The 65,072-nt window shown below is 39.5% G+C and overlaps 1 protein-coding gene and 8 gene segments (V, D, J or C); all 9 read left to right on the top strand.

Annotated features, from left to right (window-relative positions):
• Window positions 1-5,130: 5,130 nt before the first annotated feature.
• On the top strand, window positions 5,131-5,668 carry LOC113909251. The segment is given in 2 exon segments: window positions 5,131-5,212; window positions 5,334-5,668. Coding segments are annotated over 2 exon segments (381 nt in total).
• A 3,612-nt stretch (window positions 5,669-9,280) lies between these two features.
• LOC113909252 lies at window positions 9,281-13,582 on the top strand. The segment is given in 3 exon segments: window positions 9,281-9,442; window positions 13,013-13,088; window positions 13,212-13,582. Coding segments are annotated over 3 exon segments (609 nt in total).
• A 7,206-nt stretch (window positions 13,583-20,788) lies between these two features.
• On the top strand, window positions 20,789-21,863 carry LOC113908997. The segment is given in 2 exon segments: window positions 20,789-20,878; window positions 21,069-21,863. Coding segments are annotated over 2 exon segments (381 nt in total).
• Window positions 21,864-24,861: 2,998 nt separating this feature from the next.
• LOC113908994 lies at window positions 24,862-26,875 on the top strand. The segment is given in 2 exon segments: window positions 24,862-25,031; window positions 25,195-26,875. Coding segments are annotated over 2 exon segments (411 nt in total).
• Window positions 26,876-32,480: 5,605 nt separating this feature from the next.
• On the top strand, window positions 32,481-33,026 carry LOC113909253. The segment is given in 2 exon segments: window positions 32,481-32,569; window positions 32,692-33,026. Coding segments are annotated over 2 exon segments (381 nt in total).
• Window positions 33,027-44,118: 11,092 nt separating this feature from the next.
• LOC113908998 (vesicle-associated membrane protein 3-like) lies at window positions 44,119-44,427 on the top strand. Its single transcript, XM_035727857.1, has one exon. It carries the CDS (start codon window positions 44,119-44,121, stop codon window positions 44,425-44,427), a length of 309 nt encoding a protein of 102 aa, XP_035583750.1.
• Window positions 44,428-45,652: 1,225 nt separating this feature from the next.
• LOC113909254 lies at window positions 45,653-46,191 on the top strand. The segment is given in 2 exon segments: window positions 45,653-45,734; window positions 45,857-46,191. Coding segments are annotated over 2 exon segments (381 nt in total).
• A 7,772-nt stretch (window positions 46,192-53,963) lies between these two features.
• LOC113908996 lies at window positions 53,964-54,676 on the top strand. The segment is given in 2 exon segments: window positions 53,964-54,066; window positions 54,254-54,676. Coding segments are annotated over 2 exon segments (381 nt in total).
• A 5,310-nt stretch (window positions 54,677-59,986) lies between these two features.
• LOC113908993 lies at window positions 59,987-61,043 on the top strand. The segment is given in 2 exon segments: window positions 59,987-60,066; window positions 60,230-61,043. Coding segments are annotated over 2 exon segments (429 nt in total).
• Window positions 61,044-65,072: the final 4,029 nt, after the last annotated feature.

Genomic DNA, 65,072 nt, shown 5'->3' with positions numbered 1-65,072 from the left:
ATTAGTGCATTATAATACCTTTGTGAGGTATTTAATTAAATAGAATTTCATTTAATTTGGTTACTCTGTATTTCAGGCAAAATCTGACCACCATTTCTATGTGCTTTGATCACTTTCTTGCTCAGGAATTAGGTCGCAGGTTTTCCTTTGGAGCCCAGGGTATGTACTATTTGTGTGTTTGAGGGAAATTAAGATAGGGAGTGATTTGACAATATGAGCTTCAGATAAAACTCAGAAATCTATTCTCATTTACAAAATTCTGTATCTGTTCATAATAACTCTCTCATAAAACTTAGGAGACAGAATTTTGTATTTCATTAATTTCTATACTTTCAGTACCTAGGAAAACTTTTCCACATAATTGGTTATCAGTCGATGTTAACCAAAGAAGGAAAGGACAATTCTGTTACTGACTCATAATTTTAATTTAAGCTTTCTGTTTGAATTATATTTATAAATTGATTTGTGAAAAATTAAAGTCCTTAAAGTATATATGTGATTATTTAATTGTTTGAGAACATAGTGCTTCTTTCCATTTTTATGTCTCTTTTTATTAATGATGCTCTGCTGTTAAAAGGTTTTTCAATTTATTCTTGGAATTGTAATTTTGTTATCATTGTAATGAAAAACTTTCTTTCTGAGGTATATAGAAAAACTTTTATAAGCATATATCAGCCACCTTATATTATTAGTAGATTGCACAAAGGCATTTGGACTAATGGCTAACATAAAGATGAGGTTCTACCAACCTCCCTCCACATGTTCATGTATGACTGAATTAAACATTATTAACCACAACCTTTATTTTAGAAAATTATTTCTCTAGTGCTGCGGAGAAATCAATGGAATGAAACAAATTGAGTAAATATTTAATTCCCTCATTCTCCCACCCCTGCTCAAGGGTAGGCTCCTTTCAAGGTTCCTCCAAGTCTTCTTAACTAACGATGTATATAATTGGCAATTGGTAGGGTGACAGTGCTTCCTCTTAGCTGAGTTATGATTGCTGGGTATTTGGTAACTGGCTTTCTCTTACTGGGAAGTCCTCAGATCAAATTCAGTTTATCACATCTAACCAAAGGAGGTTAGTACTGTAGCCCAATATGTCAATGGGCTTGATTCTTTCCCTCCTTGTACCACTAGCTCCTGTACCGTAGAAGGAAGATGACTCTTGATTGGTCCATTTCCCCCAAGCCTGATTATGGAGTCAGAAGGAAACATGCTTCTCTATTATAAGTTTATTTCTTCTTAAATCAATTAGAAGTGAGAGAGAAGGTGCAGTTCCTACAGGTTTGAATGCTTGATCATACTTAGATGAGAATTGATGCAGTGGAAGAAAACAAGTGTTTTAGCCAGGGCGTGCAGTGAGTACATAGCTTTGATCCAGACACATTCAGGATTTCACCATGATTGGCAAGCCATCTCCAGTGGCTCATGGGCAGATTCCTTATGGAGTCTGTGCCAATGTTTGTAGGGTCCATGTTGGTTTACTGCCCTCCTAGAGCCCTGGGTGCTGTTCTGCTAGGTGCACCCCACTCCCCAGGGAGCGGTACACCTCAGTATTCTGGATGTGGGCTAGAAAGAGCGTTCTCTTTGGCAGCATCCTCCAGAGCTTGGGGAGCCATGTGCTTACTCACGTGTTCTCACTTCCCTCCACGAGGAAATCATAGGCTGGAAGGTTTCTCTTGGCTCAGAGTTGTGCCACTTGGGCAGGGGTGAGGAGGGTAAAGTGAAATTGTTCTTCATGCCCTCCTCAATCTATCCAATCTCAGATTTGTTTTGTTCCACGGTGTGCTGTGTCTTTTCTGCTGGACTTCTTCATAGGCACTTTCTTTAGTTTAGTGTAAGATTATGAAGATCAGTGGATTTTTTTGGGGGGGTGGATATGGTAGAAAATTCCTATTTTGCCATTTTTATCTCAGTGTTGAAATCTTTTTAAGATTTTATTTATTTAGAGCGCCTGGGTGGCTCAGTTGGTTAAGCGACTGCCTTCGGCTCAGGTCATGATCCTGGAGTCCCGGGATCGAGTCCCACATCGGGCTCCCTGCTCAGCAGGGAGTCTGCTTCTCCCTCTGACCCTCCCCCCTCTCATGTGCTCTCTCTCTCTCTCATTCTCTCTCTCTCAAATAAATAAATAAAATCTTTAAAAAAAAAGATTTTATTTATTTATTTCAGAGCAAGGGAGAGAGAGGGAGAGAGAGAGAGGGAGAGCACAAGAGCTAGGGGGAGGGGTAGAGGGAGAGGGAGAAGTAGGCTCCCTGATGAGCAGGGAGCCAATGTGGGGTTCAATCCCGGATCTGGGATTATGACCTAAGTCAAAGGCAGACACTTATCCAACTGAGCCCCCCAGGTGCCCCTAAATTTTTAATTTTAAAAGAATTATATGGAAAAGTGACTGTTTTTGGTGTACAGGTCTGTGAATTTTGAATTTTAGTGCATTGTATACGTCCTGTAACCATCTTAAGATCGTGGTACAAAATAGTTTAATTGCTCCCCCAAAGTCCTTTGTGCTATTCTTTTGCCATTACACACTTCCATATTCCCAAATCCTTGCAAATATTGGTCTATTCTTATTTTTGTGTTTTTAAGAATGTCATATTGATGAGAGAATACAACCCGTAAGCTTTTGAGAACCATGTGTCTTGGTGGGTGGAAGCACATGCCATAGGGCACATGGATGACCCCACCTCTGTCTCCACTCTCAGTGTTTCCTACTCCTGAGGTTTTGAAATTTGGAGTTATTTTCATAGGAAAAGCTCATCATTTGAAGTGTTTGAATTCCTTTAGAGACTTGATATATAGTTCTACAGAATATATTTGGCAATTGATAATGGAGAGGTGGTGTTGAAAGTTGGATCAACTCATAATCAAGTTGAGTCATGTTCTGTACACAAGTTTAGTTGTACAAACTCCATTATAAATTTTTATCAACAGATACTTTCTCAGATTTCAAGGGTAATTTAATTGATGAAGATTCACTCTAGTAGCACTAATTAGGGTATAGTTATTACCTCTTTTTTCCAGGAGTAGATATGAAATAACATATCCAATAATTCTTAAACATTTTTGCACTAGCAGTGTCTGTGGAGAGCTGAACTATAGCACTAGGGTAGGTATTGTGTCTATTAAAGTATATACCCATGCAAGTTATTTTATTAGTGAGAGAACAATTCAGGATAACCAGAAATACCTAACATTTTACCATTAAAATGAGAAAATACCTCTAAAAGGATAAAAATAACCTCAGTAGAATGCAAAAGAAAGTATTAAAATCGATGGTTCCATACCTATAGGAGAATTCTCTTCTAATCGCCTTAGATGGAGCTGTCTGTCATGCAGTTACATGTTTTTTTCTAGGATATTGCATGTACACTCATCTGTGGACTGTCTGCTTCTGCTGATTCTCCAGAGAACTTCAGTTTAAGATCTTTAATATGAGTAACTTTTTCAATTCTTGTCAGTGAAGGATGCATAATGTCACACCAGTTGATAAACATGTAACCAAGGATCCATTTCTTGTACTTTATCTGCCAAACTGGTAATAAATTGTACATATAAGGTCATTTCATACATCTCAATGGCAATCTTGTTCTGAGATTTTGTTCAGAGCACCAAAGGTTTGGGTCATGTAATGGTGATTAAATGAATGGCCACAGAGCAGCCTGTACCTGGGATGAAAGGAAGAGTGTCAACGGTTTACTTATCTAGTTCAGTTTGTGAAGGTTGAAATATGTATGGGTTGGACATCCGAGTTATGTGGGCCACAGTGAACAGTTCATAATGAGACAGCCTAGCACTTTGTAAGGGAAGGATGCAGGGCCACGAGGGCTAAGGCTGTACCAGGCCACAGTAGTTCAAGGATAACTGCTATAATAACTCATTTCAGTTTTAATATTTTATTTGTTGTTTCCACTTTATCACAGGATTGGTGTATGACAGGAGAAGTGAACTTTCTGTGTGAGGCCTAACCTTACCTAACTTTCCCAGAGAAATTTGTTCTGCTATCTAAAGAGTATTTGAAATAGCATAGGAATTAAACACAAAATCCAATTGATATTTAACTCTTGTGATTGCTGTTGTTTTCTGACAGGAGAGTGGTTCAATCCATGTAGAAAATAAAATACTATTACCCGTCCATACTCACAGCTCATGAAGGGAATGCAAATGTGTAAGATCCTTTTGGAGATACTCAAATGTTTCCTTAGGACAGTATTTCAGAGCATATTCTACCTTCCAGATTTTATGGGATTTCATTGACTCCGAGAAAGGCATGGATAGCGCCATTGTCTGCCATCCTAGGAAATTCTCCCCACTAGTGTTTGTTTAATGTTGCATACAGCGTATTCCCAGTGTGAATTGTTATCTCTGGTGGATTGTAGCAAGTACTCAGTAGAGGTCATTTGGCTGCAGCAGGCAGCTGTCTGGGCTTTGGTGTATCTTGTTCTCATGGATCAAGCAAATCAACCATTCATAGTGATTCTTTACAAAATTTAGTGCCAAATTTTCTGCAACCAAGATGGAATTAATTGAACTTTTTCATGGTTTTGTCTTTATGTTTTTAAAGAAGTGCTTACATAAGGATCATCATTGGAATTCATGTTTACGATGACCTGCTCAAGTATTTTTTTCTTAGCTTCTACAGTGTCTTCTTAAATCTGAGACTTTTTTTTGACAAAATTTTTTAAATTTCATGAATACATCAAATAATTAATTTATTTACTGTGCCTTCCTAATAGAATGCAGGAGATACATGAAAGGGTTAAGAAAAGTTAGAATGTTAAGAAACCTCATTGTCTTTATAGTATTTGGAAGCTGTGACCTACCTTAAAAACACTCACTGACAACAACCACATGATTTTTTGTAAATTGACATATCCAATAGATATTCATTAGTTCAGCTACTTGATTTAATGATGCTTCTCAAGGGATTAGATTTTATAAAGGGGTCTGGAGTAGTAATTGCATGACCAGTATGGTATTGTCCCTTTCGGGGTTTTAAGGACCCTGGCCAACATGCACACATTTCCGTCCCTGTCCACCAGGGGGTGCAGCTTCCTACCACAATCACATTTTCTGTGTGAAATGTGGGCTTCCACTGATCATTTCTCTGTCCCTCCAACGTTTCTTCATGGTAAGAATGAAGAATATCATTTAGGTGATGCTCCAGAGATGAAGTGTTCTCCAGGCTTCGTGACTGTGATACTCTTAATGCTTGGTAAGTAAAATCCTTCTTAAAATTTGGGTTCTTTTTCTTTTGTATTAGCAAAACCTTCAACTATAATTTATCCAAGAGCTTTATACCCAAGGTGACACAGGACTCTTTTCTTTTTCCTCAGGACAAGCCCATGGAGACTCGGTGACTCAGACGGAGGGCCAAGTGACCCTCTCAGAAAACGGTTTCCTGAGGGTGAACTGTACTTATTCAGGATCAAGGTATCCTGCCCTTTACTGGTATGTCCAGTACCCAGGAGAAGGTCCACAGCTCCTCCTGAGTGCCTTGACGGATAAGGAGAAAGGAAGCAAGAAAGGATTTGAAGCCACTTATGACAGAGATTACAAATCCTTCCACTTGGAGAAAGGCTCAGTGCAAGCGTCAGATTCAGCTGTGTACTACTGTGCCATGAATGACACAGTGACGGGGACTGCAGGGGGAGCTGAGCACAAACTCTGAGCAGAGCAGGGGCTTGGATGCTGAGCGTCTCTGCCTGATCCACTCCGGTGGACAGGTGCACAGTCTGTGGTTGTTTGTTCCTCAGTGTCTGCTTGATACAAAATCATACAAACGACTAGAGCATAGGAACCAGAAGTAACATCCCCCAACCCCAGCTGTTCCTTAGTGACGTTGAGAACAGTTTGATGCCAAGAGTTCCTTGGTCAGGGCATAAGTAATTTCAAGGTAAAACCACATAACAGTGAAGTGGTGTCTTGTTCATCCTTGCAGGAAACGTGGAGCCCCACAAGTTGTTCAGGGCACCCTGGTGGGTATTGCTGTGTCTATGACACGTTTAGAGACACACGGTGTGCCTGAGAAGGTGGTGATGCCCAGGGTCTTCCTGACAGAGTATGATAGGAGAGGTGATGGGAGAGCTTCAGCCCCAAACCAGGTTTTAGTAGAGAGAGAAGGGAAGGGAAGAAAGGAGGAGGAACACAAGTACCCTAACAAGGAAAGGAGAGGTCAGTGACCTCTGCCCTGCTTTCTTTTCTAGTAAATCAGGTGGCAGACTTAGGAAGTACCCGAACAAGGAAAGGAGAGACCTTTGCCCTGGTTTCTTTTCTAGTGAATCAGGTGGCGACTCAGGCTGATATTCAACATGAAGGGGTGTGGGCAGAAACAGAATGGAGGAAGTGGCTCATGTCCTGGCTGGTTAAATAAATCAGTTGGCTTTCTGACAGTAGGAACTCAAGTGAGGTTGTTTGAAAGTGCCCAGGAAATACGGTGAGAGAAAATGCTCTTGCACTGATGTTTCCTAACGATATAGATCAATAGGTGACACTGGGAGGGAAATCCTATAGATTTCTCTAATTCCTGTTTTGCAACCTCTCACAGAGAGCCACAAATCATGGGACTGGAGAATGTATGGGAGTCAGTGAAGTTGTGCAAAAAATAATAGAAAAAGCAATGTCTGTGTTGCAGTGCAAGACTTTGTTAATGTTGTTGCAATCTTAATTACCATCTCATCTGCATATTTTATGAATGAGTTATGATCAGAATATTAATACATTCCCTTACGTATTTGTTATATATTCTTGGTTAGTTAATTTTTTATTTAATTGGTTTTAAATGTAAATTTTATTTTCAAACCTGTGTAAATATAAATGCATGTGAATATATACTTTAAAGTATTCAAAGGGTATATAATAAGAGTTTTTTCAGACTTTTGGATGAACATGGTAGACTAGGGGTGTCTGGCTGGCTCTGTGGTTTGAGCTGAAATTCTGGTTCTCCGGGTTATAAGTTCGAGCCCATGTTGGGTAGAGATTACTTAAAATTAGATCTCTAAAAAAGGACAAACTCATGGTAGGTTAATAATACATGTTTATCTCTTGAGTTCTCTAATACTCTTTTTTAAATAAACATTTTATTTATTTATTTGAAGGAGAGAGTGCATGAGCACAAGTAGAGGGAGAAGAAGCGGAAGGGAGAAGCAGACTTCCCACTGAGCAGTGAGCCCAATAGGAGGCTGGATCCCAGGACACTGAGGTCATGATCTGAGCTGAACTCAGAAGCTTAACTGAATGAGCCACTCAAGCCCCTCTAATACTCTTTTAGAACTTTGGTAAAGACATCCCAAAGGGTAGAAAGCCATAAACAGAAAGAGAAACAGGAAAGAACCTATCATCAGATAGTGACACCAACCAGTTTTAGAAAATAGGCTGTATATGGATAGGGGCAAACTCGCATGAAAGTCTAGATAAGTGGAAACCCCGGCCTAGTGTGGAAGCAGCTCAGTGTGTGCTGTGCCCTCTACAAAGGGTCAGGGAAAAGAAGTACCACATGCTTTTGGATAATTGAAGAAGATGGCATTGCCCACGTTGGTGCACACATGTGTGTGCCCAGGTGTGCATGTGTGTGTGTGTGTTGAAGGTATTGGGGTGGAAGGAAGGATGTAAGTAGACCGAGTGGTCACCTCCATTGCTCAGAACTGAGCAAACGAAGCATGGACGCTTACTGTGGTTCAGCTGCGGTAAGGGAAAAATATAAATTCAAAGGATTGATAACTTAATGACCAAACTCTGGTGTCTATCCTGGCCTTTCTGAACAGAGTTGAGCTGTGGGAATGAAACAGTGAGAAAGAGACCTCAGTGACAGGATCTATTGTCTGAGGGTTGTAGCCTGAGCTCTTCAGCAAAGAGTGATTAGATTTTTCTGCTTTTGGCCCCAAGATAGGCATCTGAACAGACATTAATAGTGAGGAGGAACACTGGCATAACAATAGGTACATTGAAGAGCTACTGTGATTAGTCTAAACACTTTGTCTTCTTATCACAACGTGATTTATTTCTACTTTAGGTAAATCACATAGTGTGATCATACATGACTCTCACACCTTTTTTCCTCATAATTCTTACATTTTATGTTGTTTACATAATTAATTATAAGCAGTTTTTAGAAATTATGGAATGCTTCAGGAATTTGCATGTCATTCTTGCACACGGGCCTCTGTATCATTCTAATTTTAGTATATGTGCTGCCAAGGCGGGCCCTACCTGTCATATTTATAGTAAGTGCCATGCACCTACTTTTATCATAGATGCAATGAAGAAGCATATCACGGTTAGCTAAACCATCGATCTGCAATCCTCATTTCAATATAAATTTCACTCATGCCTATTTTCAGATATGTTTTCAATTAAAGTTGCTTAATACCCAGTGGGTGCTGTATGCAACTGATGAATTGTTGAACACTACGTCTGAAACTAGTGACATACTATGTGTTGGCTAATTGAATTGAATTTATTTTATTTATTTTTTTAAAATTTTATTTATTTATTTGACAGACAGAGACAGCGAGAGAGGGAACACAAGCAGGGGGAGTGGCAGAGGGAGAAGCAGGCTTCCCGCCGAGCAGAGAGCCCGATGCGGGGCTTGATCCCAGGACCCTGGGATCATGACCTGAGACGAAGGCAGACGCTTAACGATTGAGCCACCCAGGTGCCCCAGCTAATTGAATTTAGATTTTTAAAAAAGATGCTTAATCCAAAGGATGTGGGGTAGTGAGACTCTCAGCTGGAACATAGAGAATTATGACAGGACCCACACAACTTGCTACACCAGGAAACCCCTGTTTCCTGCTCTGGAGCCACGGCAGCATGTACCCAGCAATCCTTCCCTCACCCTGTCAGGCTTTCCTTAAAGTGCCAAACCCTGAAATTAAAGAAGAAGAAGAAGACATTTTCCATCTAGTGGGAGAACTCAAACGTGTTGCTCTGCAACCTTCTCAAGGTGGTCATGGCTTCCATGTGGCTAAGTAAGATGGTCCCTGTGGGAATGTGCCTCCTCTATGACCTAAAGTCAAGAGAGATAGGCAAGATCTCGTGGATACCTTGGAAAAGTGGGATGACAGTGTGTAAAATAGAAGTTCTTTGTGCCACATCATGTATTCCCAAAGTCTCTGATTCTATGTTTTCTCCTTCAGGATCCAGTATTGCCCAGAAGGTAACTCAAGCCCAACCTGCAATGTTAGTGCAGGAGAAGGGGGCTGTCACTCTGGAATGCACATATATAACACCAGTGACCCAAGTTATAGTCTATTGTGGTACAAGCAGCCCAGCAGTGGGGGCGATGATTTTCCTTATTCGTCAGGATTCTTACAGCCAGCAAAATGCCACAGAAGGTCGCTACTCACTGAATTTCCAGAAGACAAGAAAATCCATCCAACTTGTCATCTCAGCTTCAGAGGTGGAGGACTCCGCAGTGTATTTCTGTGCACCGAGGGAGCCTACAGTGAGAGGCGTGACGGAGAGAGTTGTACCCAAACCCCAGGGCTCTTCCTGATGCATCTCCCTGCTGTAGGACCCAAGGCAGGGAATTGCTGTCCCCGACAGGAAGTGGTTAGTGTTGAGGCAACACAGGTTCAGGCTTAGAGGGAAAACCTCACTCTAAGAAAATACCTCTTCAGGTAAGAGTTATTGTGCATCAAACACTTCCTCATCCCTGAAAATTTGTGTTGAAATTGTTTATTGAAAACTAGAATAGCCACAATAAACAATTTGCCATTTTGCATTAGATTCAGCTAGAAGAATTGGCTAAGGAAGTTTAGAAAGATTTGACTCAAAGTCAGGAATAATGTGTGTGAATTGTTAGATTTTTCAGATCAGTTTGTTCAGTATATATTTATTGAGCATATATTATGTTACAGGCATTGTTAGAATAAGGAAGGCCATGAAATGTCTCTGTGGTTTTCCTTTTTTGTTGTTGTTTTATATCATCCAGCTCTGTGTTCTAAGCTATTAGTTCTGCTGTGAACTTTCTGGATAGTTTTGAGCTTTGTTTCATTATTGGTAAAATGGGAGAGTGGTATCTTCTCTAGTATTTTGTTGTGACAATTTATCAATATTATACCCAGAGAGATTGACAAGTAGCAGATGAGCAATTTAGGAGGGTAATCTTAAAAGGTCCAGAAAAAGCATTTGACAAAATTCAGATCCATGCCTGATTAAAACTCCCAGCAAATTACATAGAATTGAGGGGAATTTCCTCATCTTAAAAAAGGGCTTTACAAAAAGTCTACATCTGCTGTGCCTGGGTGGCTCAGTCGTTAAGCGTCTGCCTTCAGCTCAGGTCATGATCTCAGGGTCCTGGGATCGAGCCCCGCATCGGGCTCCCTGCTCCGTGGGAGACCTGTTTCTCCTTCTCCCACGCCCCCTGCTTGTGTTCCCTCTCTCGCTGTGTCTCTCTCTCTGTCAAATAAATAAATAGAATCTTTAAAAAAAAAGTCTACATCAAATGTCATACTTGATGGTGAAAGCTTAATTGCTTTCTCCTTAGTTTGGGAAATAAGGGAAGAGTTTTGGCTCTCGCCAGTTGTATTTAATATTGAAGTAGAGGTTTGAGCCAATGTGATAAGACAAGTAGAAGAAACAAAAGCCATACAGTTTGGAAAGGAAGAAGTGAACTTATCTTTATTAACAGAGAGCATATTTGTCTGAGCAGAGAAGGCAAAGGAATGTACAAAAAAAAAAAAGCTACTAGAACAAATTGTTTTAAGAAAGTCAGATGTACACCTACCATATGATCCAGCCATTTTACTCCCAGATATGGACGCAAAAGAAATGAAAACATATGTCTATAAATTATCTTATATGCAAATGTTCATAGCAGCTTTATTTGTGAGAGCCCTACTGGGACGAATCGATATGGGCATCAACAGGTGAATAGACAAACTGTTTTATAGCCACATGATGGGATACTATTCAGCAACAAAAAGAAACAATGTCTTAATAATTATGACAATGGAAGAATCTCAAATAATTATGCTGAGAAGAAGCCAGACAAAAGAGTACATATGATTCCATAATTCAAAATTATAAATTATGCAAACTCATTCATGACAGAAGCGTTCCCTGGAAATGAGAGTAATGAGGGTTGAAAGAAGGGCTGCAAAGAGACATGAGGAAACTTTTGGGGTGATGCATATGTTTATTATCTCGACGGTGGTGAGGGCTTCACAAATATATACATATGTCAAATTATATAGAATTGTCTAATTTGGTGCAGTTTATTTTTATGTAAAATGTGCATTAATAAAAGCCATTAATTATCCATATTTACTATGCAGTATCTTCCCTCAATGACGTGCAAGTCCTCTGTGTGACCCAAAGAGCAAAATATTTCTCCTGTAGGCTTTCATTGACCTGAATGTATTTTTTTTAAAGTTACAATGACTTTCTGCAACCATATGCTATGCTGTTTATTTTCTTTTTTCAAAGATTTTCTTTCTTTCTTTATTCATTCATTCATTTTAGAGAGAATGATAGAGTGATAGAGAGTAAGAGAGAAACAGAGAGAGAGCGAGAGAGTACGAGCACAAGTAGGGCAGGGGCAGAGGCGGGGAGGAAGAGGGAGAGGGATAGAATCTTGAGCAGAGGCCCATGCAGGGCTCCATCCCAAGAACCCGGTGCCCCATGTTTATTTTCAACCATTATCATCCTAACCTCTTTGGGATTTCCCCTGTATATCTGAATACAAGTTTGTAGGGGCTTGTCTCCAATTCCTTTCTTGCATGGTTCTGTGGCAGGACTGACAATGTGATTTGGAAGGTGGAGGGGAAGGGAAGGGACATGTGAACCCAAGAAATATCCAAGCCTGAATGTCTTACTTCCCTCTGCATCTGGGAAACTGTTTCCATGTTGGCTCTGGAGTCATGAAGCTCCTTGATCTGAATCTGTAGAGAGTGGCCTCCAGGAAATAGCTTGAGCTAAGCTTCCATCTCTGTGTTTAGATATAAATGCTTACAGCACTTTACAGAAGAAGTATCCCTCTCCAGAACTTTATCCTGATAATCCTGATTTCTTACTTTGTGAGGATAATTTTTTTAAATCTTGGCAACAAAATGTGACTGAGGCATGGTAATGGAAAGCATCCTTGAGGCTAAAACCTGTTAAGAGTATATCATTAATATTTGTTGCCTGATTCACATACACTAGTCACCTGATGTGGGAGTCAACAAAACAGTGAGAACATAAGCTAAGAATCTCAGGTCATTCCATAGGGATTTGACAACTTCATGTATGATGATTCTTCTGTCTATAATTGCTATTATTCACTTTTTAATGATTCTGAAATTAAGAAGATTTGACTATCAAAATATCTGACTGTCAAACACTGTTCCTTTTTTTTCTGAAGAACTTTTATTAAAAAGATAGCATTCCTTACGACTGGTACTATTTTAGGACCACAGAAATACTGTATTTCAAGTAGACGATTTGTTCATTATTTTCGTTAAATAACAAATATTTAGTATGTAAAAAATGACACTCACTCTTCTGAATATCAGGATACAATGTTGAAAAACACGGAATCACTCAGGAATGACTTGACTTCCTATTACTTTTTCCGTGTTCACCCTCACCCCCTTTTCTGGCAGTCAGTGGGTTATAGGCTGGCCCACATGGATACATGAGAATATGAAGTATTGCAGTAAAATGCTTTAGAAGATTGTTATCCTCCCAGCTACAGCGATGCCCTGGGATGCTGTGTTAAAGAACTTCCATATCAGGTAGTGTCTTAAGAACAAAATAGACCTTAAGAAGGTTAAGACCTTCTTAAGAACAAAATAGAAAGGTCAGGACTGCTGTTGTTCAGACTTTCAAGGGCCACTTGAAGACTGACATGTGCCTCACGAAGTCAGGGATGACACAGATGGCTGACTTTGGGAGGCCTCTGGCCAACATGCACGCATTTCAGTCCCTGTCCACCAGGGGGTGCAGCTTCCTACCACAATCACATTTCCTGTGTGAAATGTGGGCTTCCACTGATCATTTCTCTGTCACTCCAACCTTTCTTCTTGGTAAGATTGAAGAGCATTATTTAGGTGACACTCCAGAGATGTGTTCTCCAGGCTTCGTGACTGTGGTTCTCTTCATGCTTGGTAAGTAAAATGCCTCTTAAAGTTTGGATTCTTTTTTCTATTGTGTCTGCAAAACATTTAACTATAATTTTATCCAAGAGCTTTATGCTCAAGGTGACACAGGTCTCTTTTCTTTTTCCTCAGGACAAACCCATGGAGACTCAGTGACCCAGACGGAGGGCCCAGTGACCCTCTCAGAAGAAGCTTCCCTGACTATAAACTGTACCTATTCAACAACAGGGTCTCCCACTCTTTTCTGGTATGTCCAATATCCTGGTGAGGGTCTACAGCTCCTACTCAATGCCTTTAGTGATAAGAAGAAAAGCAAGAAAGGATTTGAAGCCACCTTCGACAGCAAATCCAAATCCTTCCACTTGGAGAAAGGCTCAGTGCAAGCGTCAGATTCAGCTGTGTACTACTGTGCCATGAGTGACACAGTGATGGGGACTGCAGGGGGAGCTGAGCACAAAACTCTGAGCAGAGCGGGGGCCTGGATGCTGAGCCTCTCTGCCTGATCCACTCTGGTTCCAGCACAGTCTGTGGTTGTTTGTCCCTCAGTGTCTGCTTCATCTAAAATCATACAAACGATCAGAGCATAGGAACCAGAACATCCCCCAACCCCAGCTGTTCCCTAGTGACATTGAAACCGTTTGATGTCCATTTTTCCTCGGGAAGGGCGAAAATAATTTCAGGTTAAAACAAAGTAACAATGAATTGGTATCAGAACGCCTTGGTGGCTCAGTTACTTAAGTGTCTGACTCTTGATTTCAACTCAGGTCAGGATCCTGTGATCCTGCCTGCATCAGGCTCCCTGTGCACTTGGCAGGGAGTCAACTACTCTCTCTATATCCCTCTCCTTCTTCCCCTCCCCCTGTTCCTGGGATCTCTCTCTCTCCAAAATGAATAAATAAATCTTTAAACAAACAAACAAACAAAACTAATGACATTGTCTCTTGCTCATCCTTGCGGTGAATGGTCTTCCCCAGAAGTTGTTCAGGGTGCTCTGGTGGATGTTGCTGTGTCTATGACAATTTTATTTTTTATTTTTATTTATTTATTTAAAAGATTTTATTTATTTATTTGACGGAGAGGGAGACAGCGAGAGAGGGAACACAAGCAGGGGAGTGGGAGAGAGAGAAGCAGGCTTCCCGCTGAGCAGGGAGCCTAATGAGGGGCTCGATCGCAGGACCCTGGGATCATGACCTGAGCCGAAGGCAGATGCTTAATGACTGAGCCACCCAGGTGCCCCTATATGGCCTTTTATGAGAAGCAATGATCACTTCTAAACCCAGCAAAGATTGGATGTTGGTCACTGAGAAATTAAGAGAAACACATAAAAAACTTCCCCCAAATCTTGTATAACACTACACTTTATGATTTTTGCTCACCAGTTTGACTTTTCTTTACTTAAAGAAGTTTTTCCTTTCCTCCTTCTAACCCCTGGCAACCACTGATGTTTTTAGTATCTCCATAGTTTTGCCGTTTCCAGAATGTCATATAGTGGGTATCAAACTGAGTGCAGCCTTTTCAGATTAGCTTCTTTCACTTAGAAATATGCATGTTAAGGGGGTGCCTGGGTGGCTTAGTCGGTTAAGCGTCTGCCTTTGGCTCAGGTCATGATCTCAGGGTCCTGGGATCGAGTCCCGCATCGGGCTCCCTGCTCAGTGGGGAGTCTCCTTCTCCCTCTCCCTCTGCTTGCCGCTCTCCCTGCTTGTGTTCACTCTCTCTCTGTCAAATAAATAAAACCTTAAAAAAAGAAAAGAAATATGCATGTTAAGTTTCCTCTATGTCTTTCCATGGCTTGACAGCACATTTCTTTTTAGCACTGAGTTAAGATTCCCTTGTCTGGCTGTAACATAGTTTACTTACCCTTTCTTCTACTGAGGACATCTTGGTTGCTTTCTTGTTTCTGCAATCATGAATAAAGTTGCTATAAATTATTTTGTGCAGGTTTTTGTGTAGGCAGAAGTTTTCCAGCCATTTGGGTAAACACTAAAGATTGTTATTGCTAGATCATATGGTAGGAATCTGTTTAGTTATGCAAGAAACTCCTACTCTTGTGTTCCAATGTGGCTGTACCATTGTGTATTTTCCTTTTTTTAAAAAAGATTTTATTTATTTATTTTATTTGAGAGCAAGAATGAGAGAGAGAGAGAGAGCATGAGAGGGGGGAGGGTCAAAGGGAGAAGCAGACTCCCTACTGAGCAGGGAGCCCGATACGGGACTCGATCCCGGGACTCTGGGATCATGACCTGAGCCGAAGGCAGTCGCTTAACCAACTGAGCCACCCAGGTGCCCCCATTGTGCATTTTCATCAGCCATGAATGAGGTTTCCTGTTGCTGGACATTCTTGCCCTTGTTAAAATAAAAACTAAACAGAGCAGGCTTGAAAATGCCCTGGGCAATGATCACTTTTAAAAAAATCAATGTAGTCCTACAAATAAAGCTTAATTTAGTTTATTTTGCCAGAGCAACTTGACCTGCACCTTTTTTTTTTTTGCTGTGCCTCTGGAAATGACAAGAGAAACTTGAACTATTTCCCAAATTTGATGTGAGGTACCCACTGACCAATTTCTGATAATATTTACAGCAATTTTGATATTGCAACCAATCACTGTGAAGAATAGACACTTACTGCCTGTCTCCTCACTATAAGTTGTTTTCTTAACAATATACTCCTGAGCCTCATTCCATATTTTGGTTTGAGTGCTCCCAGTTCATGAACTGCCTTTTTGGAGTGTCCGCATGACACTTTTACCAATTAACACTTTGGTGAAATTCACTGGATTGACTTGGGCTATTTCTAAGGTTTTGACACAAGCATTTGGTGGTGTTAATGTTGTAGTATCTTATTTTTTTAATTTAATTTGTATCATGTAAAGAACACTTACCTTGAGATAGAGACTCTTAAAATTTTAAGTGTACAATACATGACTGTTGGCTATGGGTACAATGTTGTACAGCAATTGTCTATTCTTTCACCTTGCTCTTGGATCAGTAACTCCCCATAACCCCGTCCCCAGAGCCCATGGGAACTTCTTCTTTGATTCACTCTTTGATTCTATGAATTTGACTATTTTAGATGCCAATTTAAGTGGAATCATGCATTATTTGTCTTATTGTGACTGGCTTATTTCAGTTAGCATAATGTCCTCTAGCTTCATCCATGTGGTTGCATATTGCAGAATTTCCATTTGTTTTTCTTTTAAAGATTGAGTAGTACTCCACTTATGTATATAGCACACTTTCTTTATCCATTCGTCTGTTGTTGGATATTCAAGTTGTTTCCCCGTCTTGACTATTGTGAACCATGCTGCAATGAGCATAGGAGTGCTTAATATCTCTTCCAGATCCTGATTTCAATTCTTTTTGATATATACTCAGAAGTGGGATTATTGGATCATATGGTAGTTCTATTTTATACTTTTTGAAGAACGTCTATACTGTTTTCCATGGTTGCAGCATTGTGCATTGCCTCCAACAGTGTGCAAGTGTTCCAATCTCTTCTCATCCTCGACAACACTTGCATTTTGTGTTTTTGATAATATTTGTCAATTTTGTTTTTCAATGTATAAAGTATGGATGATACCGGAGAAGTTATTGTAAATACACTGGCAAATACATTGAGATAGTCATCATTAAAAAGGAACTAGAACTGAAAAACAAACTGAGGGTTCTAGAGGGGAGGGGGGTAGGGGGATGGGTTAGCCTGGTGATGGGTATTGAGGAGGGCACGTTCTGCATGGAGCACTGGGTGTTATGAACAAACAATGAATCATGGAACACTGCACCAAAAACTAATGATGTAATATATGGTGATTAACATAACAATAAAAAAATTAAAAAAAAAGGAACTAGAAAATTACACATTTTAAAGTATGTGTTTTTTTCTCCCACCTTTATGTTGTGGGTAATACTAACATTTTAAATACTGAAATGCTTAATTGAATAGTCCATTTTCATATAATTGCATAATTGTGTGAAGTGTATTTCATTGGGGCTTTGATTGCATTGTCCTGATGATCAGTGACATTGAGTGCTCACATTCTTGTTGGCCATTTGAATGTCTTCTTCAAGAAATGTCTATTTTAGTCCTTAGATACCTTTTGATTGGCTTATTAGTTTTTTTAAACTATTATTGTAGGAGTTTCTTACACATTTTGGATATTAACCCCTTATCATATAGGTGGTTTGCAAATATTTTCTCCCACTCCATAGGATGACTTTTAGTGCTGTTGATTGTTTTCCTTGCTGTGCTGAGTTTGTTAGTTTCATTTGTTTTTTTAGCTTCTGTCTTTTTTTCTCTTAGATCTTCCCTTTGTAAGAGTTAACTAGTTTGATAGCTAGGTGTTCTCTTAGACACTTCTTTTTTTGCAGAACTGACATTTCTTTGTGATATCTCCTTGGGTGTGGTGGGTTTAGCAGGTGAGGAGGGGGCTTTGGACTTTGCACACTGGGGCAGCAGGAAAATACTGTCCTATCTGCTCATGTTTCTTGGTTGTCTTCTTTTAGGTTTGTCTCTTAAGCAATATGGAGCAATAGTTTTAAATTTTGGTTCAATTCAATAATTTTTTTTATCTCTGATTGATTACTGATATATTTGAACCTATTACTAATATTTTGGTATTGCTCCATATGCTTCCACTTCTTTCTTTTCTTTTCTCTTCTGTTGCACTGACAGAATTTTCTCTTTTTCTCTGTTGATTTGGGAAAAATAAAGTATCTTTCTGTTTTATTGACAGGATCCTCAAATTGTGTGTGTGTGTATGTGTGCAAATGTGTACATTTTTTCTATGTCTAATTTTATTCTGAGATTTTTTTCCTTGTATATACCAAGACTTCTCCTTGGGTGTGCTTTTGCTGATTTACTATACTTAGAAAACCTCAGTGGCTGAATGGAGCAAACTATATACTATCTCTGTATCAGGACAGAATTTCAGAAAGAATATATCAAATGAGCTGATAAACTACCATTGCAATGCACTTTAAGAAAAAAAAGAGAAAATGAAAACCTTCCAACACAAGAATCAGAACATGAATTCTCTTCATTCTTCTTCAGGCCCTTTGTCCCTGACTTTCCTCACCTGCTAGCCTCATGGCTTATTCCTTCATTTCTTCCTTGTCTCTATTCCTAGAAAAACATGTGCTCATGTGAGGAATGCTTAATAAAGTTTATTGTAGTGCTGTATTTCATAGATAAAATAAATCTTAACCTTTAGTCAGTAGAGGAAAGGATGTATAAATGGAAGTATATCCACAGTATGGAAATGTAGTGGAACAAGGGATGTATATGGGTTAATACAGTAAGACCTACAAGATTTACTATTGAGATTATAAATCAAGGTGCAGAAAGGTAGAGCCAGTATGTATATTTGTATTGTAATAAATTATAAATAAAATTTTCTGTTGATTCAAATCTAGTAAAACATCTGGAAACATCAACTCCAAATTGCCAGGCTGAAGAAAGAATTAGAGTAATAAGTGATGAAAGGGCCAGAATTGGGAGTGATAGTCAAAGGGATTTTACTCTACTGGTAATGTTTCATTACTTTAATAATTTACGTATTCACAAATTTCTCCTATTGTTAAAAGTAATAAGAATCATAAAAGTCATCATAAAGGTTTATCCATATTCTCCTCTATTCTTGTCACCAAAAAGAGGAAAGGAGAGAATGATCACCTGTTCCACAGAACACCCAGTGTTCATCAGGACAAAGTCATTCCTTCACTCCTCACCAATGAATCCATCCCCCAAACCTCTCCCTTCTGGTAACCATCAGTTTGTTCTCTTTAATTGTCTGTTTCTTGATTTATCTCTGTCTTACTTTTTCTCTTTGCTCATTCGGTTTGTTTTTTAAATTCCATATGAGTAAAATTGCATGGTATTTGTCTTCCTCTGACTGACTTATTTCCCTCAACATTATATTCTCTAGCTCCATCCATGTTATAGTAAATGGCAACATTTCATTCTTTTTTATGGCTGAATAATATTCCATTACACTTTATATATTCTGAACATCTAGTAAATTACCACATTGAAACTAAAAGCTCAATGAATATTTATGGATTTTTTTGAACTCAGGTAAAGAAATCAAATAAATAGGACAAGATGAGATTTCCAAATTATTTTCTGATATTAATTTCCATGCAATTCCATTTTAAAAGTAGGATTTGGTTCACTTGTAATCTCCATTCAGTCTAAGCAGGTATCTTCATTTCTGACCATCTCCATTTCCTTCATCAGGAAGCTTGGAATGAATGGGGTTGGAGGTATGTCTCTGCTGAGTTGCTTGGTCTGAAGTGGTCTTTGCTGACAGCTTCATTCCTCTAGGGGGCACTCTAAGCTTTACCACAAACAAAGACTTTCTGATGGTCCAGGGTTGAACAAACAGTTAAAGAGAGAAGAGAAATCATGTGAGCCAGTCCCATTATAGTCATAAATTATGAATTCCTACCTTAGAAACTAATGATGTACTATATGTTTGCTAATTGAACATAATAAAAAATAAATAAATTATAAATTCCTAGAATATAGCCTTTAAAAAAAAATCCCTTGATAACAATTTTAAGATAATCTTATAAGAACATAAGGGATGTTAGGAGGTTTGAAAGAAAAAAATCTTTACCAGTGTGTTTTCAACTATCTGTGGTAATTGGAGGGTGGGAGAGGGAGGGACAGAGTTTGTGTAAAGTTGTAAAGTTGATCTCAGGTTTTCAGTTCTGCCACTGCATATCAACTTCAGACACCTGCAAGCCATGTCTCTAGAAATCCATTATGCAGATAATTCTTCACAGACCATGGTAGGATTATTTCTGGGCATTGTGACCATGGAAACTCAACAGAAAACATCCCATTACTTGTCATTTGTTACGAATAAAATCGCTTAAACTTACTGGCCTTGAAACTATTTCAATACCCCAGACATCCTACCTATTCATATATCTCTGCTGAGAGTGGAAGGAACAAGAATGAAGAGAAGAAGGGAGGAAAAGATAAGGAACAAAAATAGAAGGAAAGGGAAAGGACAATATTGACTGTGACCAGCAACGTGTGGCCTGGCCAGACTCAGCTGTGTGGGTGAGCGTGGTGTCTAGCAGTTGCACCGGAGAGGTGGAGAGGTGGAAATTAAATCCGAAGGGACATTATGCAGACATTCTATTTTTCACCAACCAAATGCTGGTTGGAATCATTTTCTATGCAGATGGTGACTGTCTGTCTTGGTTTCTAGAACTCTCCTGATTTCAAGAAATTGAATTTACTTCTGCAGTACACAATGCATGCTATCAGATAGTTTTCCTTTGTCAGTATTTTTACAAAGCTGAATTCTCAAATTGTCTGTCAAAATATGCAATTTGGGGAATGGAGTCACTCTTCGCTGTAATGCTTCAAGATTCTGTGTAACCCCCTTTCATCACTGACTCTTCTAGAAACATCACTCATCTTTTCTCACACACTAACCCACAAATTTCTTACATAAAGTGTTTTAAGAAAAAAAAACCTTATATCTTCCTATATTGGAAATTATGACCCTGTCTCTCTGCACTTTGGGCAAGCACAATTTTGGAGAGATTACTGTGCAGCGTCACTGGGCCACTGTGGTTGGAGTCTCGAGTTCTGTGAATGCCAAGGCTGAGGTGTGATTGGTGCTCAGTGATTCTGGTGGAATGGATTGGTTGTAAGAACACAGTTTCTCTGGATCCAAGACTCTACTCTCTGCAGAGTAGGGGTGAAGGCACCTCATTAGCTAGACAAGGAATCATGAGGAGACACTGGCGAGCTCTGCTGGGGGTCCTGTGCATCCAAGTTTGCTGTGAGTGGGGGCATTCCAGATGGGGGTTGGGGAGTGGTCCATAGCCCATAGTGGTGGGGGAAGCTGACACTGAGCTCTTAGATGTTCTTACATCCTCAGGGGTGTGTTGTGGGAATTTTTACATGTTTTAAAACTGCATCAGTGACTCCCCGGAGATATCATTTGTGTATGTTCTTCTCTTCCCACACAGTGGTGAGAGGGCTGGAGGTGGAGCAGAGCCCTTCAGCCCTGAGCCTCCAGGAGGGAGCCAGCTCTACTCTGAAGTGCAACTTTTCTAGCACTCCAGACAGTGTGCAGTGGTTCCAACAGAATTTCGGAGGTGGTGGCCTCACCCGGCTGTTTTACATAGCCTCGGGGATGAAGCAGAGTGGAAGGCTAAATTGCACAGTGAATGCTAAGGAACGGTCCAGCACCCTTCACATCACGGCCTCCCAGTTGGAAGACTCAGCCACCTACTTGTGTGCGGTAGAGGCACAGTGCTCCCTGGTGATCTGCAGCCTGCACCTAAACTGCAGCTGAGCCTGCAGCCCCAGCTCTTCCCTGGAGCAGGCATTTGCCCCCAAAGCAGCCTTTGCACATTTTCAGACTTTCAGATTTATGTTACAGCACTTTTTTTCCCCTTCTAAAATTAGACCCATCAGGGCTTTCAGTTCACTTGCTTTTCTTGCCCCTTTTCTTCCCAGAAAGTCCTTTGCTGATAAAAAGCTCTATGAAGAAGCCACTGGGCCAAAGACAGAGACGCCCATATCTAATACCCTGGGAAACCAGATCCCCTGGCAGCTAGTATATAAATTATACGTAAATAGCCAAATGGAAAATGCTCAAAAAATTCAATGGTTGTCAACAAACAGAAAGAGATTACTAAATTTTTTAGTTACTTGTAGGTGGTTCTTGTTCAAAGAAATGTAAGGAGAACGTAATATTTTTTAAAGTCTGTATTCACCTTTTCCAGTCCTGGAAATACAAATATAATAAAATAATTTTATTGAAGTTTAGGCACTCATCTTATTACATTTATTTTCTATTTCAGTAAGATAACACCCTGCAAATAAGTGCTTTTATTTTATGCATGAATAAAGGAAGGATTTTAGAGCATAAGTGACTTGGTGGAGCTCATTATTCCTAAATTAGTGAATCTGAGGTGACATAAGAGCTTACTGTCTGAGTACCTGATATAGACGACTCTATAAAATCACAAAATCTAAATGATTTCTATTGATCAATTTGTACAATGTGTTGACGTATATCACTGACAGAGTATCCATTTGAGTCATTTCTAAATAGCACCTTGTGTGGAAGAGTTTATTCAAATTTTCATTCTGTTCCATGAAAATCATTGCTTTTCCTTGCATTTTGAATGAATCTATTACTCATGATTTTATAACATCATGCCCTGTTTGGGAAAGGGAGCAGAAAGCTTCCAGGACTACCCTAAAAGAACCCTTCTCTGTTGTAGCCAGAGACAAAGACTGCTGACCCCAAACCCAAAGTTTAAACTTGCGTGTGTAAGTATTACAGCACAAACTGAAACTCAGCACGCTCTGTTTTTTATTTTGATGAAAGGGCATTGATAGGAAGGCCTGCGTCCCTGAAAATTCAGATGGAGTTAAATGCACAGACTACCCGAAGCTGGGAGCAGAGCCAGCTTCTTGAGCATGTGACCTGTGCAGTTACACAGCCCCCCGCTCTCCCAAGGAACCCTGCCCTTGGTTTAATGCTGTGACATCACTCTCTTGAAATTAATACTAATTTTATCCTTGTACTTGTCTTGTATAAGTGAGTCCCATAGTTGGGAGGAGCACGTGCCTGAGCAGAGAGATACGCGGGGCAGCAGGACACAGGCAGGGACACATGCAGGCTCAGGCTCTGGGTCACAGCTGTGAGCTGAGCAGTTGGCAGGGCCACCTGTGGTACCTGTGCCTGCTTTGGACTAACTGGGGCTTTGACAGGCAGCAAAGGGTGTAGTAAATATTGTCAGGAAATTACTACAAAATGAAAGTGCATACACAGACATTTTAATAAAGCGGTTTGGCTGTTTCTTACACAACTAAACATACTCTTATGGTATGATCCAGCAGTGGTCTTCGTGAGTATTTACCCAAAAGGTTTGAAAACTTATGTCCGCACACAGACCGGTACACAGGTGTTTTATAGCAGTTTTATTCATAATTGCCAAAACTCTGAAGTAAGCAGCATGTCCTTCAATAGGTGAATGAATAAATAAATGGTGGTACATCTATGAGGTATCAAGTCATGAAGAGATAGGGAAAACTTATATGCATTTTACTAAGTGAAAGCAGCCAATCCGAAAAGGGTAGATACGATATGATTCTGATTCTATGATATTCTGGAAAATGCAAAACTATGAAGTAGTTAAAAAATTGACCTAAATATCTATCTCTGACAAGAGGGAAATTTGCCCAAAGAAGAGTTTGAAAATTCTTATCTTATGGGGAATGGATGAAAGAATGGAAGATTCTCCGAATCAAGAAATTTTCCATACATTAAAAACGTATTTCATACATACACATATATTAATATGTTGAGTTGATATTCTTCACCATAGCTGTCTTTAAATCTTTCAGGTTGGGAGAGGTGGAAGGAAGATGAATTTTATTCTTGGTCATTTCAGAGGATCCATGAGTAGGATCACAGGAAAGAGGCTTCCACTTTTGGAAATGAGGTAGTCTTGGTTTCCCAGAGATCATTTCTCCTGATCAGTTCTTTAGGGCCAGTTTCCTGTTGGTACCTTTCCTGGAGCACACAATATTTATGTTTCCCTGGATATATTCTCACAGAGGACATCAGAAATTTCCAGAGAGTAATGTAAATGAGAGGGGTTTTGGCAGAGAGAGATAATTCTGGAAACTCAAGGACTGGAGAATTTTATCAATGAGTCTTGGGGAAAGAACACTGTACTGGTGTTGCTAGGTGAAATATGATGGAATATGGAATGTGATTTAGTGTTGGTCAGGAAGTGGGAAGCATGACAGGATAGATGGCTAACACTTTAGAGGAAATTCTCCTGAGGCTATGGGTCAGTAATTGCATTGGAGGACATGTCATCTATTTTGATTGGAGAAAAATGTAATCATTTCAAGTATAAAGTTACATATGGTTATATTTTCTGAGTTTGCATCTTGATGTTTTCTTAGAATTTCTACTGTGTCTTTCAATATGTTGCATTATATAAGACACACAGCATTCAAACAGATTTCATGTCTAATTTGTCTATGCAAATTATTCAAAACTTGGGTCAAAAGTTTCCTATAGTTGAAATAGTAATAACTGATTTAAGTTACTCTCCTGATCCCTTATCATTGAGATTTGTTCTTTTACTTTTGTCATAGTCATCTTATTTGAGGGAAGATTAAACATTCTGACTGTTGGTACAGTCAGCTCTCTGGGAATTGCAAGGTCATTAGCAAGACCAGAAGAGGAGCAGAGTCTGAGAAAAGAGGCATTTGAAATTTCAAATGATCTTCTCTCTTACTCTAATATTTGGCTTCCATGTTCGTTGTACAAATAGTTTTTCTCCATAACAGAGAAATAAGGATGGTAGATTTGGCAGAAAGGGAAGGTTTTCTATTTACTTTGTATAAGAGATGAGACTGAATCTTGATTCCTTCCTGATTTCAAACATGTACACCAGGGCCATCACTGTATAAATAGCAATAGCATCTACCTCTTTCCAATATACTAACAGTGACTCAGTAGTGCGTAGAGGTATAAATCTTGATCTCCACATTCTTACTGTGTACTTCATCATTAATCAAAATATAATTTGCTTGACCAATTGCTGCCTTGTTGCTTGTGAATCCCTCAGAAGCACAGGCTAAGAGAAGAACATTTCCCCAGTGAAGTTCAGTAGAGATGTGACCACAAGATGGTAGTGCACCTGTGCTGATGCAGAACACGTGGAGGGTTGATTTTAGTGCCTCTGATTGACTAGGCTATGGCAGAAGCAGAGTCTTTTTCTTATTGGCTGGTAGACAATGTGGGAAAGTACTCTGTTAGAGGAAAGAAGGGACTGCCTGACAAGAGAAGGAGCTGAGCTGGCTGGAGCCTGCAATTCTGAAGCTGATCTTAACGGGAGGAACCATGAAGACATCCATGGGAACTTTAATCATATTCTCATGGCTGCAGCTGAACTGTGAGTTGAGAAAGTACGGGAACCAGAGTATATTAGTGGATATTCTTCAGAAGTCAAGACTGGCTTTACTCAGGTTTCCTTCAGTTAGTGTAGAAGAAGAGAATTCTGAAGCAGACTAACCTGGAATCTCTTCTCCTTTCTCTGATCTTTTCTTTCGGCACAGGGTTCAGCCAAGGAGAGAAGGTGGAGCAGCATCCTTCTACCCTGAGTGTGCAGCAGGGAAGCAGCTCTGTTATCAACTGCAGTTATTCAGACAGTCGTTCAGACTACTTCCCTTGGTATAAGCAAGAGTTTGGAAAGGGTCCCCAGCTCCTTCTATACATTCGTTCAACCACGGCCACAAAAGAACACCAAAGATTCACTGTTTTATTGAATAAGATGGCCAAACATCTCTCCCTGCACATCGCAGACACCCAGCCTGAAGACTCAGCTGTGTACTTCTGTGCAGCAAGCACACATTGCTTCCCAGGCACCTGCTGCCTGCACTCAAACCTGGATCTGGGGCATCCCCTTGACCTCTGACACAGAACTTCAAGTATAGCTTTTGTGCTGTTGTTTGTCTGCAAATGGAAGCTAATGTGTCAGACGTTAAAGGCATATAATAAGACTATTAGGATGGAGATGACCCAGACAGGGTTAGAACATTTTGTTGGACGACTGTTGTTTAATGGATTCTTGAATGGAGCTAGTAATGTTTTATTTTGAAATTCAGATTTTAAAGAACTATACATTTGCCATTGAGATTCCTGTCCTATAAATAACCCCCGGTACCAATATACAGTCCTTTTTATGGATGGGCACTTAAATATTGTGTTTCAAAAGTAGCATTTTTAATTTTTGTGATCTAAAATATTTCATGCCAAATATAGAAATATGGAAAGTACAAATATGAAAGTGATAATTCTGTAATATATAATGTTGCTAATATTCTTTTGGTCTCTAAATGTTTTTATTTAATCAGATTCATGAATTTTTCACTTTATGGATTTTGATTTGAGCATTCCACACTTCATCAATTCTTTACATCAAACTTCAGCATTGTTTTAATTTCATGTTTAAGTTTTCATTTAATTAGTGCATTATAATACCTTTGTGAGGTATTTAATTAATTACATTTTCATATTAATTTTCTTCCTTCATAAATGGGGCATAATTTGACAGACATTTCTATGTACTTTGATCCTTTTCTTGTTCAGAAATTGTATCACAGGTTTTCCTTTAGAGCCTAGGGCGGTATGTACTATTTGTGCGTTTAGGGAAATTAAGATAGAAAGTGATTTGACAATGTGAGCTTCAGATAAAACTCAGAAATCTATTCTTGTTTACAAAATTCTGTAAATATCTATTTGCAATGACTCTTTCATACAACTTAGGAGACAGAATTCTGCATCCCATTCACTGTTATATTTACAGTACCTAGCATAAACTTTTTCACATAATTATCAGTAGATGTTTGTTAAAGAAAGAAGGAAAGGTCAATTCTGCCACTTACTCATAGTTTTAATTTAAGTTTTATGTTTGAATTAAGTTTATAAATTGATTTGTGAAAAACAAAAGACCTTAATATATATATCTGATTATTTGATTGTTTTAGAACATACTCTTTCATTCCATTTATATGTCTCTCTTAATAAAGCTCTGTTGTTTGAAGGTAATTCAATTATTTGCAGGGCTTGTAATTTTTTGTTATGATTATAATGAAAACCTTTCTTTCTGAGATATATGGGAAAACTTTTATATGCATGTATCAGCCACCTTACTATTTTTAGTAGATTGCGGGAAGACATTTGGACTAATGACTAATGTAGAGATGACATGCTACCAGCCTCCCTGCCACGTGTTCACATTTCACTGAATTAATCATTACTAACAACAACCTTCTTTTTAAAAAGTTATTTCTCAACAAAAACTTATGATGTACTACATGCTGGCTAAGTGAACATAATAAAAAATAAGTATTTAAAAAAACCTTATTTCTCTAGTGTTGAAGAGACATCAATGGAGTGAAAGAAGTTGTGTAAATATTTAATTCTATCATTCTCCCACCTCTGCTCAAGGGTAGACTCCTTTCAAGTCCCTCGATGTCTTCCTAACTAATGATGGATATAATTGGCAATTGTCATGGTGAGAGTGGTTTCTCTTAGCTGAGCTATGGTTATGAGTTATTTGCCAACTACTTTTTCTTATTGGGAAACGCATCAGATTAAATTCAGTTTATCACTTAGAACAAAGGCGGTTAGGAGTGTAGCCCAACACCTCAATGGGCTTGATTCTTTCCCTCCTTATAGAGCTCCTGTGCAGCAGAAGGAAGGCGACTCTTGATTGGTCCATTTCCTCCAAGTCTGATGATGGAGTCAGAAGGAAGCATGCTTCTCTATTATTAGTTTATTTCTTCTTAAGTCAAGTTAAAAGTGAGAGAGAGGGTGCCATTGCTACAGGTTTGACTGCTTGATCATACTTAGGTGAGAATTGATGCAGTGGAAGAAAACAAGTGTTTTATCCAGAGTGTGCAGTGAGTACATAGCTCAGATCCAGACACACTCAGGTTTTAAACCTTCACCATGCTTGGTATATTTGTTTCCTACTGCCTGGGAAAAGATAGGACAAACTTTAAGGCCTGCCCTTGATCCTGTAGCCAGACTGCTGAGAGTCTCCCTTTTGTTTGCTTTCTCTAGGATGGTGCTGACTGAATTTGTGTGATTTCTCCCAATGTGGCAGAGAGGGTCTGCTTTCTGCACATGCTCACTGTTGTTGCCCCCGGTGTGTGATGGTGGTAGCCCGCAGGATGGGATAATGTATGGGTGACGGACTGAGTGCTGTGTGTAGTGTTTAGTGTAATTAGGTTTGTTTGCTGTGAGTCATCTGTACTTGCATTTAGTTTCTAAGGGTCTGCTCTGTGTTCATCCATCTTATTAACACCTCCAGCATAGAGGTGCTCTGTTTGCATTCAGGAGGTTTACCTCCTTCCCACCAGTCTTATCTGCAAATGATCATAATTAGGGGCTCTAAGGGGACACTGTGAAGGAGCAAAGTGTGAATTTTCCCCTTTGTCTGCTTGTGCCCTTGACTTCTACACTCCGTCAAAGGCATTTTTTGCCAACATGTGGCTCAGTTTGCACACTTCTGAGCCCCCCTTTTTGAGCAATGTTCCTCACTCCAAAATCCTCATTCTCTCCATTTTCCTCCTTCCATCTCTAACTCCATTTCCCCAAAGCCTTAAAATTGGATGGTAATGGATGGTTGATAATTGGTTTTGCATTTTAATACCCTCTTATATATTTGTTTGGACGGCAGATTTGTAGAGTAGAAATCTTAAGTATCTCCTCAAATTTTTTTAATGATAAAATTTTAACATTTTTAAAAGATTTTATTTGACAGAGAGAGACACAGTGAGAGAGGAAACACAAGCAGAGGGAGTGGGAGAGGGAGAAGCAGACTTCCCGCTGAGCAGGGAGCCCGATGTGGGGCTCGATCCCAGGACCCTGGGATCATGACCTGAGCCGAAGGCAGACACTTAACGACTAAGCCACTCAGGTGCCCCAAAATGTTACCATTTTCACATTCATTTTTACCATTTGAGCATTTAGATTTTTTGAGTGTACAGTTCAGTGTCATGAAATACATTTATATTGTTTTTCAATAAGCACCACCTTCCATTTCTAAAATTCTTGTCATCTTGAAAAACTGAATATTTGTACTCATGAAATAATAACTCTTCTTCACTCCATTCCTCTAATTCTTCAGAACTACTATTTTGCCTCTCCTTTCATGATTTTAACTACTTTAAACCTCATAGAAGTGGAATAATGCGGTATTGGTCATTTTTTGATACTTGACATAATGTCCTCAGGATGCAGGCACTTGCATCATGTGTCAGAATTTCTTTGCTTTTTAAGGTTGAATGATATTCCAGTGTATGTCATACCATGTTTTGTTTATCAATATCTATCTATTGATAGACTTTTGGGTTGCTTCCTACTTTCAGTAGAAACTGGAATTCAAAAACATCTCAATATTTATGGCAAATATCCAAATTCTTTCAGTTTTTGAGTATATATCAGAAGTGGATGGCTGGGTCATAAGGTAATTCTATTTTTAAAAAATTTAGACACATTTATACTGGTTAATTGGAACAGCTATGCTCTAGACTATGTTATCACAAGCAAGTTTCAAGGAACGGAGAAACAGTGATCACTAGTCATGAAAGGAGCTCCAGTATATTGGTGAATCACAAAATCCTGGAAGAGTTTGGCCCTCTTGCTACAGTGCATTGCTTATTTCAGGTGTGAATAATTGGTCAGGTTGGAATGGTAAAGCCACTACCACTGGTCAGCCCCTGAATAGCAGTTTGAGTTCCCATTATAATATCTTTTCTTTCCTTTTTTGGTAAAAGGGCCACACTTGAAATTATTTAATTCTTCTTTATTAGTTCCATTTACATAAAGAAAGAACCTATGAAAAACACTCTTAAAATATCTCAAAGGCTTAGGAAGAAGTCCTTTGCTACCAGCTAGTCTCTCTCTCAAATTTGACAATCTATAGTGTCAGAAAGAGGGAACAGGCTTTTGGTATCATCCAGCTCTGTGTTCTAAACTATTAGCTCTGCTGTGAACTTTCTGGATACTTTTGAGCTTTGTTTCATTATTGGTAAAATGGGAGAGTGGTATCTTCTTTAGTATTTTGTTGTGACAATTTATCGATAATATACCCAGAGAGATTGACAAGTAGCAGATGAGCAGTTTAGGAGGGTAATTTTAATAGGTCCAGAAAAAGCATTTGACAAAATTCAGATCCATTCCTGATTAAAACTCCCAGCAAATTACATAGAATTGAAGGGAATTTCGTTGCCTTAAAAAAGGGCTTTACAAAAAGTCTACACCAAATGTCATACTTGATGGTGAAAGCTTAATTGCTTTCTCCTTAGTTTGGAAAACAGGGGAAGAGTTTTGGCTCTCGTCAGTTGTATTTAATATTGAAGTAGAGGTTTGAGCCAATGTAATAAGGCAAGTAGAAGAAACAAATGCCATACAGTTTGGAAAGGAAGAAGTGAATTTGTCTTTGTTAACAGAGAACATATTTGAGCAGAAAATGCAAGGGTACCTATAAAAAAAGAAGCTACTAGAACAAATTGTTTTAAGAAAATCAAATGTACTCCTACCATATGATCCAGCCATTCTACTCCCAGATATGGACCCAAGAGAAATGAAAGCATATGTGTATAAATTATCTCATATGCAAATGTTCATAGCAGCTTTATATTTGAGAGCCCCACTGTGAGAGTATGGGCATCAACAGGTGAAGAGACAAACTGTTTTATAGCCACATGATGGGATACTACTCAGCAACAAAAAGAAACAATGTCTTAATAATTATGACAATGGAAGAATCTCAAATAATTATGCTGAAAGAAGCCAGACAAAAGAGTACATATGATTCCATAATTCAAAATTATAAATTATGCAAACTCATTCATGACAGAAGTGTTCCCTGGAAATGAGAGTGGTGAGGGTTGAGAGAAGGATTATAAGGAGACATAAGGTAACATTTGGGGTGATGCATATGTTCATTATCTCGAATGTGGTAAGGGCTTCACACATATATACATGAGACAAACCTTATAGAATTGTTTAATTTAAAATTAATTAATTACCAAATTAAACAATGTAAATTATGCATTAAGAAAAGCCATTAAATATCCAAACTTACTATGTGGTATCTTCCTTGACGTTGTGCAAGTCTTCTTGTGCGACCCAAAATTAAAAATATTTCTCCTGTAGGCCTTCATTGGTCTGAAGGTTGTTTTTAAGGTTATGGATAATGACTTTCTGCAACCATGTGCTATATTGTTTATTTTCTTTTTTCTTTTCTTAAAAGATTTTATTTATTTACTTATTTTAGAGAGAGTGATAGAGAGAGAGAGCAGGCACAAGTGGAGAGAGGGGCAGAGAGGGAGGGAAAGGGAGAGGGAGAGAATCTGGAGCGGACTCCTGATGGGTGCAGAGCCCCATGCTGGGCTCAACCAACAACCCTGATCTCATGACCCCAGACAAAACCAAGAGCCTGAAGCTCAACCGACTGAGCCTCCCAGTTGCCCCCTCTTTAATTTCAACCAGCACCATCCCAACCTCTTTGGGATTCTTCCTGCATATCTGAATACTGATTTATAGGGGCTTGTCCCAAATTCCTTTTAGCATAGTTTTGTGGCAGGACTGACAATGTGATTTGAAGATGGTGGGGAAGGGAAGGGATGGGATACATGAACCCAAACAGTATCTAACAACTGAATTACTTACTTAACTCTGTGTCTGGGAAAACGTTTCCGTGTTGGCTCTGGACTCATAAAACTCCTTGATCTGAATCTGTGGAGAGTCGCCTCCAGGAAGCAGCTTGAGCTAGTTTCCAGCTATGTGTCTAGAGATAAATGTTTACAGGGCTTTACAGAAGAAGTGTCCCTCTCCAGAACTTTATCCTGATAATCCTGATTTCTTATTTTGTGCAGATAATTTTTTTATTAAATCTTGGCAGCAAAATGTGACCGAGGCATGATAATGGAAAGCATCCTTGAGGCTAAAACCTGTTAAGGGTATAGCATTAGTATTTGTTGGCTGATTCACAATACACTAGTCATCTTATGTTGGAATCAACAAAACAGTGAGAACATAAGATAGGAATCTCAGATCATTCTATAGGGATTTGACAATTTCATGTATGGTGTTTCTATGTCTATAATTGCTATTATTCACTTTTTAATGATTCTGAAAATTAAGAATATTTGACTATTAAAATATTTGACTATCAAATACTGTGACTTTTTTCTGAAAAGCTTTTATCAAAAAGATAGTATTCCTTATGACTGGTATTATTTTAGGACCACAGAAATACTGTATTTCAAGTAAAGACCATTTATTCATTATTTTTGTTAAATAACAAATATTTAGTGAGTATATAAAAAATGACAGTCATTGTTCTTAATATCAGTGTACAGTGTAGAAAAACACAGAATCACTCAGCAATGAATTGACTTATTACTTTTTCCATATTCAACTTCTAGCCCCTTTTCTGGCAACCAGTGGGTTAGAGACTGGCCCACATGGACACAACAATATGAAGTACTGTAGTAAAATGCTTTAGAAGATTGTTATCTTCCCAGCTACAGAAATGCCCTGGGATGCTGTGTTAAAGAACTTCCACATCAGGTAGTGTCTTAAGAACAAATAGACCTGAGAAGTGAGGATTGTTGTTGTTCAGACTTCCAAGGGCCACCTGAAGACTGACATGTGACTCATGAAGTCAGGGATGACACAGATGGCTGACTTTGGGGGGGACTTTGGCCAACATGCATGCATTTCAGTCCCTGTCCACCAGGGGGTGCAGCTTCCTACCACAATCACATTTCCTGTGTGGAATGTGGGTTTGCACTGATCATTTCTCTGTCACTCCAACCTTTCTTCATGGTAAGAATGAAGAACATTATTTAGGTGACACTCCAGAGATGAAGTGTTCTCCAGTCTTCGTGACTGTGGTTCTCTTGATGCTTGGTAAGTAAAATGCCTCTTAAAATTTGGATTCTTTTTTTTATTGTGTGTGCAAAACCTTTAACTATCATTTTATCCAAGATCTATATGCCCAAGGTGACAAACTCTCTTTTCTTTTTCCTCAGGACAAACCCATGGAAACTCAGTGACCCAGACGGAGGGCCAAGTGACCCTCTTAGAAGAGGATTCCCTGACTATAAACTGTACTTATTCAACAACGGGGTCCCCCACTCTTTTCTGGTATGTCCAGTATCCAGGGGAAGGTCCAGAACTCCTCCTGAAGGCCTTGAGGGACAAGGAGAAGGGAAGCAAGAAAGGATTTGAAGCCACCTATGACAGAGATTCCAAATCCTTCCACTTGGAGAAAGGCTCAGTGCAAGCGTCAGATTCAGCTGTGTATTACTGTGCCTTGAGTGACACAGTGACGGGGACTGCAGGGGGAGCTGAGCACAAACTCTGAGCAGAACAGGGGCCTGGATGCTGAGCGTGTCTGCCTGATCCACTCTGGTTCCAGCACAGTCTGTGGTTGTTTGTCCCTCAGTGTCTGCTTGATACAAAATCATACAAAGGATCAGAGCATAGGAACCAGAAGTAACATCCCCCAACCCCAGCTGTTCCTTAGTGACATTGAGAACAGTTTGATGCCAAGAGTTCCTCAGCCAGGGCATAAGTAATTTCAAAGTAAAATCACATAACAATGAAGTTGTCTCCTGCTCATCCTTACAGTGAACGTCCAGCCCCACAAGTTATTCAGGGCACCCTGGTGGGTATTGCTGTGTCTTTATGACAGTTTTAGAGACACACGGTGTGCCTGAGAAGGTGGTGATGCCCAATGTCTTGCTGACAGAGTATGACAGGAGAGGTGATGGGAGAGCTTCAGTCCCAAACCAGGTTTTAGCAGAAAAAGAAGGGATGGGAAGAAAGGAGGAGGAACACATGAACCTGAGCAAGGAAAAGAGAGGCCAGCGACCTCTGCCCTGCTTTCTTTTCTAGTGAATCAGGTGGCGACTCAGGCTGATATGAAACATGAAGGGGTGTGGGCAGAAACAGAATGGAGGAAGGGGCTCATGGGCCAGTTAAATAGATCAGTTGGCTTTCTGACAGTAGGAACTCAAATGAGATCGTTCTCAGTGCCCAGGAAATATGGTGGAAGAAAATGCTCTCGCACTGATGTTTCCTAACAATATAGATAGATAGGTGACACTGGGAAGGAAGTCTTATAGATTTCTCTAACTCCCATTTTGCAGCCTCTCACAGAGAGCCACAAATCATGGGATTGGAGAATGCATGGGAGTAAGTAAAGTTGGGCAAAAAATAATAGAAAAAGCAATGTTTGTATTGCACTGTCAGAATTTTTGCCAATATTGTTGCAATCTTCTTAATGTTTTAAATATTTTAAGGACTTATTTATTTATTTATTTTTTAAATGTGAGAGTGTGAGAGAGTGAGAGTGTGCTACAGACTCTTCGCTGAGTGCAGAGCCTGACATGAAGCTAGATCTCAGGACCCTGAGGTCCTACCTGAGCTGAAACCGAGAGCCAGTCACTGAACTGACTAAGCCACCCAGGTGCCCTGTGATCTTTAATTATTATCCCCTTATCAGTAGATTTTATGAATGAGCTATGATCAGAATATTAATACATTTCTCTATATATTTATTATATATTCATTTAAATTAATTTTTTATTTAATTGGTTAAAAATAATTTTTAAAAAATTCTCTAAATTTAAATGCATGTCAAAATGTGCTTTAAACAATTCAAAAGGGTGTATAGTAAGTATTTTTCTCATATATTTGGATAAATGTGGTAAACTAGTGGGGCCTGGCTGGCTTTTTCAGTAGAGCTGCAGCTCTGGATCACAGAGTTGTAAGTTTGAGCAAGATGTTGTGTGTTGAGATTCCTTAAAAATAAGATCTCTTAAAAAATACCCTTGCTAGATGAATAATACAAGTTTATCTCTTGATTTCTCTAAAGTTCTATTTAAAAGATAGTAAAAACATCCCAAAGAGTAGAAAGCTGCAAACAGAAAGAGAAACAGGAAAAAAGCTCTCAGCCGACAGTAACACCAACCAATTTTAGAAAATGAGCTGTATGTGGACAGGGGCAAACTTGCATGAAAGACTAGCTTAAAAGAAACTCTGGCCTACTGCGGAAGCAGTAGTGTGTGCTGTGCTCTCCGGAAAGGGTCAGGGAAAGAAGCACCACATACTTTTGGATAATTGGGGAAGGTGGTGTTGCCAGTGTTGGTGCATGCGTGTGTGTGTGTGTGAGTTCCCTTGTGTGCATGTGTGAGTGTGTTGAGCGTTTTGATGTGGAAGGCAGTAAAATAAGTGGGCTGAATGAGAAAATTTCTAAGTCATAGAACAGCCATGCATCCATGGCCCTTTATAAGAAGCAATGATCACTTACTTCTAAACCCAGCAGAAAATTGGATGTTGGTCTTTGAGGAATTGAAAATAGCACATAAAATTTTCCCCCCAAATCTTGTGTATTACTAAGCTTTTTGATTTTTGCTCACCATTTCAACTTTACTTTAGTTAAAGAAGTGCTTCAATTCCTCCCTCTAACCCCCAGCAACCACAGATCTTTTTAGTGTCTCCATACTTTTGCCTTTTCCAGAATGTCATATAGTGGGTATCAAACAGAATGCAGCTTTTCAGTTTGGCTTCTTTCACTTAGAAATATGCATGTAATTTTCCTCCATGTCTCTCCATGGCTTGACAGTTCATTTCTTTTTAGCACTGAATCAGATTTTTTTTCTGGCTGTCCCATAGTTTACTTACCCTTTCTTCTACTGAGGACATCTTTGTTGCTTTCCTGTTTCGTCAATCATGAATAAAGTTGCTGTAAATATTTTTGTTCAAGTTGCTGTGTATACAGAAGTTTTCCAGCCATTTGGGTAAATACCAAGGATTGCCATTGCTAGATCATACAGTAGGAGTCTCTATAGGTTTGTAAGAAAATATGCTTGTGTTCCAATGTGGCTGTACCATTGGGCATTCCCGTCAGCCATGTTGAGTTTTCCTGTTGTGGGACATCCTTGCCAGTGTTAAAAAAAAAAGAGAGACCAGCACTGAAAATTCCCTGGGCAGACAAAACAAGTTTACTTCTAGAACTAAAGCTTAATTTAGTTTATTTTGCCAGACTACCTTGACCTGCATCATTTTTTAAAAATTTTATTTTATTTTATTATGTTATGTTAGTCACCATACAGTACATCATTAGTTTTTGATGTAGTGATCCATGATTCATTGTTTTCGTATAACACCGAGTGCTCCATGCAGTACGTGCCCTCCTTAATACCCATCACCAGGATCACCCATGCCCCCACCACCCTCCCCTCTAGAACCCTCAGTTTGTTTCTCGGAGTCCATAGTCTCTCATGGTTTGCCTTTCCCTCCAAATGCCCCTCCTTTATTTTTCCCTTCCTTCTAATGTCCTCCATGCTATTCCTTATGTTCTATAAATAAGTGAAACCATATGATAATTGACTTTCTCTGCTTGACTTATTTCACTTAGCATAATCTCCTCCAGTCTCAACCATGTTCATTTTTGCTGTGCCTCTGAAAATCATTAACGAAACTTGAAATGTTTCTGAAGTTTGGTATGAGGTACCCACTGAGCAATTTCTGATATCATTTACAGCATTTCTGATATTATAACCAATCACTGTGTGAATAGACACTCACTGTCTTACTGTCAGCAGCTTTCTAACAATATACTACTGAGCCTCATTCCGTATTTTGGTTTGAGTGCTCCTAGTTCATGAACTGTCTTTTTGGGGTGTCCACATGACACTTTTACCAATTAACACTTTGGTGAAATTCATTGGATTGACTTGGCTATTTCTAAGGTTTTCACACAAGCATTTGGTGGTGTTAGTGTTGTGGTATCTTACTTTTTTTTTTTAAATTTAGTTTGTATCATGTAAAGAACACTTACCTTGAGATAGAGACTCTTAAAATTTTAAGTGTGCAATACATGACTGTTGGCTATGGGTACAAAGTTGTACAGCAATTGTCTATTCTTTCACCTTGCTCATGGATCAGTAACTCCCCAATACCCTCTCCCCAGAGCCCATGGCAACCTCTTCTTTGATTCACTCTTTGAATCTTTGCATTTGACTATTTTAGATACCACATTTAAGTGGAATCATGCATTATTTGTCTTACTGTGACTGGCTTATTTCAGTTAGCATAATGTCTTCAAGATTCATCTATGTGGTTTCATATTGTAGGATATCCTTTTTTTTTCTTTTTAAGGCTTAATAATACTCCACTTATATATATAGCACACTTTCTTTATCCATTCATCTGTTATTGGACATTCAAGTAGTTTCCGCATCTTGGCTATTGTGAACAGTGCTGCAATGAACATAGGAGTGCTTAGTATCTCTTGGAGATCCTGATTTCAATTCTTACTGCTATATACCCAGAAGTGGGATTACTGGATCATATGGTAGTTCTGTTTTAAACTTTTTGAATAATCTCTATACTGTTTTCCATGGTTACAGCATTTTGCATTGCCTCCAACAGTTTGCAAGTATTCCAATCTCTTCATATCCTCGACAACACCTGCATTTTGTGTTTTTGATAATAACCACCAGTTTTTTTTCAATGTATAAAGTATGGATGATATCAGAAGTTATTGTAAAAGTAGTGGCAAATACATTGAGTGATGCTGGCTTATGAGATGCCCACATCCAATACCCCGGGAAAACAGATCCCCTGGCAGTTAGCCTATAAATTTATGTAACTCATTCAAATGGAGAAGTCTCGAAAAAAATAGATAAATAGAAAGAGATGAGTATATTTTTTTGTTACCTGTAGGTGGTTCTTTTTCCAAGAAATGTAAGAGAATGTGTAGGATATTTTTTAAGTCTGTATTCAGCTTTTTACTCCTGGAAATACAAATATAATAAAATAAATTTATTGAAGGTCAGGCACTTAAATTATCTTCATACATTTATTTTCTATTTCAGTAAGATAATACCCAGTAAATAGGCACTTTTATTTTATGCAGGAATAAAGGGAGGATTTTAGAGCATAAATGACTTGGTGGAGCTCATATTATTCCAAAGTTAGTGAACCTGAGGTGACATGAGAACTTATCCTCTGAATACCTGATATAGAGACCCTATAGAATCACAAAATCTGAATGATTTCTATTGTCAATTTGTACAATGTGTTGACATATATCACTGAGAAAAGTATCCATTTCAGTCATTTCTAAATAGCACCTTGTGTGGAGGAGCTCATGGAAATTTTCATTCTGTTCCATGAAAATCATTGCTTTTCCTTGCATTTTGAATGAATCTATTACTCATGATTTTATAACATCATGCCCAGTTTGAGAAAGGGAGCAGAAAGCTTCCAGGACTACCCTAAATGATCCCCTTCTCTGTTGTAGCCAGAGACAAAAACTGCTGACCCCAAACCATAATTTGAAACTTGCATGTGTAAGGATTACAACACAAATTGAATTCCAGCCTGCACTGGTTTTTGTGTTGATGAAAGGGCATTAATAGGAAGGACTGGGCCCCTGAAAATTCAGATGGAGCTAAATGCACAGACTACCTGAAGCTGGGAGCAGAGCTAGATTCTTGAGCATGTGACCTGTGCAGTTACACAGCCCCCCGCTCTCCCAAGGAACCCTGCCTTTGGTTTAATGCTGTGACATCACTGTCTTGAAATTAATATTAATGTTATCTTTGTACTTGTCTTGTATAAGTGAGTCCCATAGTTGGGAGGAGCACGTGCCTGAGCAGAGAGATACGCGGGGCAGCAGGACACAGGCAGGGACACATGGAGGCGCAGGCTCTGGGTCACATCTGTGAGCTGAGCAGTTGGCAGGGCTACCTGTGGTACCTGTGCCTGCTTTGGACTAGCTGGGGCTTTGACAGGCAGCAAAGGGTGTAGTAAATATTGTCAGGAAATTACTACGAAATGAAAGTGCATACACGGACATTTCAATTAAGTGGTTTGGCCGTTTCTTACACAACGAAACACACTCTTATGATATGATCCAGCAGTGGTCTTTGTATTTACCCAAAGGGTTTGAAAACTTATGTCCACACACACCTGTACACAGGTGTTTTATAGCAGTTGTATTCACGTTTTCCAAAGCTCTGAAGTAAACAGTATTCCTTCAATAAGTGAAGGGACATATAATGATGTTACATCCAAACAATGGAACATGATATGCTGCTAAAAAGAAAGGAGGTATAAAGTCATGAAGAGATAGGGGAAACTTACATGTATTTTACTAACTGAATACAGCTAATCTGAAAAGGCTACCTAAGGTATGATTCAGATTCTGTGACTTTCTGGAATAGGCAAACTTGGCGGGAGTAAAAGATTGTGGTTGCCAAAGGTTGAGGGGAACAGGAGGGCTGAATAGAGCACAGAGCATGTTTAGTGTAGTGAACTTAGTCTCCATGTTGCCCCAATGGTAAATAAATTCAGTTTATCACTTAGAACAAAGGAGGTTAGGACTGTAGCCCAACACCTCAATGGGCTTGATTCTTTCCCTCCTTACATAGCTCCTGTGCAGTAGAAGGAAGGCAACTCTTGATTGGTCCATTTCCTCCAAGCCTGATGATGGAATCAGAAGGAAGCATGTTTCTCTATTATTAGTTTATTTCTTCTTAAATCAAGTTAGAAGTGGCAGAGAGGGCGCAGTTCCTACAGGTTTGAATGCTTGTACACACTCAGGTGAGAATTGATGCAGTGGAAGTTAACAAGTGTTTTATCCAGAGTGTGCAGTGAGTACATAGCTCAGATCCAGACACATTCAGGCTTTAAACCTTCAGCATGGTTGGCTATTTGTTTCCTACTTCCTGGGACAATGTGGTACAAACTTTAAGGCCTTCTCTTGATCCTGTGAAGCCAGACTGGGTGCTGAAGAGTCTCTCTTTTTTTTGTTTGTTTTTGTATTTGCTGAAATACAGTGATGCTCATGTGGCATCTTTTTTTTTTTTATTATGTTATGTTAGTCACCATACATCACACCATTAGTTTTTGATGTAGTGTTCCATGGTTCATTGTTTGCATATAACACTCAATGCTCATGACAACACGTGCCCTCCTTAATACCCATCACCGGGCTAACCCATCCCCCCACTCCCTCCCCTCTGAAACCCTCAGATTGTTTCCTGGATTTCATAGTCTCTCACGGTTCATCTCCCTCTCTGACGTCCCCCCTTCAGTTTTCCTTTCCTTCTCCTAATGTCCTCCATGCTCTTCCTTATGTTCCACAGATGAGTGAAACCATATGAAATTGTCTTTCTCTGCTTGACTTATTTCACTTAGCATAATCCTCTCCAGTTCCTCTTTTGTTTGCTTTCTCTAGGACAGTGCTGACTGCATTTGTGTGATTTCTCCCAATTGGGAGAGTGGGGCTGCTCTCTGCGCACGCTCACTAGCCGCTTACAGAAGCTCACTCTTGTTGCCCGCCTGAGGGCACTGGTGGCAGGCCACAGGGTGGGATGATGTATGGGTGACGGACTGAGTGCTGTGTGTAGTGTTTAGTGTAATTAGGTTTGTTTGCTGTGAGTCAACTGTATTCACATTTAGTTTCTAAGGGGCCTGCTCTCTGATGTAGTATGTACTAGTGTTCATTCCTTCTTATTAACACCTCTAGCATAGGTGTGCTCAGTGTGCCTACTGGAGGTTTACCTGCTTCTCACCAGTCTTATTCACAAATGCTCATAATTAGGAGCGCTTAAGGGGACACTGTGAAGGAGCAGAGTGTGAATTTTCCCCTTTGTCTCTTCCTGCCCTTCATTTCAGAACTCCTTCAAAATCACTTTTTGCCAACACGTGGCTCAGTTTGCACACTTCCCAGCACTCTTTGTTTGTTTAATGTTCCACACTTCAAATGCTCATTCTCTGCATTTCCCTCCTTCCACCTCTAACCTCATTCCCACAGTGCCTTAAAATTCATATGGTCATTGACGGTTGATAATTGGTCTTGCATTGTATCATCCTCTTGTATTTGCTTGGAAGGCAGATGTGTAGAGTAAAAATCTTGACAAGAATCTCCCCATAATTTTTGTTAAAGATTTTATTTACTTATTTGAGAGTGAGAGAGAATATGAGCAAGGAGGAAGGGCAGAGGGAGAGGGAGAAACTGACTCCATTTTGAGCAGGGTGCCTGACACCAGGCTGAATATGAGGACCCTGGGATCATGACCTGAGCAGAAGGCAGATGCTTAACTGACTTAGCCACCCTGGTGCCCCTCCTCAAATTGTTTTTTATTATAAAATTTTACCATTTTCACATTCATTTTTACCATTTTAACATTTTTTGTGTGTACAGTTCCATGATATTAAATACATTTACATTGTTGTTCAAACAGTAACACCATCGATTTCTAGAATTCTTTTCATCTTGAAAAACTAAATATTTGTACTCATTAAACAATAATTCTCCATTACTTCATCCCTCCAGTCCTTGGGAAGTTCCATTATGCTTCCTCTTTCCACAAGTTTAACTACTTTAGATACGTTGTAGAAGTCAATTATACAGTATTGGTCATTTTGTGACATTTCATTTGACATAATGTCCTCGGGGTTCTTCCTTGTTGCAACATGTGACAGAATTTCTTTGCTTTTCAAAGCTGAATAGTATTCCAGTGTATGTCACATCCCATTTTGTTTATCCATTCCTATCTGTTGATGGACTTTTGGGTTGTTTCCACCTTTTGGTAGAAACAGGAACTCATAAACATCTCAATATTATGGGTATAGAGACAAATTCTTCCCATTTTTGAGTATATACCACAAGTGGATTGCTGGGTCATAAGGCAATTCTATTTCTAAATTTTTGAGAAATATTTATACTTGTTAACTGGAACAACTATGCTCCAGACTGGGTTATCACAAGCAAGTTTCAAGGAACAGAGTGACCACTAGTCATGAATGGAGCTCCAATATTGGTGAATCACAAAATCCTAGAAGAGTTTGCCACTTTTGCTACTTTGCATTGCATAAATCAGTTGTTAATAACTGGCCTGAATGGAATGGTGAAGCCGCTCCCCAGTGGTCAGCTCCTGAATAGCAGTTTGGGTATCTATTATATTTTCTTTCCAACTTTGGTAAAGGGGCAAAACCTGCACTTTTTTGAATCTCTTTATTAGTTCCATTTGTATAATAAAGAACCTGTTAAAGAGTGTCTTAAAATATTTCAAAGGTTTGGGAAGAAGTCCAATCTTTCTTTCCAATCTCTCTCTCAATTTTTCTGTCAACAACAATAGTGGCAAAAACAGGGAACAGGTTTTTGCTATCATCCATCTCTGTGTTCAAAAGTATTAGCTCTGCCAACAAGTTCTTGATATTTTTGAGCTTGCTTTATTATTTGTAAATTTGGAGAGTGATATCTTCTTTAATATTTTGTTGTGACAGTTTTTCAGTAATATATCCGAAGTGATTGACAAATAGCAGATGAGCAATTTATGAGGGTATCTCAATAGGTACAGAAAAAGCATTTGACAAAATCCAGATCCATTCCCGAGAGAAACTCCTAGCGAATAAGGAATTGAAGGGAATTTCCTCAGTGAAAAAAGGGCTCAACTGAAAACTTCCATCAAATGTCATGCTTGATGATAAAAGCTTAAATGCTTTCTCCTTAGTTTGGGAAATAGGGGAAGAGTTTTGGCTCTCACCACTTATTATTTAATATTGAAGTAGAGGTTCCAGCCAATGCAATATGGCATGTAGAAGGAACAAAAGCCATACAGTTTGGAGAGGAAGAAGCGAATTTATCTTTATTAACAGCCAGCATAATTGCCTGCGCAGAAAACTCGAGGGAATCTACAAAACAGCTACTAGAACAAATTGTTTTAAGAAAGTCAAATGTACACCTACCATATGATCCAGCCATTGTATTCACAGAAATTGATCCAAGAGAAATGAAAGCATATGTCTATAAAACATACACAAATGCTCATAGCAGCTTTATTATTCCCTCACTGGGACTAATCATTTGGTCAGCAACAGGTGAATAAACACATTGTTTTATACACACATGATGGTATACTACACAGCAACAAAAAGAAAGTTTTGATAATTATGACTATGGAAGGTTCTGAAAATAATTATGCTAGAAGAAGCCAGACAAAAGAGTACATATGACTCCATTTTTACAAAAGTATAAAATATACAAACTGATTCATGACAGAAGGGTTCTCTGGAAATGGGGGTGGTGAGGGTTAGAGAAGGATTACAAAAAGATGTGAGGAAACTTTTGGGGTGATGCATATGTTTGTTATCTCCATTGTGGTGATGTCTTCACAAATACATATATACATCAAATCTTATAGAATTGTTTACTTTGGGGCGCCCGGGTATCTCAGTCAGTTAAGTGTCTGCCTTCGGCTCAGGGTCCTGGGATCGAGACCTGAGTTGGGCTCCCAGCTCATCAGGGGACCTGCTTCTCCCTCTCCTCCCAGCTTATGCTCTTTCTCCTTATCTCTCGCTCTCTCAAATAAATAAATAATCTTAAAAATAATTGATTAATTTTGTGCAGTTTATTATTATGTAAATTATGTATTAATAAAGCCATTAAATATCCAGATTTCTATGCAGTATTTTCCCTCAGTGACATGCAATTCTTCTTGTCTGATGCAACGTGCAAAATATTTCTCCTGTAGGCTTTCATTGGCCTGAAACTGTTTTTTTAAGTTATACATAATAACTTTTTTCATCCATGTGCTAATCTGTTTATTTTCAACCAGCATTATTCCAACTTATTTCACATTATCCCTGCATACCTGAATAGAAGTTCATAGGGGCTTGTCCAAAATTCCCCTCTAACATAATTTTGAAGCAGGTTCTGACAATGTGATTTGGAAGGTGGTATGAACCAAAACAGTATCCAGGCCTGAATTTCTTACTTCATTCTGCATCTGGGAAACCTTTCCCATGTTGGCTTTGGACTCATGATGTTCCTTGACCTGAATGTGTGGGCAGTCGCTGCAGGAAACAGCTGAGCTCAGCTTCCTAATGTGTCTAGAGTAAACGTTTATAGGGCTTTACAGAAGATGCATCCCTCTCTAGAACTTTTCTTGATAATCCTGATTTCTTACCTTGTGGGAAAAATTATTTGATTAATGTTTGGCAACAAAATGTGACGGTTGGCAATAGATAGCATCCTTTAGGCTAAACCTGTTAAGAGGATAGCATTAATATTTGTTGCCTAATTCACATACACTAGTCACCTGATGTGGGAGTCAACAAAATCTTGAGAACATAAGAATCTCAGATCATTCTATAGGGATTCGATGACTCCATGTATGATGTTTTTTCTGTCTATAATTCCTATTTTTCACTTTTTAATTATTCTAAAAATCAGGAATATTTGGCTATTATAATGTTTGACAAATAGTGTGAATTCTTCTGAAAGCTTTTATTAAAAAATAGTATCTCTTGCAATTGCTAATAGTTTAGGAACAAGTAAATATGTTATATCAATTAAAGGCCATTTGTTGGCCCAGCTTCTGGCCTTTGGTCCGGCTGCGTTGCTCTGCTGACCGTCGCCCGCTGCTACCAAAATGTCTATAAGTGCACCTGCAGGTTCAAGTGCTGCCTCTGGCAGCAACCGAAGCCTTCAGCTGACACAAAATCAAGTAGATGAGGTGGTGGACATCATAAGAGTCAGTGTGGATAAGGTGTTGGAAAGAGATCAGAAGCTCTCGGAGTTAGACTGTCGCGCAGTCCCGCTGCAAGCCGGAGTGTCCCAATTTGAAACAAGTTCTGCCAAGTCGAAGAGAAAATATTGGTGGAAGAATTGCAAGATATGGGTGATAGGGATTGTTGTTGTGGTCATCATCATCATCATCATGTGGAATGTTTCCCCGTGAAGAACCAGTGCAGCCCCAGCCTGCTGTTCAAGAAAGCTCCTCAAGATGTTTGACCTAGAACCTGCTGTATTCTTGAGCTCGCCTACTGTTCTGTCTAAACTGATTATTTTCTGTTTGTTACCATAAAGTTTAATTTCTAGGCAACGTGCCTTTGTAATGTCATAAGCACTCCAAACTTGAAATGCAGCTGCCTGGCCCACACCTGGCCCAGTGCCTTCACAGATTGCCATGCGGCTGACGAAGAGGGTCTCTTAACTTCCTGAGTGTTTGTCACCTCGAAGAATGTTGTCTGAGCAACAAGAGTTGAGGGGCACCTGGACACGGGCTCCTTTTAATATCTGTTCCCCTGGCTTCACTGAGATGCTGCAGTGTTGAAGATACGCCCTGCAGGATGCCCAGCTGTGAGAAAGAAGCAGTGGGGTCAGTGTGGGGTGGGCCGTGAGCCCACCCCTCCACTCAAGGGCTCTGGTCAGGTCTGACTCTGAAACCTTGGTGCTCCCTCCTTGCCTCATGCCCAGTCCCATGTAACCCGCTGGCTCCTGCATTAACCCAGGGCATTTAGCTGGGAACTTATATGTGTGCATACGCTTGTATGTGTGCATTTAGCTGGGAACTTACCCACTATAATGAACTGAATAAACTGTTTATTAATGGGAAAAAATAAAGGCCATTTGTTCATTATTTTTGTTTAATTTAGAAAATATTTAGAGAGTACTTAAAAAATGACAATCATGGTTCTAAATACTGAGGTAAAGTGCCAAAAACACAGAATCACTCAGCAATGACTTGACTTCTTATTACTTTTCCCATATTCACTTCCAACTCCTTTTCTGGCAGTCAGTGTGTTATAGGCTGGCTCACAAGGATACATGAGAATATGAAGTACTGTAGTAAAATGCTTTAGAAGAGCCCTCACAACTACCGAAATGCCCTGGGATGCGGTGTTAAAGAACTTCCATATCAGGTAGTGTCTTAAGAACAAATAGACCTGAGAGGTGAGGATTGCTGTTGTTCAGACTTCCATGGGGCCACCCTGATGACTGACATGTGCCTCATGAAGTCAGGGATGACACAGATGGCTGAATTTGGGAGGCCTCTGGCCAACATGCACCCATTTCAGTCCCTGTCCACCAGGGGGTGCAGCTTCCTACCACAATCACATTTCCTGTGTGGAATGTGGGTTTGCACTGATCATTTCTCTGTCACTCCAAACTTTCTTCATGGTAAGAATGAAGAACATTATTTAGGTGACACTCCAAAGATGAAGTGTTCTCCAGGCTTCGTGACTGTGGTTCTCTTGATGCTTGGTAAGTAAAATGCCTCTTAAAATTTGGATTCTTTTTTTTATTGTGTGTGCAAAACCTTTAACTATCATTTTATCCAAGATCTATATGCCCAAGGTGACAAACTCTCTTTTCTTTTTCCTCAGGACAAACCCATGGAAACTCAGTGACCCAGACGGAGGGCCAAGTGACCCTCTTAGAAGAGGATTCCCTGACTGTAAACTGTACTTATTCAACAACGGGGTCCCCCACTCTTTTCTGGTATGTCCAGTATCCAGGAGAAGGTCCAGAGTTCCTCCTGAAAGCCTTGAGGGACAAGGAGAAGGGAAGCAAGAAAGGATTTGAAGCCACCTATGACAGAGATTCCAAATCCTTCCACTTGGAGAAAGGCTCAGTGCAAGCATCAGATTCCGCTGTGTACTACTGTGCCATGAATGACACAGTGACGGGGACTGCAGGGGGAGCTGAGCACAAACTCTGAGCAGAACAGGGGCTTGGATGCTGAGCGTGTCTGCCTGATCCACTCTGGTTCCAGCACAGTCTGTGGTTGTTTGTCCCTCAGTGTCTGCTTGATACAAAATCATACAAAGGATCAGAGCATAGGAACCAGAAGTAACATCCCCCAACCCCAGCTGTTCCTTAGTGACATTGAGAACAGTTTGATGCCAAGAGTTCCTCAGCCAGGGCATAAGTAATTTCGAGGTAAAACCACATAACAATGAAGTGGTCTCTTGCTCATCCTTGCAGTGGATGTCCAGTCCCACAAGTTGTTCAGGGCACCCTGGTGGGTACTGCTGTGTCTATGACACGTTTAGAGACACACGGTGTATGTGAGAAGGTGGTAATTCCCAATGTCTTGCTGACAGAGTATGACAGGAGAGGTGATGGGAGAGCTTCAACCCCAAACCAGGTTTTAGTAGAGAAAGAAGGGAAGGGAAGAAAGGAGGAGGAACACAAGTACCCGAACAAGGAAAGGAGAGGCCAGCGACCTCTGCCCTGCTTTCTTTTCTAGTGAATCAGGTGGCGACTCAGGCTGATATTCAACATGAAGAGGTGTGGGCAGAAACAGAATGGAGGAAGGGGCTCATGGGCCAGTTAAATAGATCAGTTGGCTTTCTGACAGTAGGAACTCAAGTGAGATCCTACTGTGCCCAGGAAGTACGGTGAGAGAAAATGCTCTTGCACAGATGTTTCCTAACAATATAGATTGATAGCTGACACTGGGAGGGAAATCCTATAGATTTCTCTAATTCCTGTTTTGCAACCTCTCACAGAGAGCCACAAATCATGGGATTGGGAGAATGTATGGGTGTAAGTGAAGTTTTGCAAAAATAAGAGAAAAAGCAATGTCTGCATTGCAGCGCAAGACTTTGCCAGTACTTTTGCAATCTCCTTTAAGTATTTTTAATCACTTATTTATTTATTTTAGAGGGCGAGGGAGGCAGAGGAGGAGTGCAGGGTGGGGTGTGTGGAGGGAAGGGACAGAGGTGAGAGAGAGAGAATCTCAAGCAGACTACTCAGTGAGCATGGAGCCTGACATGGAACGTGATCTCATGATCCTGAGATCATGAGCTGAGCTGAAAAGAGCCAGTCATTTAACCAACCAACTGAATCACCCAGGAGCCCTGTGATCTTTAATTATTTTCCCCTTATCAGTAGATTTTATGAATGAGCTATGATCAGAATATTAATACATTTCCTTATAGATCAGTCATATATTCTTGTTTTAAATTAATTTTTTATTTAGTTGGTTTAAAATATAAACTTTTCTTCAAACCTTTATTAACATAAAAGTATGTGAAAATTCACTTTAAACAATTCAAAAGGTTATATAATAAGAATTTTTCTCAGAGTTTTGGTTAAACTTGGTAGACTAGGGGTGCCTGCCTGGCTCTGCGGGTAGAGCTGGGACTCTGGATCTCGAGGTTGTAAGTTTGAGCCCCGTGTTTTGTGTTGAGATTACTTAAAATCTCTAAAAAAAAAAACCAAACAAAAACAAACCACCCATTGTAGATTAATAATACCCATTTGTCTCTTGATTTCTCTAAAACTCTATTAAGAAGATAGTAAAGACACCCCAAAGGGCAGAAAGCTGCAAACACAAAGAGAAACAAGAAAGAAGCTATCGGCAGACAATGACACCAACCAATTTTAGAAAATAGGCTGTATGTGGTTAGGGGCAAACTTGCATGAAAGACTAGAAAGGAGAAACCTGGGCCTACTGTGGAAACACCTCAGTGTGTGCCGTGCCCTCCGGAAAGGGTCAGGGAAAACAGCGCCACATACTTTTGGATAATTGAGGAAGATGGTGTTGCCCACGTTGGTGCGTGAGTGGGTGTGTGCATGTGTGCGTGTGTGTTGAAGGTATTGAGCTGGAGGGAAGTAAAATATGTGGACCCAGGGAGAAAATTTCTAAGTCACAGAACAGCCATGCATCCACAGCCCTTTATATGAAGTAATGATCATCTTCTAAACCCAGCAGAAAATTGGGTGTCAGTCTTTGAGGAATTAAGAAGCACACATAAAAAAATTTCCCCCAAATCTTGTGCATTTGAGCTTTTATATTTTTGCTCACCAGTTCAACTTCCCTTTACTTAAAGAAGTTCTTCAGTTCTTCCCTCTAACCCCTGGCAACCACTGGTCTTTTTACTGTCTCCATAGTTTTGCCTTTTCCAGAATGTCATATCTTGGGTGTGAAACAGAATGCAGCCTTTTCAGATTGGCTTCTTTCACTTAGAAATATGCATGTGGGGTGCCTGGGTGGCTCAGTTGGTTAAGATGGTTGTCTTCAGTTCAGCTCATGATCCCAGGGTCCTGGGATCAAGTCGCAGGTTGGGCTCTCTGTTTCTCCCTTCCCTCTGCCTGTTGCTCCCCCCTGCTTGTGCTCTCTCTGTCAAATAAACAAATAAAATCTTTTTTTTTTTTTTAAAGAAATATGCATGAAAGTTTCCTCCATGTCTTTCCATGGGTTGATAGCTCATTTCTTTTCAGCACTGGATAGGATTCCCTTGTCTGGCTCTACCATAGTTTACTTACCCTTTCTCCTACTGAAGGACGTCTTGGTTGCTTTCATGTTTTGGCAATTATGAATAAAACTGCTATAAACATTTGTGTGCAAGTTTTTTTTAACGATTTTATTTATTTGTTTGACAGAGAGAGACAGCTAGAGAGGGAACACAAGCAGGGGGAGTGGGAGAGGGAGAAACAGGTTGCCCACTGAGCAGGGAGCCCGATGCGGGGCTCCATCCCAGGACCCTGGGATCACGGCCTGTGCCGAAGTTTTTGTGTGCAAGTTTTTGTGTATACCGTTTTCCAGCCATTTGGGTAAACACCAAGGATTGTCACTGGTAGATCATATGATAGGAGTGTGTTTAGTTTTTTAAGATACTTCTACACTTGTCTTCAAATGTGGCAGTACCACTGTGCATTTCTGTCAGCCAGGAATGAGGTTTCCTGTTGCTGGACATCCTTGCCTGTGTTAAAATAAAAACCAAACAGAGAAACTTTGAAAATTCCCTGGGCAATGATCACTTTCTATATCAATGTAGTCCTACAAATGAAGCTGAATTTAGTTTATTTTGCAAGACTAACTTGACCCACATCAGTTTTTTTGTGCCTTTGGAAATTGTAAGCAAAACTTGAACTGTTTCCCAAGTTTGATGTGAGGTACCCAGTGAGCAATTTCTGATATCGTTTAAACAATTCTGTTATTATAACCAATCACTGTAAAAATAGACTCTCACTGTCTCCTCACTATATAAACTGCTTTCTAACAATATATCCCTGAGCCTCATTCCATGTTTTGGTTTGAGTGCTCCCACTTCATGAACGGTCTTTTTGGGGTGTGCACAGGACACTTTTACTAATTCTCACTTTGGTGAAATTCACTGGATTGACCTGGGCTATTTCTGAGTTTTTTTTTTTTTTAAGATTTTTTTAATTTATTTATTCATGAGAGACAGAGGAGGAGAGAGAGAGGCAGAGGGAGAAACAGGCTCCCAAGGAGCAGGGAGCCCGATGCGGGACTCGATCCCAGGACCCTGGGATCATGACCTGAGCCGAAGGCAGATGCTTAACCATCTGAGCCACCCAGGCGCCCTATTTTTGAGTTTTTGACACCAGCATTTGGTGGCGTTAGCATTTTGGATTTGGGCCATTCTAACAGATGAGACTGTGGTGTCTTATTTTTTTAAATGTGATTTGTATCATGTACAGAACCCTCACCATGAGATACAGACTCTTAAAATTTTAAGTGTACAATATATGATTATTGGCTATGGGTACAAAGTTGTACAGCAATTGTCTATTCTTTCATCTTGCTCATGGATCAGTAACTCCCCATTACCCCACCCCCAGGGCCCATGGCAAACTCTTCTTTGATTCACTCTTTGATTCTATGAATTTGACTATTTTAGATGCCAGTTTAAGTGGAATCATGCATTATTTGTCTTACTGTGACTGGCTTATTTCAGCTAGCATAATGTCCTCAAGCTTCATCCATGTGGTTGCATATTGTAGGATTTCCTTTTTTTTTCTCTTTAAGGCTGAATAGTACTCCACTTATGTATATAGCACACTTTCTTTATCCATTTATCTGTTGTTGGACATTCAAGTTTTTTTCCCATCTTGGCCATTGTGAACAGTGCTGCAATGAACATAGGAGTGCTTAATATCTCTGAGATCCTGATTTCAATTCTTTTTGATAAATACTCATAAGTGGGATTACTGGATCATATGATAGTTCTATTTTATACTTTTTGAAGAACGTTTATACTGTTTCCCATGTTTACAGCATTGTGCATTGCCTCCAACAGTTTGCAAGTATTCCAGTCTCTTCACATCCTCGACAAGAGCTGCATTTTGTGCTTTTGAAAATAACCTTCAATTTTTTTTGATGTATAAAGTATGAGGGTACCGGGGAATTTATTGTAAATGTAGAAGCAAATACATTAAGATAGTCATCATTAAAAAGGAACTAGTGGTGGGGGGTGGGAGGGATGGGGTGGCTAGGTGATAGACATTGGGGAGGGTATGTGCTATGGTGAGCGCTGTGAATTGTGTAAGACTGTTGGATCACAGACCTGTATCTCTGAAACAAATAATACATTATATGTTAAAAAAAAAAAAAAGAAGAAGATAGCAGGAGGGGAAGAATGAAGGGGGGTAAATCAGAGGGGGAGACAAACCATGAGAGACGATGGACTCTGAGAAACAAACTGAGGGTTCTAGAGGGGACAGGGGTGGGGGGATGGGTTAGCCTGGTGATGGGTATTAAAGAGGGCACGTTCTGCATGGAGCACTGGGTGTTATACACAAACAATGAATCACAGAACACTACATCAAAAACTAATGATGTGATGTATGGTGATTAACATAACATGATAATAAAAAAAATTTAAAAAAAAGGACCCAGAAAATTATACATGTTTAAAGTATATGCTTTTTTCTGCCACTTTCAATTTGTGGCTAGTACCAACATTTTATTTTATTTATTTTTTAAAAATATTTAAATTCAATTAATTAACATATAATGTATTATTGGTTTCAGAGGTAGAGGTCAGTGATTCATCAGTCTTATATAATACCCAGTGCTCATTATATCAAGTGGCCTCTTTAATGCCCATTTACCCCATCCCTCTACCCCCTTCCCCTCCAGCAAACATCAGTTTGTTTTCTTATGATTACGAGTCTCTTATGCTTTGTCTCCCTCTCTGGTTTCATCTTGTTTTATCTTTTCCTCTCTTCCCTGATGATCCTCTCTTTTGTTTCTCAAATTCCACATATCAGTGAGATCATATGATAATTGTCTTTGTCTGATTGACTTATTTCACTTAGCACAATGCCCTCTAGTTCCATCCATTTTGTTGTAAATGGCAAGATTTCAAATTTTTTTGATGGTTGTGTAATATTCCATTGTGTATATGCAGCAATAGTTTTAAATTTTGATTCAATTCAATACTTTCTTTTTATCTATGTTTTGATTACTGATATATTTGAACTTATTTCTAGTATTTTGGTTTTGCTGCATATGCTTTCGCTTTCTTTTCTTTTCTCTTTTGTTGCACTGATAGAATTTTCTCTTTTTCTCTGCTGATTTGGGAAAAGTAAAGTGTCTTTCTGTATTATTGACAATATCCTCAAATTGTGTGTGTGTGTATGTGTGCATGTGTGTACATTTTTTCTGTCTAATTTTATTTTGTAATATTTTTTCCTTGTATATACCATGGCTTCTTCTTGAGTGTGCTTTTTCTTTTGCTGATTTACTATATTTAGAAAACTTCAGCGACTGGTCAGAGCAAACTATACACTGTCTCTATATCAGGACAGAATTTCAGAAAGAGTTTATCAAATGAGCTGATAAACTCCAGTTGCAATGCACATTAAGAAAAAAATAGAAAATTAAAACCTTCCAACGCAATAATCAGAGCATGAATTCTCATCATTCTTCTTGAGGCCCTTTGACCCTGACTTTCCTCCACTTGGAGTAATTTTCACCTGCCATCCTCATGGCTTATTCCTTCATTTCCTCCTAGTCTCTGTTCCTAGAAAAACATGAGTTCATGTGAGGAATGCTTAATAAGGTTTATTGTAGTGTAGTATTTCCTAGATTTAATAAATCATCTTAGCCTTTAATCAATAGAGGAAAGGATTTAGAAATGGAAGTATATCCACAGTATGGGATATAGTGGAACAAGGGATGTATATGGGTAAATATAGTAAGACCTACAAGATTTACTATTGAGATTATAATGCAAGTTACAGAAAGGTATACCCAAAATGTATATTTACATTATAATAAAGTCTAAATAAAATACTGTATATTTTCTGTTGGTTCAAATTTAGTAAAACATTTGGAAACATCAACTCTAAATTGTCAAAATGAACAACTAAATTATTTTCTCATATCAATTGCCATGCAATTCCATGCAATCCCATTTTAAAAGTAGGACTTGGTTCACTTGTAATCCCCATTCAATCTAAGGAGTTATCTACTTCTCTGACCATCTGCATTTCCTTCATCAGGAAGCTTGGAACCAATGGGGCTGGTAGTCTGGGTCCACTGAGTGTCTTGGTCTGAAGTGATTTTTGCTGACAGCTTCATTCCTCTAGGGGGCACTCTAGGCTTTACAAGAAACAAAGACTTTGTGATGGTTGGAATGTTGAACAGTTAGAGACAACAGAAATCATGTGAGCCAGTCTACTTACGGACAGCAAAGATGGGGGGGAGGGGACGGGATTTTTTTGTAAAGAACCTCTCAAGTTTTCAATTGTGCCATTGAATATCAACTCCAGACATCTGGAGGCCATGTCTCTAGAAATCCATCATGCACATAATTCTTCACAGACCATGTTAGGATTATTTCTGGGCATGTGACTGGAAATTCAACAGAAAACATCCCATTACCTGTTGTCAATTGTTATGAATAAAATCCTCCAAATTTACTGGCCTTGAATCTATTTCAATACCCCAGACATCCTACCTTTTCATGTATCTCTGCTGAGAGTGGAGGGAACAAGAATGAAGAGAAGAAGAGAGGAAACAATGAGGAACAAAAATAGAAGGAAAGGGAGAAGACAATATTGACTTTGACCAGCAACGTGTGGCCTGGCCAGACTCAGCTGTGTGGGTGAGCGTGGTGTCTAACAGTTGCACCGGAGAGGTGGAGAGGTGGAAATTATATCAGAGAGGACATTATGCAGACATCCTATTTTCCACTGTCCACATTCTGGTAGGAATCATTTTCTATACAGATGGTGACTGTCTTGGTTACTAGAACTCTCTTGATTTCAAGAAATTGTATTTACTTCTGCAATACTGAGTGCATGCTATAGATAGTTTTCCTTTCTCAGTATTTTTACAAAGCTGAATTCTCACATTGTCTGTCAAACTATGCAGTTTGGGGAATGGAGTCACTCTTCCCTATGATTCTTCAATGTTCTTGGCAACCCCCATTAGGCCCTGACTCTTCTAGAAAAATCATTCACTTTTCCTCACACACTAACCCACACACTTCTTACATAAAGCGCTTTAAGAAAAAAAACACCTTGTATTTTCCTATATTAGAAATATTGCTTCTACCTACCTGCACTGTTGGCAAGCACAATTTTGGATAGATTACTGTGCAGTGTCACTGGGCTACCATGGGTGGAGTCTGAGTTCTGTGAAGGACAATGCTGAGGTGTGATTGGGTGCTCAGTGATTCTAGTGGAAAGGACTGACTGTTAAGAACACAATTTCTCTGGACCCAAGACTACACTCTACACAGCAGGGGTGAAGGCGCCTCATTAGCTAGACAAGGAATCATGAGGAGACACTGGCGAACTCTGCTGGGGTTTCTGTGGGTTCAGGTTTGCTGTGAGTGGGGACGTTCCAGATGGGGGCTGGGGAGTTGTCCATAGCCCACAGTGATGGAAGAGCTGACACTGAGCTCCTAGAGGGTCCTACAACCTTAGGGGTGTGTCTGGGGATATTTTACACGTTTTAAATCTGCATCAGTGACTCCTCAGTGATATCACTTGTGTTTGTTTTTCTCTTTTGGCAGGGGTGAGAGGGCTGGAGGTGGAGCAGAGCCCTTCAGCCCTGAGCCTCCAGGAGGGAGCCAGCTCTACTCTGAAGTGCAATTTTTCTAGCACAGTGAACAATGTGCAGTGGTTCCGACAGAACCCCGGGGGTGGCGGCCTCACCCGGCTGTTTTACATAGCCTCGGGGATGAAGCAGAGTGGAAGGCTAAACTGCACGGTGAATGCTAAGGAACGGTCCAGCACCCTCCACCTCACAGACTCCCAACTGGAAGACTCAGCCACCTACCTGTGTGCAGTGGAGGCACAGTGCTCCCTGGTGATCTGCAGCCTGCACCCAAACTGCAGCTGAGCCTGCAGCCCCAGCTCTTCCTTGGGGCGGGCATTTGCCCCCACAGGAAGCTTTGCACATTTTCAGATTTTCAGATTTATGTAACAGTACCTTTTCCCTCCTAAAATTAGACCTATCAGTGCTCTCATTTCACTTGTTTTTCTTGACTGTTTTCTTCCAAAAAGCCTTTGCAGATAAAAAGCCATGCTACCATGGAGCCACTGGAGCAAGTGACAGAGACGCCCATAGCCAATGCCCTGGGAAAAAGATCTCCCGGCAGGTAGCATATAAATTATTTGTAAATTATTCAAATGGAAAAGCCTCCAAAAAAATAGATGGTCATGAACAAATAAAATACATGACATAATTTTTAAGTTTCCTGTAGCTTCTTTTTCAATGAAATGTAAAGAGACTGTGTAGAATGTTGTTTCAAGTCTGTATTCAGCTTTTTTTACTCCTGGAAATAGAAATGTGATAAAATAATTTTTTTGAGGGTCACACACTCTACTTATCTTATTACATTTGTTTTAGTAAGATAATACCCTGTAAATAGGCACTTTTATTTTATGCATGAATAAAGGGAGGATTTTACAGCATAAGTGACTTGGTGGAGCTCATACTATTCCAAAGTTAGTGAATCTGAGGTGACATGAATGCTTATCCTCTGAGTACCTGATACAGAAGACCCTATAGAATCACAAAATCTGAATGATTTCTATTGATTCAATTTGTACAATGTGTTGACATATATCGCTGAAAAAAGTATCCATTTCACTCATTCCTAAATAGCCCCTTGTGTAGAAGAGCTCATGGAAATTTTCATTTTGTTCCATGAAAATCCATTGCTTTTCCTTGTGTTTTGAATGAATCTATTGTCATGATTATGTAACATCATTCCCAGTTTGGAAAAGGGAGCAGAAAGCTTCCAGGACTACCCTAAATGATCCCCTTCTCTGTTGTAGCCAGAGACAAAAGACTTCTGACCCCAAACCCAAAGTTGAAACTTGCATGTGGAAGATTCCTGCACACACTGAGTTCCAGCCTGCCCTGGTTTTTATTTTGATGAAAGGGCATTGATAAAAAGGCCTGCGTCCCTGAAAATTCAGATGGAGCTAAATGCACAGACTCCCTGAAGCTGGGAGCAGAGCCAGCTTCTTGAGCATGTGACCCGTGCAGTTACACAGCCCCCCTGCTCTCCCAAGGAACCCTGCCCTTGGTTTAATGCTGTGACATCACTCTCTTGAAATTAATACTAATTTTATCTTTGTACTTGTCTTTTACAAATGAGTTCTATAGTTGGGAGGAACAGTGTCTGAGCAGAGAGATACGTGGGGCGGCTGGACACAGGCAGGGACACATGGAGGCTCAGGCTCTGGGTCACAGCTGTGAGCTGAGCAGTTGGCAGGGCCACCTGTGGTACCTGTGCCTGCTTTGGGCTAGCTGGGGCTTTGACAGGCAGCAAAGGGTGTAGTAAATATTGTCAGGAAATTACTACAAATTGAAAGTGTATACATGGACATTTCAATAAAGCTGTTTGGCAGTTTCTTACACAACTAAACATACTCTTACCATATGATTCAGCAACGGCCTTCCTAGGTATTTATCCAAAGGGTTTGAAAACTTATGTCCACACACAGACTTGTACACACGTATTTTATAGCAGTTTATTCATAATTACCAAACTTGGAAATAAGCAGTGTCTTTCAATAAGTGAATGAATAAATAAATTGTGGTACATCCAAACAGTGGAATATGATTTGTTGCTAAAAAGAAATGAAGCCCTGAAGAGATAGGGGAATCTTGTATGCATTTTACTAAGTGAAAACAGCCCATCTGAAAAGGCTATATGGTATGATTCAGATTCTACGACTTTCTGGAAAAAGCAAAACTCTGGAGGGAGTAAGATTGTTGTTGCCAAAGGTTGAGGGGAGCAAGAGGTATCAGTATAGCTCAGAGCGTGTTTAATGGAATGACCTACTCTCTATGATACTACAATGGTGGATACATGTTTTACACATTTGTTCAAATCCATAGAACATACAACAGCAAGAATGAACCCTAGATAAACTGTGTGCTTTGGGTGATATGATACGGTAGCATAGTGTCTTCCACTGTGAAAGGGCCATGGGGAAGGTGGTAATGGGAAGGTTATGCCTGTGTGGGGCAGGAGGTGCACTGGAGCCCCAGTACATCTGCCTCATTATCTTGGAACTTGGTTGAAATGTTTGGAAAAAAAAAAGAAAGTCTTTAAAAATTAAATTGAGAGACATGAAACTAATATGTATGAGTTAAGAGTTATAGCATTTTAGATAAATGATTCCCCTAGAAACATTACCTAATGATACCTTTTCCCTGATTTTGAATGATGTTCCCAAGTTTTCATTTTAAAATGATCTCAAAAATTGCAGAGGCATCCCTGGTTGGAAATTTTGAACCTCCAAACTAAGGTTTCAAGGAGAAAACCAGAATCCAAAAAGCAATTAGGCTGTTTTAAATAGTGCTTCTCACTTTCCATATTAGTAAACCCATCCACCTCCTCTAGGTTGTCTCAATTGCAGAGATTCTTTCTTTTTTTCATACAATATGTAAGTTATATGTAATAGATATTTATAAGAAATACGACTCCAGAAGAACATCCCACTTACCCATGGCTCAGCTATAGAGCACCCTCGACAATGCCTGTGAAGGACTATACTCAATGAATAAAAGTCCTATTTTATTCAGTGTTAATTTGGACTTATTTCTCTTTGATACATTAGTGATCTCATAGAAGAAATGAAAACCCAGATAGGATCTCATCCTGAGGACTGTGTCTCTGCTTCTGAAGGATCAACCTCAGACCCACTAGATCACATGGTTGTGAAAATGGCCTGGGGTTCCATGATGCAGGCAATTTCACCCCACTCTGACACTTGTCCACCTTGCATAGAACCAGTCATCAGTAAGTATTTGCTTCGTTATATAGTATAAAAGAAATTTAGAGCTGGAAGGGCCCTTAGTAATTCTTGAGTCCAACTTCATTTTACACAAGAGAGACTGTTTCCAAGACAACAATTAGTTAGTGAACAATTAGTTACTGAATGAGCTGGAGGGGAAAGACACTGGGTTTCCTAACTTCCTATTTAGCATTCATTCTCCTGCCTCCTTGCTGTAGGACCATCATGCTGAGTAAGGATAAAGTGTCTAATGCAAGCCCAGACATTTATCTCTGCGGTTTGGGTCTGAGAAAGTAGTGGTCCAATCAGTTTGAAACCCTGAATGGAGAGTCTCAATTTGTGTAAATGTCTGAGACTTTGGGCAGGAAAGGAGACTCCGGCTGAGCCACTGTTATTCTACCAGCAAACTCATGCATCATTCACTGTTTCTGTAGGAGTAAGCCAACGGTGATGCTGCCCTGTGAACACCTCCATGTATTTCTAAGGACTTTCCTTTAAAAAGGAAATATATTTAATATCCTGGGAGGACATCCTTGAAGGCACAATGAGCATAATGTGCAGAACTCACAAATTGTCTGCAAAGAAGATCATTGGGAAGACTCATGCAGCTGGCAGTCCATGAAGTTGGTAGATGAAGATTTTCTGGGCCAACACTATAATCATACTAAAACAGTCTATGAAATAATCAAGGAGCTAGGAATTTTGCACAAGGGATGGCCTTATCTGTGCACTAGTTAATAAGTAGAAAAACATTAATATAAAGAATGGTCATATTCAGACCATTACATTCAGTTCTGAGTGTCACGTCTCAAAAGTGCAAACATTGACCTAAATAATCTATCTTGGAAAAGAGGGAAATTTACTCAGAGAAGAGTGTGAGAATTCTTACTTTATGGGCAATGGGTGAAAGAAGATTCTCAGAACCAAGAAGTTTTCCATACATAAAAACATTTCATATATACACATATATTAATATATTGAGTTGATGTTCTTGTAGCTGTCTTTAAATCTTTCAGGGTGGGAGAGATAGAAGGAAGATGAGTCTTATCCTTTGTCATTTCAGAGGATCCATGAGTAAGAATCACAGGAAAGGGGCTTCCACTTTTGGAAATGAGGTAGTCTTGGTTTCCCAGAGACCATTTCTCCTGATCAGTTCTTTAGGGCCAGTTTCCTGTTGGTACCATTCCCCGAGGACACACAATATTTATGGTTTCCTGGATTTATTCTTACAGAGGACATCAAATTTCCAAGAAATTAATGTGAACGAGAAAGGGGTTTTGGCAGAGAGAGATAATTCTGGAAACTCACAGGACTAGAGAACTTTATCAATGAGTCCTGGGGAAAGAATACTGTAGTGGCATTCAGGAGGAATATGATGGACTATGATATGTGAAGCAGTGTTGGCCAGGAAGTGGGAAGCATGACAGGATGGATGGTTAATACTTTAGAGGAAATTCTCCTGAGACTATGTGTCAGTGATTGCATTGGAGGACATGTCAATTATTTTGATCTGAGAAAAGGAAATCACCTCAAGAATAAACTTACAGGTGGTTATATTTTCTGAGTTTGAAGCTTGATGTTTCATCAGAATTTCTACTCTGTCTTTCAATACTTTGCAGAATATAAGACACACAGCATCCAAATAGATTTCTTAAAGTATGTCAGCTTTCTCTATGCAAATTAGTCTAATATTGGGTCAGAAAGTTTCCTATAGTTGAAATAGTAATAACGAATGGAAGTTATCCCTGCTCCCTTATCATTTAGATTTGGTCCTTTACTTTTTGTCACAGTCATCTTAACTGAAGGAATATTCCCCATTTTGACTGTTGGTACTGTCAATCCTCTGCAAAAAGCAAGATCATGGGCAAGACCAGCCAGGAGGTGCAGAGTCTGAGATCAGAGACATTTGAAATATCAAATGATCTTCTCTCTCTTACTGTAATCTTTGGACACATGTTCCTTTTACAAAGAGCTTTTCTCCATAACAGACAAATGAGGACAGTAGATTTGGTAGAACAGGAAGGAAGTGAATCATCATTCCTTCCTGCTTTCAAACATGTATACCAGGCCCATCGCTGAATAAACAGCGATAGCATCTACCTCTTTCCAACATACTAACAGTGACTCAGTAGTATGCAGAGGTATAAATCTCAGTCTCCACATTCTTACTGTGCACTTCATCCTTATTCTAAGATATAATTTGCCTGACTGATTGGTGCCTTGATGCATGTGAGTCCCTCAGAGGCACAGGCTAAGAGAAGAACATTTCCCCAGTGAGCTCAGTAGAAATGTGACCACAAGATGGTAGTGCACCTGTGCTGATGCAGAACACGTGGAGGGTTCATTTTAGTGCATCTGATTGACTAGGCTATGGCAGAAGCAGAGTCTTTTTCTTATTGGCTGGTAGACAATGTGGGAAAGTACTCTGTTAGAGGAAAGAAGGGACTGCCTGACAAGAGAAGGAGCTGAGCTGGCTGGAGGCTGCGATTCTGAAAGTGACTGTAACTGGGAGGAACCATGAAGACATCCACAGGAGCTTTAATCATATTCTCGTGGCTGCAGCTGAACTGTGAGTTGAGCAAGTACGGGAACCAGAGTATATTAGTGGATATTCTTCAGAAGTCAAGACTGGCTTTACTCAGGTTTCCTTCAGTTAGTGTAGAAGAAGAGAATTCTGAAGCAGACTAACCTGGAATCTCTTCTCCTTTCTCTGATCTTTTCTTTCTGCACAGGGTTCAGCCAAGGAGAGAAGGTGGAGCAGCATCCTTCTACCCTGAGTGTGCAGCAGGGAAGCAGCTCTGTTATCAACTGCAGTTATTCAGACAGTGCCTCAGAGTACTTCCCTTGGTATAAGCAAGAGTTTGGAAAAGGTCCCCAGCTCCTTCTATACATTCGTTCAACCATGGCCACAAAAGAACACCAAAGATTCACTGTTTTATTGAATAGGACAGCCAAACATCTCTCCCTGCACATCGCAGACACCCAGCCCGAAGACTCAGCTGTGTACTTCTGCGCAGCAAGCACACATTGCTTCCCAGGCACCTGCTACCTGCACTCAAACCTGGGTGTGGGGCAGCCCCTGTCCTTTGACACAGACCTTCAAGTATAGTTTTTGTCCTTTTGTTTGTCTGCACGTGGAAACTAATGTTTTATCACTTTTTGAAATTTAAACTCAATTAGCCAACAAATAGTACATCATTTGTTTCAGTTGTAGTGTTCATTGATTCATCCATTGCATGTAACACCCAGTTCTCATCACATCACATGCCCTCCTTAATGCCTATCACCCAGTTACCCCGGAAGCTAATGTTTTAGACATTAAAAGCGAATTATATAACTATTAGGATGGAGGTGACCCAAAAAGGGTTAGAATACTTTGTTGGATGACTGTTGTTTAATGGATTCTTGAATGGAGTTAGTAATGTTTTATTTTGAAAGTCAGGTATTTTGGAACTCTACATTTGCTATTGAGACTCCTCTCCTATAAATAACCCCTAGTACCAGTTTTACAGTCGTTATTATCGATGGGCACTTAAATATTGTGTTTCAAAAGCAGCAATTATGATTTTTCTGATTCTGAAACATTACATGCCAAATAAAGAAGTATTTAAGATGCAAATATAAATGGGATAATTCTGTAATCATATAGTATTGCTAATATTCCTGTTAGTCTAAAAAATTCTTATTACAATTAGGATCATGATTTTTTCACTTCATGTGTTTTGATTTTAGCATTCCCCACTTCATCATGTCATTACCTCAAACATCTCCTTTGTTTTAATTTTAGTGTTTTTTTTAAGATTTTATTTATTCATTTAAGACACAGAGATACTGAGACAGAGAGAGAGAGAAAGCATGAGCAGGGAGAGAGGCAGAGGGAGAGGAAGAAGCAGGCTCCTCTCTGAGTCAGGAGCCTGATGTGGGGCTCGATCCCAGGACCCTGGGATCATGACCTGAGCCGAAGGCAGACGCTTAACCATCTGAGCCACCCAGGCACCCCTAATTTTAGTTTTGTTTTCATTTAATCTGTGTCTTACTGTAGCTCTGTGAGATATTTTAATTAATTACATTTTCATTTTCATTTTGTTCCACTGAATTCAGGGCATAATTTGACAACCATTTCTATTGGTTGTCTTATCACTTTCTATTCAGAAATTGTGTTATGAGATTTCGATCAGAGCCCAGGGATGGTGTGTACTATTTGTGTGATTGAGAGAAATTAAGATAGGGAGTGATTTGACAATGTGAGCTTCAGATAAATCTCAGAAAAATATTCTCGTTTACAAATTCTGTACATATCTGGTCACAATAATTCTCTCACAGGATTTAGAAGACAGAATTTTATATCTTATTCACTGCTATATTTGTAGTACCTAGCACAAACTTTTCTACATAATTGGTTATCAGTAGATGATAAAGAAAGAAGGAAAGGACAATTCTGTTATTTACTCATAATTTTAATTTAAACTTTCTGTTTAAATTATATTTATAAATTGATTTGTGAAAAATAGAAGTCCTTAAAGTGTGTATGTGATTATTTGATTGTTTGAGAACATACTGTTTCTTTCCATTTTAATGTCTCTCTTTCTTAATGATGCTCTGCTATTAGAAGATTATTCAATTTATTCTTGCACTTGTAATTTTTTGTTATCATTATAATGAAAGCCTTTCTGAGAAATATGGGAAAACTTTTATACGCATGTATCCACCTTACTATTATTAGTAGATTGCATGAAGGCATTTGGACTAATGGCTAATGTAGAGATGACATGCTACCAACCTCCCTCCACATGTTCATGTTTGAATTAAACATTTCTAACCACAACCTTTATTTAAAAAAATATTTTTCTAGTACTGCAGAGAAATCAATGGGATGAAACAAATGGAGTAAATATTTAATTCCCTCATTCTCCCACCCTGCTCAAGGGTAGGCTCCTTTCAAAGTCCCTCCAAGTCTTCGTAACTAACGATGGACATAATTGGCAACTGTTACAGGGACAGTGCTTCCTCTTAGCTGAGTTATGATTGCTAGGTATTTGGTAACTGGCTTTCTCTTGCTGGGAAAGTCCTCAGACTAAATTCAGTTTATCACATTTGACCAAAGGAGGTTAGTACTGTAGCCCAACATGTCAACGGGCTTGATTCTTTCCCTCCTTGTACCACCAGCTCCTGTACCATAGAAGGAAGATGACTCTTGATTGGTCCATTTCCTCCAAGACTGATGATGGAGTCAGAAGGAAGCATGTTTCTCTATTATTAGTTTATTTCTTCTCAAATCAAGTTAGAAGTGGCAGAGAGGGTGCAGTTCCTACAGGTTTGAATGCTTGATCATACTTAGATGAGAACTGATGCAGTGGAAGAAAACAAGTGCTTTAGCCAGAGTGTGCGATGAGTACATAGCTCAGATCCAGACACATTCAGGCTTTAAACCTTCAGCATGGTTGGCTATTTGTTTCCTACTTCCTGAGACAATGTGGTACAACCTTTAAGGCCTTCTCTTGATCCTGTGAAGCCAGACTAGGTGCTGAGAGTCTCCCTTTTGTTTGCTTTCTCTAGGATGGTGCTGACTGCATATGTGTGATTTCTCCCAATCCAGGAGAGTGGGGTTGCTTTCTGCACATGCTCGCTTGCTGCTTACAGAAGCTCTCTCTTGTTAACCCCTTTTGTATGCTGGTGACAGGCTGTAGGTTGGGGGATATATGGATGAGGAACTGAGTGTTGTGTGTGCCCATGGACCATTTGTGGGGGTCTGCATGCAGGCCATCTGCAGTGGCTCATGGGCAGATTCCTAATGGAGGCTGTGCTGTGGTTTGTAGGGTCCTTGTTGGTTTATTGCCCTCCAAGAGCTCTGTTCTGCTAGGAGCACCCCACTCCCCAGTGAGCAGTACACCTCAGTATCCTGGATGGGACTAGAAAGAGGGTTCTCTTTGGGAACATCCTCCAGTGCTGGAGGGCCATGTGTTCACTCATATGTTCTCACTTCCCTCTATGGGGAAATCTCAGGCTGGAAGGTTTCTCTTGGCTCGGAGTTGTGCCAATGGGCAAGAGTGATGAAGGTAAAGTGAAATTGTTCTTCATGCCATCCTTAATCTGTCAAAATCAGAATTTTTTGTTGTTGTTGATGTTCCACAGTGTGTTATGTATTCTCTGCTGGACTTCTTCATAGGCACTGTTTTTAGTTTAATGTGTGACATGGAAAATCAGTGGTTTTTTTGGGGGGAGAGCGGAGATGATAGAAAATTTCTATTTTGCCATTTTGATCCCAGTGTTTAAATTTTTTATTTTAAATAAATTGTTAGGAAAAATTGACTATTTTTGGTGTACAGTTCTGTGAATTTTGAATTTTAGTACATTGTATATAACCAGTAACCATACAGGATCATGATACAGAAAGTTTTATTGCTCCCCAAAACTCCCTTGTGCTATTCTAATGCCATCTCACGCTTCCATATTCCCCACTCCTTGCAAACATTGGTCTTTTCTTATTTTGTGCTTTCAAGAATGTCATTTTAACAGGAGCATACAATCCATAAACTTTTGAGAACCATGTGTCTTGGTGGGAGGAAGCACGTGCCACAGGGCACACGCATGACCTCACCTCTATCTCCACTCTCAGTGTTTTCTACCCCTGAGCTTTTGAACTTTGAAGTTATTTCATAGGAATAGCTCATCATTTCAAGTGTTTGAATTCCTTTAGAGGCTTGATTTATAGTTCTACAAAATATATTTGGCAATTGATATTGCAGAATTGGTGTTGAAGGTTGGATCATCTCATATAATCAAGTTGAGTCACGTTCTATACACAAGTTAGTTGTACAAACTCTATCCTAAATTTTTATCAATATATATTTCCTCACACTTTAAGGGTAATTTAATTAATGAGGATTCACTCTAGCAGTACCAATTAGGGTATGGTTATTATTTGGCTTTTCCAGTAGTTGATATGAAATAACATATCCAATAATTCTTAAACATTTTTGCACTAGCAGTGTCTATCCAGAACTGAACTATAGCACTAGGATGGGTACTATGTCAAATAAAGGCTATATGCATGCAAGTTATTTTATTAGTAAGAGAACAAAGTCGCGATAATCAGAAACATAACATTTTCACATTCAAGTGGGAAAGTACCTCTAAAAGGATAAAAATAACCTCAAAAGAATGCCAAGGAAAGTATTAAAATCTGTGGTTCCAATCATCTAGGAGAATTCTCTTCTACTGGCCTTGGTGGATCTGTCTGCTTCATGCAATTACATGCTTATTTCTAGGATCTTCCATATGCACTCATCTGTGGACTATCTGCTTCTGCTGATTCTTTAGAGAACCTCAGTTTAAGATCTCTAAATTAATAATTTTTTCAATTTTTGTTAGTGAAGGGTGCATGATATCATACTAGTTCATAAACATGTAACCAAGGATCCATTTCTTTTACTTTATTTGCCGAAGTGGTAATAAATAGCACTTAATAAAGTCATTTCACAGGTCTCAATGGCAACCTTTTTCTGGGATTTTGTTCAGCGCACCAAAGGTTAAGGTCCTGTAAAGGTGAATAAATGAAAGGCCAGGAGAGCAATC

Source organism: Zalophus californianus, chromosome 6, assembly GCF_009762305.2.
Source record: "Zalophus californianus isolate mZalCal1 chromosome 6, mZalCal1.pri.v2, whole genome shotgun sequence".
NCBI lineage: Eukaryota > Metazoa > Chordata > Mammalia > Carnivora > Otariidae > Zalophus > Zalophus californianus.
Note: the sequence above shows the minus strand (reverse complement) of the source record. Positions and strands in the feature narration are given on the sequence as shown.

Bases quoted from the DNA above. Each gene is read 5' to 3' on its own strand.
- LOC113908998 (XM_035727857.1), top strand. From the start codon at position 44,119: ATGTCTATAAGTGCACCTGCAGGTTCAAGTGCTGCCTCTGGCAGCAAC.